The sequence below is a fragment of the Microcaecilia unicolor genome, chromosome 3 (genome assembly GCF_901765095.1).
Source record: "Microcaecilia unicolor chromosome 3, aMicUni1.1, whole genome shotgun sequence".
NCBI lineage: Eukaryota > Metazoa > Chordata > Amphibia > Gymnophiona > Siphonopidae > Microcaecilia > Microcaecilia unicolor.
In genome coordinates this window covers 239,265,919-239,338,007 of record NC_044033.1, presented here as the reverse complement: position 1 = coordinate 239,338,007, position 72,089 = coordinate 239,265,919, and the positions used below count along the sequence as shown (strand labels likewise).

The 72,089-nt window shown below is 43.1% G+C and overlaps 1 protein-coding gene and 1 pseudogene across 1 annotated transcript; both read right to left on the bottom strand.

Moving 5' to 3' along the window:
- The window catches only part of LOC115464480, a 13,345-nt pseudogene extending 9,184 nt beyond the window's left edge, over positions 1-4,161 (bottom strand).
- Positions 4,162-15,837: 11,676 nt separating this feature from the next.
- On the bottom strand, positions 15,838-47,869 carry LOC115464479 (vomeronasal type-2 receptor 26-like). The gene is made up of 6 exons (XM_030194855.1): positions 47,745-47,869; positions 35,675-35,966; positions 28,196-28,990; positions 21,731-21,958; positions 18,715-18,841; positions 15,838-16,736 (listed from the first exon to the last, which is right to left on the bottom strand). The coding sequence occupies exons 1-6, from the start codon at positions 47,867-47,869 to the stop codon at positions 15,838-15,840; spliced, it is 2,466 nt and encodes an 821-aa protein (XP_030050715.1).
- Between the last annotated feature and the right edge of the window lie 24,220 nt (positions 47,870-72,089).

The window sequence follows — 72,089 nt, the reverse complement described above, 5'->3', positions numbered from 1 at the left end:
AATTGCCCGCAACTGGTTGCAGAAAGCCGCCCAAATGTGTGGGAAACCCGCAGCCCTGGGAACTTTGCATGAGACCCCTAAAAGTCTGGCCTGCCCCAACCTGAAACTACTTCCTCACTCAAAGAGAGTCTCCAAGCAACTCAGGGGAAGAGCAGTGCCTAGGAAATTATTTCCACCTGTCTTAGTCTTGGATTAATGGAAAGCAGAGAGATAGTTCTGAGTATGAAATGATTTCCTACTACTAATCATTTCTATAGTACTACTAAACATACACAGCACTGTACACATTATCCTATGGATTCTATATAGTGCAACTTAAGTTGCGTGCGTAAATCCGGTTGTATTCTGGATTTGCAAGTGCAACATAATTAGCTAACAAGCCAATCAGCACCAATAATTGAACTTAACAAGCAAGTATTAACACTAATTGTCATTAATTAGTATTTAGATGCACAACTGTCTAAGCGTGTTCTAAAAGGGATATGTGTATATTCTAAGATGTGGATCTGAGAAGGCGGTGTGGCCATGAGAGGAGCATGGGCAGGTCACATGCATTACTTAAAATGATATGCAGTGTTATAAAATATTCCCGTTCTACGAGTAATTAGGCATCAGCATTTACACCAAGTTTTCATTGGTATAAATCGCTGCAGCTAAATCTAGTCAAAGAAAATAGGCATAGGGCATATTCTATAAACTACACCTAGATTTAGGTGAGTTCTATAAACTGCGTCTAAATTTTGGTACAGTTTATGGAATACTCCTAGGCATATTTTTTTTCAGAGCTAATGTTTTAGGCGTGATATATAGAACAGAGCCTGATATGCAGGTACTTTCTTTAGTGGGCCTAGTGGGTTAAAAATGTACATTTTTGTACCTATGGCATTGGAGGGTTAAGTGACATGCTCAAGGTCACAAGGACCTCAAGCTCAAGGAGAATAAAAGTAACAGGTATACAACCTTTTGTGCCAGGCAAGGTGTCCCAACTGAGGGGTATACATTCTCTTTGTAGCAGCTCAAAGCAAGACCTATAAGACTCATAGACTTTTCTAAATATTTGACTTTCTCAATTATCCCTTTATTTATTTATTTTATTTATGACATTTATATCCCACAATATTCCCGCCCATGGGCAGGCTCAATTATCCCTTTATATAACTGTGGTTTTAATTTGAGATTCACATGTGAGGCTCACCATCTGGAGAATTTGTTGGCTTGAGTCAGCGTTAGAAGAAAAAATCTACCCACCTTGTAGCAGTTGCTATTCTTTGGAACATGATCTTCAGTCAGCACATTGTTTGCCACAAAAAGTTGTAGCTTGGGATCAGTTAGAGCAACTGGCCTTTGATTCCATGAAGTAGAAGTCTGGCTACCTGATACTTTGGTTTGTTTGTTTCTTTCAGGAAAATTAATAGTTATAATGAAACTGCTGCTTAACCCTCCCCCCCCCCCCCCCCCCCCCCACACACACACATTAGTTTGGTTATTATACAATAAATCAATACTTGCAAGAAATTTCCCTCTCAGAATTCTTATTGCACTGAGCATTAATAATTTTACACTCATGGGTTCAAATAATTCATCAAACTTGTTAATCACATTGTCCTTAAAGTTTGAACCAGATTATAGAAGAGGGAACAAAGTGAAATCAAAGATGCTCCCTGACCTGTGGGGAGTGGTATATCCTGGACAGGCTGGAAAATTGGCTTGAATGCTCAGGAGGAAGACTTTCAATGATAGCAAACAGTGGACCAGATGTTTTGCAGCTGTAATTTGGGATCCCGGTGTCCATTCCTGAAAATATATTCATGGCAGCTCTAAACATTAAGAAAAAGTTGTCAAAAGGGTTCTCAATGTGGAACCCCAGTGTGAGGTTGGGTAAGAGCTCCGAGCTGTTGTTAATCTCCTCCACTGCAGACACAAAGGCCAGGAAGTTGTAATAGTTCAATGGTACAGGACTTTAAGGACAATAAATATCATTAAAATATGACATTAGCAGTAGACAAGAGTGAAAAAGGTTTAGGATTAGGGTTAGAAGCATTGTTTGTTACAAACTTTACATATTGGTCTGATAACAAAGACCAAAACATGCATTCTCCAGGTTTAGCAGAAATTAATTGCATTTCTTTCCTCTCTCTCCTCCTCCCATATTTGTTCAATTCTTCAGCCATGCCCTCAGGCCACAGCAGATGCATGCACATCCTACCAACACGGACTTTAGCACGGCTGTTTCTCTGCTCATCCATCTGAACCAAAAATATAAACTTCCTCCTGAAGATTATTCAGGAGCCAAAGAACATTGGATGAAGAAGTGGTATCAGGGGACACAGCATGGTTGGAAGTACACGTGGAAATTCCCAATCCACAGCAAAAAAATGAGGCCAGACCCATGATAGAACAGCTTAAAATATTGGCGGAAGTTCATATCAGCCACAGGTGAAGATGTGTCCCAGAGCACAGGAGAAAGAAAAAAGAGGAAGTGGAGGGGTAGGGAGGGAAGAAAGAACAAGGAGGAAGAGGAGGTGAGGTGGGATAAGACCACTAAACCTCAACTTATTTGACTAATTTAAAGTTTCATGGAAAAGTTTGTTATCCAATTCATTTTTATGGGTAACTCTAGTTGACTATTGTGCAAAATGGCAGACAACTCAAGAAACCCCTCATTTTACTACATCTGTGCCTGAAAACTCTGTTTACACAAATAACTTTCCTAAAGCTTACTGCACAGATTGTGTGTTTTTAGGTTTCACTGGACATTCAGACAAACACTTCACTAGTTATGTGCTGTCAAGTGATGAATGTAATCATCTGTGCATTAGAGTGTTGCATTGAGCTTCTGCACAAAATGCTCTAATTCAGGTGCAGAACTTTACTCTTGATACAGTAAAATAATGACAAGCAAATTACTTATGCACTAGAAAATATGCAATGATAGAAAAATAGCACACACTAAGGATTGCTGTATTGGGCGTGTTTATTTCCCTTCTTGTCGGGTGTCACCATTTTTCAAGTTAACAGTAGACAAAGGAGGAACCACAACTCAGGAAATGGATTTGGCAAGTTTCACACATTCCTGTTAATAAAAGTTGTTTTTTTTTAAACATGAAGAATTTTTTTAACATGTGTTAGGAGAATGGGTGTGGATCTGGGGGGAGTGAAAAGCCAGTGGTGCTGTGGCTACTAGGTTGCTCGGGATCAGATATCAACCTCGGGTGGGGTGGCTACCTCAGCTGAAGTAAAGTTTCTGCATTAAAGGAGAATTAGGATGGAGGTAATTCATATGAAAGTGAGTAAAATGGTGGATAGTTTGCAGAATAAGTCACACACAGAGGGGCTGAAGGAGCTAAAGACATGCTCGACAGAAGAAGAAAAGCAAAATATAATGCAAGTTTTCAAATATTTGCCTGGATATCTAAAGTAATTCAATATAAAACAGCGCCAGAATGCAAAGGTGCTTTGGAAAAATGTGTGTGTGTGGGGAGGTCACTTTTCATAATACTTTTACCCAGGGTTTAAAACTTTCATAAAACTTTTCACTCTGTTCATTGAAAAAATTAGACACAAATAAAAGTATATTTTCACCTGTCCTAAAGGTATGGGAGTTTGAGAGAGACAACAACACATCTAGTTATGTATTATCACAATGGTTTTAAAGGGAAAATATTCACAGATAAAGCAGATAAAAATCTTAGCAGGTCTTTCTTCCCCAGCGCATATTTCAAAGGGAAAAACCTCAGATATAATGTGAGAGGATTAGTAAAATGTCATCAGGATATATTTGCAGCTCATGCCAGTGACCTACCAAAAATAACACCTTCAAGCCTGTCTCATATAGGAATTTAACCAGGATGCTACTTACAAGCTTTGTCCATCAAATGGGGGAACAGTTGTGAAGGATGGATGATTATATGGGTAAAAGGTTTCTACAGTTACAAGTCCCCCGATCATGATGTCCCCATCCCTACGGTAACCTGGTCGTAACTCTGTTGATAGGTAGTTTCCAAGTGTGCACTGACACTCAGCCGTCTTCCACAGGTTGTCACAGAGCATCAATAGAAGCAGAATCAGATGAGCTTCTACCTTTAACGATGTGAAACAGCTTCTACTTCTGCCAATGTGATCACGTTTGCTCTTCCTGCTCCAAATGTTATAGCTCGGCATAGTGTGGGCTGCTGTATGGTTCCTGATGGTGCTATCTAATTGAATATTTAAATAATAGGCAGAAAACATTATGTATTAATCTGCAGTGAAGTAGACCTGTGCATTTACACAGAAGGAAGATGAAGAAAGCAAAATTGTAATGCTTATGGTGAAGTGACCACTCTATTTCTAGATGAGTTCCAATACCTGTGAGGACACCATACGGTCTCTTGGGCCCTACATCTCAGAGGTTCAGCCTTAAAGGATATCTGCTCCTGACATCTTCATTTACCGTGAAATATAGGTTGCTTCTTTTAAATATAACCTTATGGATCCTCTGTCTTCATTGACTTAGAGACAAATATAAATTTGATTGGAATGTTTGTAAGGACCCCACTATAACCCAACATTATAATACAGTTAACGATAACACACTATTGTATCATTATGCAACACATCCACTCTGCAGTTATTATGTCTATACTGCTTTAGATACATCTGAGATTCCAGTTAGAGAGAGACTGATACAAAATATCTCTCCAGAGTAGTCTATTGTGTCCCTTCCTTGGTAATCCAACACCTTGAATAGCAGAGCACATCTGATCCCTATTACTACCATCCTGCACCCCATCTTTCTCATCTTTAACCACAAGACGTTGCAATAATTAAATCTGCTTGATACAGATTTATTCAAATGGCCTAAGCTAAACACTTAATGCCAGCTAGGACACCACACTATCAGTAGATTCAGTCCTACTACCTACATAGATAATGGCTTTGACTTTATAGATTATGTTAAACACCAGTGTCAACTCTTAATTTAAGCCAGATATCATGTTGACTGAATACTGACCCCCCATAAGTTCTGGAAAAGATAATGGAACAATGATCAGGCTGCTTCTTTATCTGTACCACTTCTACACCAAGAAACTGAGTTTTGTGGAGCAGGAACCTAATGGTTAGGTCAGTGGGCTGAGAACCCAGAGAAACAGAGAAAATGTAGGCAAGGACCATATGGCCTATGCAATCTCCTCATCCATACCATCTACTCTCCTTTTCATTCCCTTATAGATTCTATGTACTTGTCCCTAGGTTTCTTAAATTCAGATACTGTTTTCATCTGCACTGGGAGGCTGTTCCTCGAATTCACCATCCTTACCTCCTTACAATACAGTTTCTGCCTCTCTGTCTTAGCCTCCTTCCACGTTCTCATTAATGCCCCACATTTCCCACGTTCTCGCTCAGGTAACCTAACAGCCTAATCTGCTGCTGAGCACCATATACAGTCTGTGTCAGCATATTAAGCACTTTCAAAACTCTCAGACTAGCATTTTCTCCCTGTTGATGTCATGCACTGTAAGGACATTGTATTGCACATTTTGAGAGCTCAAATGTTTAACTCCAGATCATTTGTAGACTATTTCCCTTAATTCACGAAATGGATTTGGCAAGTTTCACACAGTCCTGTTAAGAAAAAGGTTTTTTGTTTTTTTTAACACATGAAGAATTTTTTTATGTGTTAGGAGAACGGGTGTGGAAAAACTATGTCTTACCTGATAACTTTCTTTCCTTTAATCACAACTAGAGCTGATGCTAGACATGCTGGGATCCCTCTAATCCCCTCTCCTCCCTGTCCCTCTCCTGATCTCACCACCCACCATTATTACCATACACAAATCAAGTTTAAATGACTTTACACACAAAACACAAACAGACATTCACAAGACAGAACAAGGGATCACACCCAGAAAGTAACCACAGAATTGTGGAAAGTGGCACCCTGGGTCCAATTGAGGTAGTCTGGGACATCAGAAAGCAGCACTTATCAGTGCGGGGGATACTGGAGCTAGAGTATATGCACAGAAGAGGAGCCTGCTCAGAGTGGCCTAGTGCAGGAGGCCATGGAAAGGCATATGAAAGCTCGGGCACAACTCAAGAGAGCTGTACTGGGCTCCGGTGTTCTGCTAGTAAATTGAATCCCCTGTTCATCTTGGGGTCAGATGGTTGCCAGGTGTTATGTTCGTCACCTGCGGTGCCATCCGCACGGGCAGTTTGCCTCCAGTCTCAATAGCGGTGGCCAGCCATGTCGGCGGTCAGGGTTGGCCATGGTCGCTTCTGTCTCGTCGCTGGCCATATCATCTCGCCCCAGAAGGCCAGCCACGCTGACGCTTTCCGGTAGCGATGGCCGGCCATGTTGACTGTCGGCGTCGGCCTGGTTAACTGCAGCCTCGTGGCCGACCATCCCGATTCGCCCTGTAGGCTGGCCACGCGGATTGTCAGTGTTTGTGGAGGTGGGGCTTCCTTCCGGCTCGGTCTTCCGCCTCGTCTGATTGGCCGCTTCTTGCTCTGGTCCACCTCTTCCAAGCAGTCAGCCAATCCAGGATCGTTCTCCCAGCTGATTGTGGTTATCGTCGACGAGAGGACTATTTAAGAACCCAGTCGCCTTCACACTCTGCTTCGGCTTCTATCGTTATAGAGGTTTGGTGCTTGCGATTGAGCGTTCTGCTGTCTACTTTGCTGTTTGTTCTGACTACTGGATTGGACCTAACTATTCTCTGTTCTGCTGCCTGCCCTGACTCTTGGATTGGACCCGACTATTCTCTGTTCTGCTGCCTGCCCTGACTCTTGGATTGGACCTGATCATTCTCAGCTTTGCTGCCTGCCACGGCCGGCGGCTGTGCGACCTCGCTTGTATCCAGAAGTCCTGGTGGCCACCTGCACCTGGGGGCTCAACTCCCGGGGAATGGTGGTCGCTCCCCAGGTGAAGCTAGGGGTTGTCTGGCTGCCTGACCGAGTACGGTGCTCCTTTTCAGTCCACCGTGCTCTGTCAAAGCACAAGGGCTCACTACAGCAGTATTGCAGTCATCATAACAGTAAGCCAAAGCCATGAGCTCGCCGGACAAGACCGAGCTGTCCGACTTGGCTCAAGTTTTACAGCAGCAACAGACTCAGCTGAATCGATTGTCCAGTGTTCTCCAGGACGTCTGCTCCCAGATGCCCACTCTTCAGCAGCAGCAGCATTCTGCCAGCACTCCTGGCCCTAGGGCTGAGTCTCCTGCCCTGTGTCTGTGGCTCTCTGAACCACCCCACTTTGACGGGACCTCCTCATGATGTTGGGGGTTCTTGAACCAGTGTCAAATGCTATTTGAACTACAACCAGGATCATTTCCATCTGACAGGGTGAAAATCACCTACATCATCTCATTGCTTTCAGGCCCTGCCCTAGCCTGGGCATCACTGTTGTGGGAACAACGGGACCCGGTGCTCTCAGATTTTGGGGAATTCTTGCGGTAGTTCCGGATGGTGTTCGATGTTCCTGGTCACCCCTCATCAGCCACGAGTGAACTGCTATGCATCCAGCAGGGAGCCGGGTCTGTCGGAGCCTATGCTGTTCAGTTCCAAACTCTCGCTGCCGAACTCCGCTGGAACCAGGAGGCCCTAATGGCCATTTTTTGGCAGGGTCTGAACGGTAAAATCAAAGATGAACTAGCGGGAAGGGAACTTCCCACAACTCTGGACGCGCTCATTACCATCTGCACCCGAATTGACATCCGTTTCCTGGAGAGGGCCCAGGAGTGGGCCGTCCAATGATCCGACCACAGATCCACGTTCCAACCTGTCCGAACTGGGGCCCCTAAAACTTCCAAAGAAGCCTCGGTTAGGACGGAGGAGGAACCCATGGTAGTGGGACGGCACCGACTCTCTGAGGCAGAGAGAGCTCACCGCCGGAGGAATAACTTATGCATGTATTGCGGACAACCTGGACATTTTACTGGAACCTGTCTGAACAAGTCGAGAAATGCCCCGGCCCGGGCCCCGTAAAGGGAGTGGCTCTGGGCCGGTTGTCTTCCCTTCCTGATAACCTGCTTTCTGTTCCAGCTCTTCTGCAGGGACAGGGGTTCAAGGTTCATACCCTGGCCCTGGTGGACTCAGGGGCCAGAGGGAACTTTATTGATGCCGGTCTCCTGTCCTGGTTAGGAGAGCCATCTATGCCCTGTCAACCGGTCCTCCGGGTTACCTCCATTCAAGGGGACACGCTTCCCCGCTCTATTACACGAATCACCTCACCCCTACATATGCAGGAGGGGGGCCCTGCATCAAGAAGTGATCCAGTTCCTGGTGCTCTCCCGAGCCATCCACCCGGTAATCCTAGGACTACCTTGGCTTCACTTTCACGCCCCCTCCATTGATTGGGCCGCAGGGGAGATTGGTCAATGGAGTCCTCACTGTTTTCTGGAATGCCTGCCACACATCCAACCGCCCAAAAAAGGCTTGCACCGCACTTCCCCGGATCCCACAGGCTTGCACCGCACTTCCCCGGATCCCTAACCTCAGGGAAAAGACATCCCTGCTTTTTCTTTTCTCGCAAATTCTCTCCTGCGGAGCGAAACTACACAATTGGAGACCGCGAACTACTGGCTCTTAAGTTAGCATTTCAGGAATGGCGTTATTTGCTTGAGGGAGCTGCACATCCGGTCAATGTGATAACATATCACAAGAACCTCCTCTACCTACAGAATGCTATCCAGTTAAATCTGTGACAGGCTCGTTGGTCCCTGTTCTTCGCCCGCTTCGACTTTCGCCTCGTATTCCGACCGGCGGAGAAGAACATACAGGCGGATGCATTATCCCGGGTTTTTGAGGCTCCCGAAGACCAGGAGGAACTGTACCCTCTACTTAATCCAGCCTGTATTCCCTCCATTCCGGGAGCTACCACAGCGTGCAAGATGGCTGTTCCAACACGTCTGCGCAAGAGGGTGCTGCGTTGGGGTCACTCATCAGAGTTTGCGGGTCATTTCGGTTTCCAGAAGACGTTGCACCTGATTGCCCATTACTACTGGTGGCCCCGGATGGCGCAGGATGTTCTCCAGTATGTCACCACCTGTCCTTTGTGTGCGCGGAGCAAGTTGTCACACCACAAACCTTGGGGGTTGATGCAGCCCATGCCAGGACCACAACAGCCATGGCAAGACTTACCCATGGATTTCATTTCGGATCTGCCTCCATCTCAAGGGAACACCGTCATATGGGTGTTGATCGATCGCTTCTCTCGGATGGCCCATTTTATTCCCATGAGATCTCTAACTACTGCTTCTACCCTTGCCACTAGTTTCATTCTGCACATTTTCTGTCTCCATGGACTGCCTCAGAGGATCATCAGCAACAGGGGTTCTCAGTTTACCTCCCGTTTCTAGAGAGCACTCTGCTCCGTGTTCGGGGTAACTACCCTCTTTTCTTCTGCCTACCATCCACAGACTAACGGCATGGTCGAAAGAGTAAATCAGACCTTAAAAACCTTCCTGCGGGGGTACACAAACCAGCGCCAGGACGACTGGGCTACCTTGTTGCCATGGGCCGAGTTTGCCTATAACAACAGTTTACATTCTGCCTCTCAAACGTCCCTATTTTTTACCATCTATGGACGGCATCCTTGCCTACCACCACCCATATCACCTACTCAGGTTCCGCCCCAGGTACAGTCCACGGTCATCACCCTCCAAGACACCTGGAAGAAGGTATAGGAACAACTACAGCGTGCAGCAATCAGAACCAAATACACTTTTGACCTCAAGCGGCGAGCAGCTCCAACATTTCTTCCAGGTCAAAAGGTATGGTTGAGCACAAGATATCTTAGACTTCGACTACCGTCTCTTAAGTTCGCCCCTCGATTTATTGGGCCTTTCGCAGTTCAATCCCGGGTGGGAGCTGTGACCTACCAACTCCAGTTACCTAGCAGTCTCCACGTTCATAACGCTTTCCATATATCTCTGCTCAAGCCCTTCCGCAAGTCCAAATGGCATCCAGAGCCCAGAAGGGAGGCTGTGCTCGAGAGCGAACCCAACCCGGAATATGAGGTGGACCGGATACTAGATTCCAAACGCCGTGGAGGTCGGCTGTTTTATCTCTTTGCTTGGAAGCATTTTGGTCTGGAGGACAACTCCTGGGATCCGGCAGGTAACGTTCATGCTCCGGACCTGATCCAGGAGTTCCACTCTCATCATCCTACCCGACCCAGACCGGAGCGGAGAAGGGGGCTTCCGGAGGGGGTACTGTTACGTTCCTCACCTGCGGTGCGGTCCGCACGGGCAGTTTGCCACCAGTCTCGATAGCGGTGGCCGGCCATGTCGGCAGTCAGAGTCGGCCACAGGGGCGTAGGTATGGGTGGGCCTGGTGGACCCAGGCCTACCCAGTCTTTTGTGACCCTTTTCATCCACCCTCCATGCAGCACGAGATCCCTCCCGTTGCACCTCGCTGGGTCCTCGCTAATAACCAACGCAGAGACGCAGGACCGCGGCTCTCTGCCTGCCGCTACTGCTTCCTGTGCCAGCCCGTAAGTTTACTTCAGGAGAGGCAGGACTGCTAGGCTGAACTTGCTACAGAAGTGCACAGCAGCATTACCCTCGGCCTCTGGTAAGAAATGCTGCCCTTCCTGCACTGCTCCATCTGTTGAACTTTTTGTCCGCTTTCATTTTCTTCCCTCTCGCATCCGCTCCTCCCCCTCCCCTACTCAACCTCGTCCCCCCCCCCCTCCCATAGTCCTCCAGACCGAACTGTTACCATTGTACCTGCAGGCATTGGTTAGGACAGGATGCCGGCGTCGGGGTCCTTCTGCTTCCACGTCCTGCCTACTCTGATTCAACTTGCTGTTTCTGCGTAGGCAGGATGCGGCAGTCAAAGGACACCGTCCTTGACCGTCTTGACCAAGGAGGTTTGAAGTGATCTAGTCCACGGTAAGCAAGGAAGCCAGTTTGGTTAATCTCTGTTTACATTCCCCCGAATAGTTGTCATCTCCTCTAGTACACTCAAACCAAAGCAAGCAAACCTATGAGCTGCAGCATCCACGTTGCCGTTCTTTATTGTTTGTCCATCTGTAACAAGTCTAAAGCTGTTTCAGTTGGATCAGTAGTGCCTTAAAAGGTAGAGGTCAAAGGTTTTTGGTTTTTTTTTTTACTTATTGGATAGCTTTTTAATTTATTTGAAAGCTTCCTATATAGGTATAAATATCATGAAATAATAATTGAAAGCATCTTTAAAAAATTATTATAGCTGGTAGAAACTGCAATTTTAAACTCTGTATTTTGTGCTCATTTTTCTACACTAATAATAATAATAATAAATAAATAAATAAATAAATAAATAAATAAATAAATACACTGTATACAATAGAGATGGCCAAATTTCAGTGAGGATATCCTGTTTCCTGATGGGTTCATCTTAACTGTTGTTGTAATCTACCTTGGGAAGCCTGGTGTTATAAAGATGATGGAATATATTGAAATTAAATGGAAGTAGAATTAAATTCTCCTTTCATTGGGGCACATGGACTCACATCTTCATCTGTTTTGTAGAAGTTTACCTTTTAGATACACAAATGGATTATTCTGTTTTGAACATGTTTCAGGGGCAAGTGGTTTTATTAGTCAAAATAAAAATAAATATTTTGTTTCATGCAGATTTCTTTTGTTTAAACATAAATGGGCTACATAAGCCCCTAATGCAGCCCATATTGGTTTTCTTATATTTTGTTCTTGTGATAACTTATGATGGTGCGCCGGGCCCACGCCTTATAGCTGGATAATTCTTCAGGCTGGCTGGGTGGCATTACTGAGGCTTTTTTTCTCCACTTTCTAATGGCTGGGTTGTGTTTGTCTGTCTGGGTCACATCAGGTGTATTGAAACTACTTGTGTATTTGCAGCTTTCAGGCTGTGAGGTTGGATTTTCATATTAAATTTGAGAGCTTAGGTATATGATTGATAACTTATACTGTGCCAAAACTGAAAACTCTTATCTCTGTCTGGTTGGTAATAAAATGATCTCATTGTAAACACTATCCACCTAAAAGGTTGTTTTGTGGCTATACATGAAGAATTGTGATACTGAATAAATAAGCATATGTGTGTGTCCCTAGTCATGATGCATCCTAAATTTATATAATCCTTTCAAGAAATCCAGTTAATCTTTTAACTTATTAGTGGAGCATAACCACAGAGGCTTGGAATGGTCGCATTTTCAATATGGTAATACTAGGGCCCAGCTAAGGAACAGCCAGGTTATTTTGAGTTAGTCTTCACTGGACCAAACTTGCTTTCCTTGTGCCATCACTATTCAGCAGGTAGGCAGTGTCTTAAAAGATGGAGGATAAAAGATTATTTTTTCTTTCATTTATCACACATTATTCCAAGCAAAGTCGGGTTCAATATGGCTTACATTTGAAAATACAGTGAGACAGAATAATAGGATTCAGTTATATCACGGGAACAAATAGATGGATATGTCTGAAACATTTAACAAAGTTGAGATTAGCATATATATGATATATACCCAACTGAGCATTTAAAGGTTTGTCCATTAATGATACTATTAGGCATATTTTCAAAGCACTTAGCCTCCCAAAGTTCCATAGAAACCTATGGAACTTAGCCTCCCAAAGTGCTTTGAAAATAAGCCTGTATATGTTCAGAAATCCGTGGAGGGGCATAATCGAATGCGAACGCCCATCTCCATGGGCGTCTGTCTCCGAGAACGGGTACGTGAAGGGGCGGGACAAACCATATTTTCGAAAAAAATGGGCGTCCATCTTTTTTCCGATAATACGGTTTGTGCCAGCCAAATGCATCAGATTTGTGCGGATTTGAGCTGGGCGGTTTCGTTTCTCAGCGATAATGGAAACTGAAGGCGCCCAGCTCAAAAACGAACAAATCCAAGGTATTTGGTCGTGGGAGGGGCCAGGATTCGTAGAGCACTGGTCCCCCTCAAATACCAGGACACCAACCGGGCACCGGCACTTGTAACAATAAAAAAAAAAAAGTTAACTACCTCTGAAGTCCATAGCTACCTTTCCTTGGGTGCTGAGCCCCCCAAATCTCCCCAAAAACCCACTGCCCACAATTCTACACCATTACCATAGCACTTATGGCTAAAGGGGGGCACCTAGATGTGGGTACAGTGGGTTTTGGGGGCGGTTTGGAGTGTTCCCATTTACCACCACAAGTGTAACAGGTAGGGGGGGGGGGCCTGGGTCTGCCTGCCTGAAGTGCATGCACCCACTAACAACTGTTCCAGGGTCCTGCATACTGCTGTGATGGAGCTGGGTATGACATTTGAGCCTGGCATACAGGCTGGAAAAAAAAGTTTTTAAAGTTGTTTTTTTTTGGGTGGGAGGGGGTTAGTGACCACTGGGGGAGTCAGGGGTGGTCATCCCCGATTTCTTCCGGTGGTCATCTGGTCATTTAGGGCACTTTTTTGGGACTTGTTCGTGAAAAAAAGGGTCCAAAAAAAGTGACCCAAATACGCGCTAAAAACGCCTTTTTTTCGATTATCGGCCGAGGACACCCATCTCTTGGCCGATAAACATGCCCCAGTCCCGCCTTCACCATGCCTCCGACAAGCCTCCGTCAACTTTGGCCGTTTCCGCGACGGAGTGCAGTTGAAGACGCCCAAAATCGGCTTTCAATTATACCGATTTGGCCACCCACGGGAGAAAGACGCCCATCTCCCGATTTGGATCTACTACTACTATTTAGCATTTCTATAGCGCTACAAGGCATACGCAGCGCTGCACAAACATAGAAGAAAGACAGTCCCTGCTCGAAATATGGGTGTCTTTCTCTTTTGAAAGTAAGGCGGCTAGCCATTTAGTATAGGTTGGCTATGCCCGGAGAGAGAGAGCCAGCTAACTCTCTCCCTGGGAATAGCCAGCTCTGCAATTTGGGGGGGGGCACAGAGGTGGACCGGGGAGAAAGCCTGTTGTTAATTAGCGCAGACCCGGCAAGGTGCAACGGGAGGGATCTCGTACTGCATGGCAGGTGGATGAAAGGTGAGAGAGAGAGAAACGTGGTGAGGGGAAGTGGTGTGAGTGCGCTGCCGCTCCGGTTTATCCCGTCAACGTAAGAGCGAGAGCCCTGGCATTAGCCACCCTGAGTAGCTTGACAGAAATGATCTTTGCCCTGTTCGGTTGTGTCCTTGATTTGTGCCCCCAACTGAACCCACCATCCTTATCCCATTAGATGCCTGGTCTCCCAGGGTGCGGCCTCCTCCTTTTCCCTCAGCTCTCCAGCCCCCCCCCCCCTTGTCTTCCCTGCAGGGTAAATTTCTTAGGGGCCCTTTACTAAGCTGCGTAAGAGTCTATGTGTTTCCAATGTACACCAAAATGGAGTTACCGACCAGCTCTTGCGGTAATTTCAATTTTGGCTCGCATATCGGACACATGCCAAGTGGTATTTCATGCACATAGGTCATTACCACCTGGTTACCATGTGAGTCTTTACTGCTAGGTCAATGATTGGCGGTAAGGTCTCAGACCCAAAAGGGACACGTGGCAATTTTGATTTTGCTGCAAGTCCATTTTCGGCAAAAATTTTAAAAAGGCCTTTTTTTACAAGAACGCTGAAAATGGACCGGCGTGCACCCAAAACCCGCTCTTAGTGAAAGGACACCTTAAGAAGGTACCAAAGTTAGTAATAGTTGAAAAGGTAAGAAAACCACATTAGCCTTCATAAACTACAAGAGACTGAATGAAGAGGAAAACAGATGACAATATCTGGAAAAGCTAAGAGAAGCTGATAGAGTAGTCAGGAAAGCAAAGATACAAATGGAAGAAAAAAACGTTACTAAGGTAAATGGGGGACAAGACATTTTTTAGATATGTTAATGATAGGAGGAATTGCAAAAATGACATTGTGAGATCTCTTAGCGGCCTTATTTAGGACAGCTTTTGAGCTGTCCTAAATTAAGCCGCTGAGAAATGAGGGTGATGGCATTGAATATTAAAGGCACCCGCATAATGCTGGACTCCTTATAATGCTGCCGCCCCAACCCCACCCCCCTGTACTGTCCCTGACCTGCACATTTTTTTAGTGCAGTTCAGAGGCATAAGTACGTAAGTATTGTCATACTAGGACAAACCAAAGGTCCATCAAGCCCAGCATCCTGTTTCCAACAGTGGCCAATCCAGGTCACAAATTTATTTATTTAGATTTTGCTCACACCTTTTTCAGTAGTAGCTCAAGGTGAGTTACATTCAGGTACACTGGATATTTCTCTGTCCCAGGAGGGCTCACAATCTAAGTTTGTACAAATACATGGTAAGATCCCAAAAAAGTACAAAACATTTTATGTTGCTTATCCCAGAAATAGTGGATTTCCCCCGAGTCCAATCTAATAATGGTCTATTAACTTTTCCTTTAGGAAGTTGCCCGAACCTTTTTTAAACTCTGCTAAGCGATATTCAGTGGTACAGTCTGGTTTATTATTTATTTATTTTTGGTACATTTATACCCCACATTTTCCCACTAGAGCGAACACAATGTGGCTTACAATCTTACAAAAGGTTACAATATAAAGAGTGTAATGACACAGAAGTCTGAAGGACGGGAAAGAACATGAGGGCATAACACGTTGGATAAACAAGTATAGGTAAAATGAGGAAGGTGAAGACTGAGCATTAATTGGAGGGATATGCCCAATGAACATCGAGGAATAGGCAGCCCAAGGGGATTTAAGAGGGCAAAGCCTCTCCTATTCACTTAAATTACTTTGAATATCGGACCCTTTGAGTATTAGGGTTCTAGGAGCAAATGCAAGAATAAGGGATAGAAACCCTAAGCATCAATTAAAGACGCAAATCAAAGATAATGCCACAAATTTGATTAGCACAGCTTGAACTTCTACAGCATTAAAAAAAAACCCCATTCATTTCAGTTGTTTTTGGTTACATATTGTCTGCTATTCATATCAGGCCTCAATAGGATAATGCAACATTTGGGCATAAAGATACATCCCAGCAGTCCAAGACTGGAAACTTGTATGGCAAATATCTCCACTGTTACCATGTATTTTCCTCTTGTGCTCAGATATGTTGGGATAAAAGTAATCCAAACACTGCAGAACACCAGCATGCTGAAAGTAATGTACTTGGCCTCATTGAAACTGTCAGGTAGATTTCTTGATAAGAACGCAATGATGAAGCTGATACCAGCCAGAAATCCCAGGAAACCCAGAACACAGTAAAATGCAATCATTGACCCTTCATTACATTCAATTAGTATTGACCCCGTTTCTGATTGCATATTAAGATATGGGAATGGGGGAGCAGTAAACAACCAGATGAGACAGAGAATAAACTGAAAAATAGAGCAGGAAAGTATTATAGTATATGAGATCCTGGAACCCATCCATTTCCGGAGCTTGCTTCCAGGCTTGGTTGCATGAAAGGCCATAACCACAGTGATGGTTTTTGCCAGAATAGATGAGAGAGAGATTGAGAAAGTCATCCCGAAGGTAGTATGACGGAGAATGCAGGTCACAGGCTCAGGATGGCCAATGAACATCAAGGAGCATAGAAAGCAGATCATAAGGGAGATGAGGAGGATATAGCTGATACTCCAGTTATTGGCTCTCACAATAGGTGTGTCTCGGTAATGAATGAAGATTCCAAGAATAATTGCATTGATAAGAGAGAAGAAAATGCTGCTGATAGTCAAAGCCATCCCAAGAGCCTCTTCATAGGACAGGAAAATTGTTGGTTTTGGGATACAGGTATCTCTCTTATGATTGGGCCAGTGGTCATCTTGACATTTCACACAGTTGTCCATATCTGAGGAAAATGAATATAGTCTCAATATCTCATAAACAGTATTGATTTTGGGATAGTGCATTAACCTTAAATTAATTCTCTATATTCAGACTACAGCAAATAATGTTTCTTTATAATATCCTGATGTTTAGTTTGGTGAAGTAGTTTTGATGCAGATCAACCAGTTACAAATCAGAATCAGTATGTACAGTAGACAGACACTTTGCCAAGAATAATTTCAACTCATTTCACTAAATTAAAAAAAAACAACACATGACTGGTGTTGTTTCCTATTTATCTCAGCCCTTTTCTTCAACTCAGGGGTGGCTTGAGTAAGGCCATATAATGTGCATTATGACCCTAAAAATACTGCAGCAATTTTTAATTCACCGCATTTTAGTCATTAATTGATCATTTTACCATCCTGAAGCATCGGGCTTCAAAACATTAGCCCGATGCTCACGGACCATATAATATTTGCTTTTAAAGGCTTGGAGGTAGCATTTTATCTTTTGAAACATTTGCATGCTTTCTCCTCTTTCCTGGACATTGTTCCAGGTCAAAAGACATGCCTTCATCCCTCCAGTGATCAGCTGGTTGGCTATCCAGCTTATTTTCGAAAAAGAAAGACGCCCATATTTCGACCCAAATCGGGAGATGGGCGTCTTTCTCCCGTGGGCGGCCAAATCGGTATAATCGAAAGCCGATTTTGGGTGTCTTCAACTGCACTCCATCGCAGAAACGGCCAAAGTTGACAGGGGCGTGTCGGAGGCGTGGTGAAGTTGGGACTGGGGCGTGGTTATCAGCCGAACGGAAATGGGCAGCTTTCGCCGATAATGGAAAAAATAGCCGTTTTTAGCGAGAATTTAGGTCACTTTTTTGGACCCTTTTTTTCACGAACAAGTCCCAAAAAAGTGCCCTAAATGACCAGATGACCACCGGAAGGAGTCGGGGATGACCTCCCCTGACTCCCCCAGTGGTCACTATCCCCCGCCCACCAAAAAAAAAGAACTTTAACAACTTTTTTTTCCCAGCCTGTATGCCAGCCTCAAATGTCATACCCAGCTCCATCACAGCAGTATGCAGGTCACTGGAGCAGTTGTTAGTGGGTGCAGTGGACTTCAGCCAGGCAGACCCAGGCCCATCCCCTCCTACCTGTTACACTTGTGCTGGTTAATGCTGAGCCCTCCAAAAAACCCCAAAACCCACTGTACCCACATGTAGGTGCCCCCCTTCACCCCTTAGAGCTATGGTAATGTTGTAGACTTGTGGGCAGTGGGTTTGGGGGGGATTTGGGGGACTTAGCACACAAGGGAAGGGTGCTATGCACCTGGGAGCTCTTTTATTGTTTTTTGTTAATTTGTAACAGTGCCCCCTAGGGTGCTCAATTAGTGTCCTGGCATGTGAGGGGGACCAGTGCACTACAAATCCTGGCCCCTCCCACGACCCAATGCCTTGGATTTGTTCGTTTTTGAGATGGGCGCCTTCAGTTTCCATTATCACTGAAAACCGATAGCGCCCAACTGAAAAACGGCCAACTCCTAGGCATTTGCCCCGCACAACCCGTATTATCAGAAAATGCGGGTTGTTCCGTTCACGGATATAGGCACCCATGGAGATGGGCGTTCGCGTTCGATTATGCCCCTCGCACGGCACCTTTTTCAGACTTGGAGATTAGAACGGGTCTTGAGAAAAACGTACTTCTTTTCTACCTTGGACCTTTTTTTCTGTTCCATTATGGCAGAAAAATATCCATATTTAAAGCCCACCCAAATCTCACCCAAAACACACCTCCAACATTGCCCCCTTGCAATTTAGATGAACTATAGAGTAAAAAGTCCCAAATTTGAGTTTTGAAAATCACAATTTAGACAAGTTGGTGAGAAAAGATATCCATCTATTGTTTTGTGCTGCTTTTGATACATTTTTCTCTTTTGAAAATGAGCACCATCATAGCTAATAACCCTCAGTCACTGACATGCCACATAATATCACTCACCACTTTGGTTTGAGATTTCTCCCTGTGGACACGGAATACAGTCATAGCAGCAGATGGGTTGTCTCTCCCTAGCTGATTTTCTGAAGCCAGGGAGGCAGCTCTCACTGCATTTGGATTGAGGAGGTGTCTAAATATTAAAAGAAGAATCTGGGTAATTTGATATAACATTCACCTGTGATAAAATGCAGGTTTCTATATCTGTCCACCTATGGGCCAAAGCATGCTTTCAAGCCTCTGAAATTCAGCTTGGAACAGAAATGTCATGTGTGCTGCTATTTCTTATTTTTCAGGTTACTTTGAAAACTAAGGACCCTCCTTAATAAGCTGTTCACATCCACTCACGCTGCGCCTTCTTGCTTTCAATAATTCAGTATAGTCACAAAGTGGAGTTCTGAACTGCCAAATCTACTTAGGATGTATCTGTTTCAGCAATAAGGGACAGTGTTTATAACAATGACAAGAATTAGGCAGAGGCCAACAAGGGCGTAGCCACGGGCAGGCCTGGACAGGCCCAGGTCCAGCCACTTTTGCTCCAGGCCCGCCCACCCTAACTAGCCCCAACCAGTGGCATACCTCTCCCAACTGAGGCTCCAATCTTTTCCTGCCTCTTCTGCCCGCTCTCCCCGTCCATGTGGTCTGCTCACTTTTACTGCCCTGAAGCACCGTTCTCCCTCCAGAACCAGCGATTCCCAAAGTCAGCCTTCTGCCAACGTGCGTCGTTGGGGCCTCTCCTTAGGTGCGTCCCGCCTACTCTGCAACTTCCTGTTTTCTGCAAAGGTGGGCCGTGCCCCTGAGGAGAGGCCCCGAAAACGCACGCAGACAGAAGGCTATGGGAATCACTGGTGCTTGAGGGAGAATGGCGCTTCAGGGCAGTAAAAATGACCAGACCACACGGACAGGGAGAGCAGGCAGAAGAGCGGAGAAATGCAAAACTCGGGAGGGGATGGAGAAGGGAGAAAGCACTGCCCAGGTAGGCCAAGGAGGGAGAGAGAAGCAGATGCTGGGGAGGGCAGAGGGAAAGTTTTAAAATAACTGTACAGGGGTAGGGGTGGGAAGGGGGCCCACCCAGGTTAAATTGGGGCCCACCCAAAATGGCAGGTCTGGCTACGCTCCTGCCGTGACAGTATGTAGGCATCCTGATTTCTTCTTATAGGACACAGAGATAAGCAGAGAGTCAAAGATCCTCAGCTGAAGAAAGATGAAAAGGGCTAGCCCCAATGTGGAAGAAAAAAGAAATTGGAAGTCAGATAAGTCTTCTTCACCAGTACGAACACACACCACGTGTACAGACTGAGTCAAAAATACAATTTTAAGAGTGTTTTCACACAATTAAGCGAGAAACTAACTTACCTGAGGTTTACTCTAAATACTTACCTGCCTAGGTTTATATTGCTTAATGGAAAGTTGCTATTGTCCTACAACAAAATTTGTTATACTTAGCTGATGCTTAGATAAAAGCCTTGTTGAAGAAATTTTCTTAACTACATTAAAGATTAAGGCCCCCTTTTACTCAAAGCCCACCTCTCTACCACTGCTTTTGACACCTAACTCACTTGCCCTGACCTTTTATCCTCACCTCTTTATTCCCTTACCCTTAATTGTTCTGTCTGTTTACCTGTCTTATCTAGATTATAAGCTCTTTGAGCAAGGACTGTCTTTTTGTATATGGTTTACAGTGCTGCGTATGCCTTGTAGTGCTGTAGAAATGATAAGTAGTAGTAGTAGTACAAAGCTGTACTAGCAACAGTAATGCCAACACAGCCCATTATTTTTTTGTTACATTTGTACCCCACGCTTTCCCACTCATGGCAGGCTCAATGCAGCTTACATGGGGCAATGGAGGGTTAAGTGACTTGCCCCAGAGTCACAAGGAGCTGCCTCTGCCTGAAGTGGGAATCGAACTCAGTTTCTTAGTTCCCCAGGAACAAAGTCCACCACCCTAACCACTAGGCCACTCCTCTGAATAGGTTGTGCACTTCGCTCCATGGATAAATCCTTCTTATCTGTTCCCTTCTCCACTACTGCCAACTCCAGACTTCGCGCCTTCTGTCTCGCTGCACCCTACGCCTGGAATAAACTTCCTGAGCCCCTACGTCTTGCCCCATCCCTGGCCACCTTTAAATCTAGACTGAAAGCCCACCTCTTTAACATTGCTTTTGACTCGAAACCTCTTGTAACCACTCGCCTCCACCTACCCTCCTCTCTTCCTTCCCATTCGCATTAATTGATTTGATTTGCTTACTTTATTTATTTTTTGTCTATTAGATTGTAAGCTCTTTGAGCAGGGACTGTCTTTCTTCTATGTTTGTGCAGCGCTGCGTATGCCTTGTAGCGCTATAGAAATGCTAAATAGTAGTAGTAGTAGTAGTAGTTGTGTCGACATTGCTGTGCAGCTTTGTAAAAGGGGGTCTAAAGTTGTTCCATGTGGACTTAAAGTGAAAAGGATCTGTAACAGAGTTGCAATGCACTTACTGTAAAAGATTCAGCTGAGTTTATATGTTCTTTTATTGTTGGGGTTTACATTTTTGTCTGGTTTGCTACTACTACTACTACTTAGCATTTCTATAGCGCTGCCAGGGTTTGGCCCAGAATTTTAGTTGTATCAGCTTACTTAAATATTTTAACTAGGGTTATTCATCTCTGCACATGTTAACAAAGATTCTATGGTTATTTAACATTTTAAACTAATTCTAATAGTTAACACATCTTAATTAGAATAAAAACATTTATTTAAAACACTTTTTGGTCATATTTCGTTATTCTATATCTGAAATCTTTACAAATATGTATGGAAGACTTACAATAATATCTTCTTCAGAATTGTTCATATTCTCAGCTTTCTCTGAACATAAATACTACTTTATCAATTTTAAAACCTATTTGCCAGGTCTACTGCTCTATTATTTTTGCGTTGTGTAAAATTGAGATAACCCGATTACACAGATACAGTTAACAGTATACATGATGCAACGTGGCCCACGACTTCCCTCATTCTGTAATGTTTCTTAAATCTGACCTGGGTGAATGAACTCTCCCATACAATTGCCTTCTCATTGATGATGAAATCCTGCCCTTGGGAAGCGTAAGGATTATAACTTCCAACAATTTCTCGATGCAGTACTCCATTGGGTAGATGGACCAGATTTATAATATTATAGCCAGTGTTCAGGTCTCTATTCTCAGTAAAAAAGATCTCTTCATCCAGATTGTTCTTAAAGTGGACGTTTTTCAGATAATGATGAAGCTAAAAATTAGAATTTCAATAGTGAATGTATCTGTCAAGTTAATTGGCAAGTTCAAACATATTTCTGCTCAGATTTATTTTATTATTATTATATAATGCTTTACACAGGGGCTTATTTACAAAGCACTTCTGGGACTCATTTTCACAAATTGGGCACTCGGTATACACTCAGAGGTATTCCTTTTGCACTAAAAATACCACACAATAGTCTTATTTCAACTGTAAGTGGAATTTATTTTGGCTGCAGCCATGACTTCAAGCATTGCATTTATAAAAAAAACTTTACATACAATATTAATTCAACTTGCTATATTTTAACATTTAGCTGTTGCCTAGGTACACAGCCCTTTCTCAATTGCTACTTTTCGTTACCTCACAGGTGTGCCGTCTAAGCACCCTGTGTTTCCTCTCTGTGCTGTCTCAGTGAGCACCCGTTGTTCTTTGGGCGTATCCCGTTGAAGGATGCACCTATCTTTCATTCCACACACCCGATGTACTGGGCCTCCCGACCGTCCAAGCTGTGTCACCATTCTTTCTGTCAATATGTCCGCTAGCAAGCGGGCATATAATTCTTTAATTACATTTCTACTTTAATCCAAATATTTAACATCAACTTATAACTATTATCTGCCAAGATGCTGTGTACCCAGCGCTGGTAACGTATAACTGACATAGAGTAATGCCAGGCCACGACAACTACCGCTCTGGCCATAGGGTAGGTGGGCTGGGTCAGCGCTGCTCTCTGTGTTCTCTCCTCTCTGCAACTGCCACCTACCCCCCCCCCCCCCCCCCCCGCTTTCTCTTTTGCTTTTTACTCCTCCTTTAGGCTCCTCCTTATTTCTTTAACCCTTTCCTCCCCTTGATTGCTATACCATTTGCCATGCTCTCATTCCCCTCGCTGACCAACCGCCCCCCCCCCTTCCTGTCTTCATTAGCCTTCAGCCCATTTGTGTTCAGCCTCCCCTTAATGGGTTTGCCTAGGTCTAAAGAGAAAAAGTCCAAAAAGTGGCATATATCTACATTTGGACATTTTAACATTCAAATTAGTATTTTCGAAAACAATTTTAAGACATTTTTCTCTGACGTCTGACAGAAGTGCATTCAAGTCATAAGGGCATATGTTAAGGGCGGGATCTGGGCGTTCCTAACACTTGGACATTTTTCTGCCATAATAGAACAAAATAAAAACATCCAGGGCTATAAGTTGGATGTTTTGGTCTAGACCTGTTTTATTGTACAGCGCTGCGTAACCCTAGTAGCGCTTTAGAAATGTTAAATAGTAGTAGTAGTAGTAGTAGTAGTAGTATTAACAAATAATCCACAAAAAGTGCCCTAAATGACCAGATGACCATTTCAGGGAACCAAGGATAATCTCCCCTTTCTTCCCCAATGGTCACAAAATCCCACACACCCCCAAATGGCAGATGACGTTTAATGTAAGCAAGTGCAAAGTGATGCATGTGGGAAAGATGAATCCGAACAATAGTAACATGATGCAAGGTTCCACATTAGGAATCACCGACTAGGAAAGGGATCTAGGTGTTAACGTTGATGATACTTTGAAACCCTCTGCTCAGTGTGCGGCGGCGGCAGCTAAGAAAGCAAATAGAATATTAGGTATTATTAGGAAAGGAATGGAAAACAGAAATGAGGACATTATAATGCCTTTGTACCATTTCATGGTGCGACCGCACCTCCAATTTTGTGTGCAGTTCTGGTCACCACATCTCAAAAAAGATATGGTGGAATTAGAAAAGGTGCAGAGAAGGGCGACAAAAATGATAAAGGGGATGGGATGACTTGCCTAGGAGGAAAGGCTAAAGTGGCTAGGACTCTTCAGCATGGAGAAAAGACAACTGAGGGGAGATATGATAGAGGTTTATAAAATAATGAGTGAAGTGTAATGGGTAGACGTGAATCGCTTGTTTACTTTTCCAAAAATACTAAGACTAGGGGGGTACACAATGAAGCTACAAAGTAGTACATTTAAAACAAATTGGAGAAAATATGTCTTCACTTAACATGTAATTAAACTGTGGAATTCATTGTCAGAGAATGTGGCAAAAGCAGTTAGCTTAGCGGGGTTTAAAAAAGGTTCAGATAGCTTCCTAAAAGAAAAGTCCATAAGCCATTATTAAGATGGACTTGGGGAAAATCCACTGCTTACTTCTAGGATGTACTGTTTTGTGATCTTGCCAGGTACTTTTAAACTGGATTGGCCTTTATGGACCTTCGGTCTGTTCCAGTATGGCAGCACTTATATACTTATGTACTCAAGGTCTGCAACCCAGGCGAGCTTTCAAGATTTCCACAATGAATACGAATGATATTGATTTGCATATACAGCTTCCACTATATATTTGTTGTGGAAATGGTGAAAATCGACTGGGTTGTCACCCTTGAGGATCGTGGTTGCCCAATCCTGGCCTAATGTATTTAGCTAGTTGTCCAGGTTATTGGGGATTACACCAAGGGCGCTGATTACTACTGGCATTACTTCAGAAATTTCTCTTCAACCCAACTATCATCTGCTCTTTAGAAGTCACTGATTCACACCTGCTTTTTCTTATTTTAACATCACTGTTAAATCATGTCTTATATGTGGTAGGTGCTTGTCTATTTGTATCCTAATATACCAGACCGAACAGTGGTTGAAAAAAAGGACAAGCAGGTGTGAATCACAGAACTATCAATACCAGGTGACAGTATGATTATTATTATGAAAACATAAAATATATTTAGATAGGGCTATAGAAAAATCATTATAAAAATATATATAGCTAGGGCTATAGAAGAATCAGATATTTAAAATCTAATTTATAATACATGCTTATTTAGATTTCATAGTCTGAAAAAATGAAGAGAATGAAAGAAAAACAGAGAAATGAGAAAGAAAGGAAAAGAGAGGGACCAAAGCTAGAGAAATTGAGGGTGATTGTCAAAGCAGTTTACCAGGATAAATAATCATTTACTTGATACAATAGCTGAGGTAATATTTACCCTTCTCTGCCTTGCTAAAAGTTTATGATGAGGAGGAGCTAGGGAGCTTAACCCAGATAGAAGCATTGGTGTGAGAGCTCCTCTGAACAAAGAAAACTGCTGGATCTTCCACCAAACATTGTACGTGGAATTATCATTACAGAATTGGCATTTAACCCCATAGTAATTTAGTATCATTGTAAATGACGGCAGATAAAGATCTGTACGGTTCATCCAGTCTGCCCAACAAGATAAACTCATTTTACATGGTATGTGATACTTTATACCCGAGTCTGATATGACCTTGCCATTCTCAGGGCATAGACCATAAAAGTCAGCCCAGGAGATTTTGCACAAATTTATTGAATACATCAATGGGGTGGACCCTCATATTTCATTCACAAGCAAAATAAGTACGAATGAAATAGAGCTTTTGGATATAAAGGTAAATAAACAAGGAGCTAAGGGTTTTGATACATCGATCTTTAGAAAAGAAACTGACAGAAACACTTTGTTGCACTGCTCGAGCTTTCATTCAGTATCTTTGAAAAAAGGTGTGCCTGTCGGCCAGTTCTTTAGGCTACGTAGGTTATGCTCTACTAAACAGGAGTTTAAAAAACAAACAGGAGATATGGTAAAAAGATTCATTATGAGAGGGTACCCCCATAAGGTGGTCAGAAAAGCATTTAAACGAGCATTATACTCCCATTGCGAATGGTTATTAACCCCCCCCCCCCCCCACAGTAAAGAAAGAGAAAATCAATTGGTATGCATACTTCCCTATTCCACCCAAGCCCATGCCATAGGTGGTATCATTCACAAATACTGGGGCATATTACCAATCACCCAAAAATTGCGTATAGACGCAGTAGAAATGTAGGGGAGTGTTTAAAAAGGTCTAACAACAGGGGTAATAGAGGGGTCCATGCCCCGTGAGGCAGATGCGTGTACTGCCGATACTCAATGCACACAGACTATATTGTAATACCTGGGACAAACAAGAAATTTTATTTGAAAGAGGACACCACATGCAAATCTTCTCAAGTGGTGTACTGTATTACATGTCCGTGTGGCCTTTATTATATAGGTCACACGAAACAGAAAGTAAAATCTCGCATTGTGGAACACATCAGCAACATTAAAAATTCACGCAAAGAGGCCCCTCTAGTAACCCACTGGGGTGAGAAAGGTCACACAATAGACCATGTCAGATTTGTGGTTATATCTCAGGTGAAAATGGAGAGGGGGTTGACATCAAACAAGCACTATTGAACACAGAGCAAAGATTTATCTGTATGTGGCATAATGTCATTCCGGACGGGTTAAATTTAGAAGTAGAGTGGTGATTGGCCACAGCGTGCGATACGTGTCTGCATCACATTAATATATAAAGAGTTCAGGATATCCGCTCGAAATGATTGGTGCCGTCACCTGGTGGACGCTAGCCCCACTGGTAAGCAGCCGTTTCTTGAGTTAATTGTGATTTAAAATGATATATGGTTAATAATAGAAGATATATAGCTTAACATTATGGTGGTTGTATACTTTGTTAAAGGGGTAGGACTCTTCTCCTGAAGAAGATGGTAATCGAAATGCGGTCCCACATCGAGAAGCAAAGGAAATATTACTTAAAGGTGTAACAGTGTCAATACTTAGGAAGTGTTACCTGTGTTGGGAGGCACGAGGAAATGACCTGCTGAATGAAAAGGAGAACATTTAGAAGAGTAGTGAACTGTGAGGTCTTTACTTGTGCTTGTGCTTGGTATAAGAAGAAAAGGAATCAAAGAAGGGGATCAACATTATAATTGCTGGCTATAACAAGGACATTTTATGGCAAAGGATATGGAGAACACTGTGTAATAATAGTGGACTTCAAGATGGATAATTAGAGAGATAGCACAATGATGCATTAAACAGGTAGTTACTCTTTATGAAGCAAAAGATTAATGTGTATTTGAACTATATAAGCAAGGTCTGATTGTTTAATTATTGGGTGATATAATTGGCCTTGCAGCTGCATGGTGGTCTCCATGAGTAACAAGTAATTTAATTTTAACTGCCAGACCCTAACCATTCTTCTAAAGTTCGGAGATCCCTTCTCATCCTTTCTACTCCCTCCAGGGTACCCACTCTATTGACTATTTTCGTGTCATCCGCAAAAAGATAAACTTTTCCTTCCAACCCTTCAGCAATATCTCCCACAAATGTATTAAACAGAATCGGCCCCAGCACCAACCCCTGAGGAAGTCCACTGCAGAAATTCCTTTCCTCCGAGTGGATTCCATTTACCTCCACTCTCTGCCACCAGATTTCATATAACGCGCCTAGAGATCCTGCTGAAATCCAAGCATATACTATAACAATGTGTGTAATTTAATTAGCTTAACAAGCTAATTAGCATTGATGATAACTATGTTTTATTGGTGTAAATGGAGGTTCATAGTTTTAGCTGCTGAGATATCAACTAAGCATATTCTATATACCGTGCCTATATCTAGGCACCGCTTATAGAATACGCTTAGTTGGCAATGTTTTCAACATGGATTTTTTAGGCACCATAAATGGAATCTCCCCTTTAGTGCTCATATTTTTGGTGCCTACTTTTTAACTCCCTTATTTGAATCTACCCCTATGGGAGGAATTCATGAAATGTCGCCTGAAAAAAGGGGGTAGAGGTTATTCTATAAACCACACCTAAAGTTAGTCATGTTTTATAGGCTAGTGCTTAAGCCCAGGATCACGCTTATATTTAGTGCAGCCATTTGTACCAGCATAAATGTGGTACAAATGCCCCTGCTTAGACTTAGGTGTGGAGTCCCTTATTCTATAATTACCCATGTAACTAAAAGTCAAGCCTGGGATCTGCCCTGATCCACCCATGTTCCTCCCATTTCCACGCCCCCTTTTCTGACTCTTATTAGCATCAAATATTGCTTGATAAAATGCCACCTTATTGATGCTAATTAGCTCATTCATGTGTAATTTTTAGTGCTTTTTATAGAATTAGGGGTATATGTGTAGAAAAGGTGAAAAGAATCACATTAACCATGCTTTGTTTCTTTCCCCACTTCTTCAGCTATTCCTCTTGTAAAGAATCTTATGAAAAACATTCTGTGATCGTGGCGATTCAGTGTCTCTCTGGGATCACAGAGTCTCCAGTGCACTGAGTCTCCTTTTCCTCAAAGTCTTTGCTTTCCCATTTTGCTTTGTCTCACTTTCTCTTTCTTTTGAACAACACAACATAACAAATGATGTTACCTTCCATGGTAAATAATCGGATAATTTCCACATTTCTCTACTCCATGTGATATTGTTTCCAAAGCCAGACATGAGCATGTCATGCAGTGCGTGTGCCAGGGCGTACACTGCGTTATATACACTATTGCTCTTCTTAATGTAGTTGGTGTTACAGGGTAGAATAGCTGACAATTTTACATCAGAACTGCAGGATCTTATTATGTCTTTTGGACACTGGTTGTCACACAGGCCCGTCCACCACTGCTTAGTAAAATCATCACTTGGAAGCAGGGTAAAGTTCACCTCCTGAATAAATTTTGTAAAGCTTGGGATCTTCTTCTGTACAATTGCAAAAGATAAGGTGTTGTTCTTTATATTAGGTTTTCCATTAACTTTCAAGGGCATATTCAGTTTAGTTTTGGTGATCCAGACCTTCCCAGGGATCATTAAAAAAACGGGTATATGGAATATATTTTCTGCATTAGTATAGAGAATGATCACTTTAATTGGTAACATGTAGCTGTCCATTATTATTTTATATATTTTTACCATTGTAATTACATTGATCTTGTTGTTAATGAATAGTTTTATGAATGCAATGCAGCCACCATTCTGCTCAATCCCTTCTCTCAGGATCTGAATTGCCCTCAGGCTGCTTTCGTCTTCGGATGCAATGATACCAACCCAGGTCCAGCCAAAATGCTTTAGTAACCTGACAATCCCAGCACAGAGGTGCATTTCACTAGGGACAGTCCGGTAGAAAAAAGGAAACTTAACTGTGTCACTCATTAGAAGATTCTGCGAGATGAAACTGATCTGTTAAAAAATAAAAAATAAAATAATAATATTTATTTATTAGGATTTATTTACCATCTTGTTGGAAGAATTCATTCAAGGCGGTGTATAGTAAGAATAAATCAAACAAAAGCAATAGAAAATAAATGCAGTAAAAATATTCAAATAACAATACAAAGTATGGCGTGAAGGGGCATAATTAAACAGGGCGCCCAAGTTTTCCTGAGGGCGTCCTCGCAGGACGTCCCCGCGAAGGGGCGGGGAAACCCATCTTTCGTTTTGATAATACGGTTGGGGACGCCCAAATCTCAACATTTAGGTGAATCTTAGAGATGGTCGACCTAAATGTTGAGATGGTCGGCCTTAGAGATGGTTGTCCCCGGTTTTCGGCGATAATGGAAACCGAGGATGCCCATCTCAAAAACGACCAAATCATTTGGTTGTGGGAGAAGCCAGCATTTGTCGTGCACTGGTCTCCCTGACATGCCAGGACACCAACCGGGCACCCTAGGGGGCACTGCAGTGGACTTACTGATGCACTAACTGAACGGAAAAAGCCCTTCCCTTACCGATCCCTTAGCGATTCGGAAAGGAACGGGCATACATGAAAGAAATCACATGCAAATGAGCTGCTCGCTGTTAGCTCATTTGCACACGATTTCCTTCCTAAGGAGGGGAACCCAGCGCAGAGCAGCCAAGCGTTATGCGTGGCTGCTCTGTGCATGCCAAAGATGGCTTCATACACGTAGCCAAGCTGCGTGTATAATAGCTGTCTACAACCTTAAATAAATTGCTGTCTACAACCTTCAAAAACACAAGTCCAGGTGAAAATGTACAAGTGCTCGTCAGGGATGTTTTTTTTTTTAAGTATGGGTGAAGGACGTCCAAGTGTTAGGTGCCTTCGCTATGCCTCCGTCCTTGCGACAGGCAGTGAATGTCCAAAATGTGGATGTTTTTGTGAGAAGGACATCCATGCCTTTGCTATGCCTCTGACACCCCCTTTATTTATTTATTTGGATTTTGGATCACAAGTAGCAGTATTGGGATTTGAACCTGCTACCTCTGAATTATAAGACCAGTGCTTTAACCATTAGGCCACTCCATTCCACTCTCTTGAAATTTGGCTGTCCCTGTGGTGGGGGGGGGGGGGGGGCAGTTCAGGACATCCAAAATGTTTGAAAGAAGGACATCAACGCCTTCACTATGCCTCCACTGACACACACACACACCTCTCTCCCCCCCAGGGACCTGCATACTGCTGCAATGGACCTGAGTATGATATTTGAGGCTGGCAAAAAAAGTTTTTTAAGTTGTTTTTTTCAGGGTGGGAGCAGTGGCGTAGCCACAGGTGGGCCTGGGTGGGCACAGGCCCACCTACTTTAGGCTCAGGCCCACCCATAAGTGGCACAACTCTGATGTGGCTGGCGAGCCTCAAGCCTCGTCAGCAGAAGACTCTCAGCATCTCTCCCTCCCCTCCTCCAAAGACATTTTGGCATCTGTCAACCACCCAACCTCTCTGTACCTTTTCAATTTTTCAATGTTTCGCAAACAGCGACTCATACCTGCAGCTCATGCCAGTTCAGAGCCTTCCCTCTGATGTAACTTCCTGTTTCCACAATAATGGTACCAGGTCAGAGGGAAGGCTCTGGACTGGTAAGAGCAGCGGGTATGAGTCACTGTTTGCTGACAGTGAATCACTGAAGATTTGAAAAAGTATGAAGGGAAGGAGGGGAGGGTGGAATTGAGAAATTATTGGTCGCCTGGGGGGGGGGGGGGAGTGCAGGGAGAGATGCCGGATGGGATTTTTATGCCCACTCACTTTAGGCTCAGGCCCACCCAAAATTGGGTGTCTGGCTAAGCCCCTGGGTGGGAGGGGGTTAGTCACCACTGGGGGAGTCAGGGGAGGTCATCCCCGATTCCCTCCGGTGGTCATCTGGTCAGTTCGGGCACATTTTTGAGGCTTGGTCGTAAGAAAAAATGGACCAAGTAAAGTCAGCCAAGTGCTCGTCAGGGATGCCCTTCTTTTTTCCATTATCGCTCGAGGATACCTATCTTTTAGGCATGCCGCAGTCCCGCCTTCGCTACACCTCCAACACACCCCTGGGAACTTTGGTCGTCCCCACGATGGGCAGCAGTTGGGGATGGCCAAAATCGGCTTTCGATTATGCCGATTTGGGCAACTCTGAGAGAAGGACGCCCATCTCCCGATTTGTGTCGAAAAATGGGCGCCCTTCTCTTTCGAAAATAAGCCTGATAGAGGGGCATAATCGAACGCAAACGCCTATCTCCATGGGCGTTTATTTCCGAGAACTGGTCCGTGAAGGGGCAGACCAAACCGTATTTTCGAAAAAATGGATGTTTTTGAGCTGGGCATTTGTTTTTTTTAGCGATAATGGAAACTAAAAATGCCCAGCTCAAAAACGTCCTAATCCGAGCCATTTGGTCATGGGAGGGGCCAGGATTCGTAGTACACTGGCCCGCCTGATATGCCAGGACACCAACAGTGCGGTGGACTTTAGAAAAACCTCCCACATGCATAGCTCCCTTACCACGGGTGCTGAGCACCCAACCCCCTCCCCCAAAACCCAGTACCCACAAACGTACAACACTACCATAGCTCTTAGGGGTGAAGGGGGCACCTACATGTGGGTACAGTGGGTTTTGGAGGCCTCCCATTTACCAGCACAAGTGTTACAGGTGGGGGGAATGGGCCTGGGTCCACCTGCCTGAAGTGCACTACGGTACCCACTAAAAGTGCTCCAGGGACCTGCATACACGCAGGCCTCTAGGACTTGTTGCTGCTGTATAACATTGGCACACCAGTTTACACCTGAAGACTAATCGCTCTGAAAACGTCCTTTATTGGAATAAGCACCTTTACTCACAGTTAACTGCACATCAGAGGTTGGGGCCCACTGGCAACGAGTCTCCCTGGTACTGAGATGAGCAGTAGGTCAGAGCTGGCAGAATGCTGTACAATGCCCTCTTTCAGCCACATTCAAGGTAAGAACTAAGTTCTGTAACGTGGCTAACACGTGAAAGGGATCTAAAACTGGCTTACAAAAATGGCCACTACCTCATGGACTACCGGAAACAAAACTGAACACCCTCTGACCCAGTTAGCAGGGGGGAAAGCACCATGGGAGTAGAGCCTACCAACTACCAACATCGTGAGCATTTGCCACAAGCTAGTGGAATTACGAAGCCTAATACCCTACACCCACCACAATGCACTGCTGATGTGACTCTGCAGTGCGCATAACAGAAAAGGTGTCACATTCACCTGCGAGCCACATCAGAACCAGGGAAAGGCTGTCAGAGGATAGAACACTTTCTGCTGTCATGGAGGTGGGTACGGCATTTGAGGCTGGCATAGAGGCTGGAAAAAAAGTTTTTAAAGTGGGTTTGTTTTGGTGGGAGGGGGTTAGTGACCACTGGGGGAGTCAGGGGAGGTCATCCCTGATTCCCTCCAGTGGTCATCTGGGCAGTTGGGGCACTTTTTTGAGACTTGTTTGTGAAAAAAAGGGTCCAAAAAAAGTGACCCAAAATCACGGTAAAAACGCCTTTTTTTTCAATTATCAGCTAAAGACGCCCATCTCTCCTCGGCTGATAACCACGCCCCAGTCTCGCCTTCACCACGCCTCCGCCATGCCCCCATCAACTTTACCCGTTTCCGCGACGGATTGCAGTTGGAAACGCCCAAAATCGGCTTTCGATTATACCGATTTGGGCGCCCACGGGAGAAAGATGCCCATCTCCCGATTTGGGTCTCAATATAGGCGTTTTTCTCTTTCGATTATAAGCAGGATAGTATATTACTTACAATGTCAACACAATACGTAATAGAACATTTTATTAGACAGCATAGGGTATAAGCTAAGATGGAACATATAGACAGTGGCGTAGGAAGGAGGGGCGGTGGGGCGGTCTGCCCCGGGTGCACGCCACTGGGGGGTGTCGGCTCCACTGGTTCCCTGCTCCCTCTGCCCCGGAACAGGTTACTTCCTGTTCCGGGGCAGAGAGAGCAGGGAACCAGCGGAGCCGACACAGCTCCCAGCGACGTGCACTCGGGGCGGACTAGACCTCCCGCCCGCCTCCTTTCCTATGCTAGGTAAGAATTTTGCTCTGGGGGGGGTGCGCGCGCTGGGGGGAGGTGCGCCATGCTGCACCCGGGGGGGGGGGGGTGCGCAGCGGCGACCCGCCCCGGGTGTTAGTCGCCCTCGCTACAGCACTGCATATAGATAGGTAAGAGAGTAATTAATTCATCATAATCTTTGCCACAATGACATCACATTTTAAATAATTTTTATAAGTTTTTAAGCTCCTACATTTAGGTGATTTGTCATCAGAAAACTTAGGATTCTATAGTTCACTAAAAATAGGGTAAAATGTTAGGAACCTAAGGGGCTGTTTTACAAAGCGTCAGTAAGCTCAACGTGGGCTTTACCCAGTGGTGTGCTGGTAAATTTTTAACAACAGGCTCTCTCCCCGGTCCACCTCGGCGCCCCCCCCCCCGTCCACCGCTGCACCCCCCCCCCACCTCTGCGGCCCCCCAAAATTGCAGAGCTGGCCATAGCCGGGGGGAGGGGGCAATGCATTACTCTCTCCAGGAAAAAAAATTAAATGATCCCAGGTTCCAATCTAATTCATGTTTAATATGGGATAAAATGCCATAAATAAGTAAATAAATATAAACTTTTAACGTTCAGCACCTGATTCTCAAAGTGTACATATTCCAAACACTATAATGAAAATAAAATTATTTTTTTCTACCTTTGTTGTCTGGTGACTTTGTTTCTCTGATCATGCTGGTCCAGTATCTGATTCTGCTGCTCTCTATCTGTTCCCTTGACTCCGTTTCCAGGGCTTCCTTTCCATTTATTTCTTTCTTTCCTCCTTTCTTATTCATTTCTGGTCCTCCGCAGACTTGACTGTCCAGTGGATCTAGCTAATGGAGCCGGCTCGCCCCCAACAACAACCGGCTCGCAAGAGCTGTCAAAATTTAACAAGCGGCTCTTGCGAGCCGGACAGAGCCAGCTCCAGCACACCACTGGCTTTACCACATGCAAACCTGGAGCTACCACTGGCCCAACACTGGCAATGGCAATAGCTCCAGCCCCAGTGCACGCCATTTCCCAAGCTGGGGAAAATAGGGCAGTATTTTTTTAGCGCTGCACTAACCTGGCAGTAATTGGGCAATGCCTACACGGTTACTGCTAGGTTAGCGTGGAAGTCATTACCACCACCTCAGTGGGTGGCAGTAAATGCTTCCCCTCACATCACCACACGGTAACAGCAATCTTAACGCATGGCCATGGCTATATTCAGCCTTTTACCCGCTGCAGTAAAAATGGCCCCAGCCTCTAGCGCTGGGCCCTTTTTACCGCAGCTTGGTAAAAGAACCCCTAAATTAGGGAGAACCTGTGAGTCTGCTTTATCCACTGTCTTCTGACATCAGGCATTGAGGAGGATGCCCGTTCCAGCTTGCCCCAGTGTGTGGTCCTGCATCCCGGGTATATCTCAGCATCCTTGCCGTGGATGGTTTGAGAATCTGAGAGGCCACTTTAACCACTGTCTGTGCATAGTGCTTGCTTTTATCAGCCCCACATTTTCAGTGCTATTTTTTGAATTCCATCCTTATTCATTAGTACAGGAATAGCATCTGAGCCCTTAGAAGCTAATATTTTAAACACTGCACTCTAATGGCAACATTAACGCATGATCATTAATGTGAAAATGAGAAAAAGGCCATTTTTACAGCTGTGGTAAAAATGTCCTTAGCATGTAGGAAAAATCCATGCTAATGCCACTTTGTAACGCAGCTTAGTAAAGAACCCCTTGGTAAGCCAAATGTAGGCACTGAAAAGAAGACTTAAATGCAATTAGCCACACTGCCCCCTCCCAAAGGTCGTTTTAATTTAAACTGGTTCATCACAGCGTTCCCCATCCTTCACTCTTTCTTAATGGATTATACAAAATTCAAATCAAAATTCAAAAGTGCATCACCTCTTTGAGCAAAGCTTCACTGGCTCCCCATCAAAGAAAGAATAAATTTTAAGATCAATACAATGACCCACAAGATCATCCTTGGCGAATCCCCTGGCTACATGAATGAATTGATCAACCTCCCTGCTAGAAACAGATCTATTTCTTCACGAACTTATTTTAACCTACACCTTCCCAATTGTAGAGGAATTAAGTACAAGACCTACTACGCATCCAGTTTCTCCTTTTTGGGCAGCCAGCTGTGGAACGCTATACCCAGACCAATCCAATTAATAAACGACTTCTTGCCCTTTAGAAAAATGCTGAAAGCTCATCTCTTTAAGCAAGCCTACCCAAATGCCCCAACCTAATCTCGCCAACTTCCACCCCCAATTCTGTTCTGATTTAAATACCAACCTCCCATCCTTCTCTTTCCATCTCTCCTTAATTTTATCCCTCCTTACCCTTTCTCCCAATTACACTATCCTATCCTGTCTACCCTCTTTTATCCTAGTCATATATTATCTAACTCAACTTATCATACACTACTAAGCCCAACTTTACATTGTTTTACTACTGTTTTATTAAAATTCTATTAACTTTGTATTTCAAATTACTATGCAAGCCACATTGAGCCTGCATTGTGTGGGAAAGCGCGGGGTACAAATGTAATAATAATAATAATAATAACAGTGAGAGAATATAGAACAGTCCTTTTACCTGTGGATACTGGTACATCCTGAACATATTGGACATCTGACTTGTTTCCTCTGATTGAAGACCTTCAATGATAGCGGCCAGCGTGCCAGATGTTTTGCAGCGATAATTAGGAACCCAAATGTCCATACCAGTAAATATACTCATGACATCCCCAAACACAAAGAATGGATGGAGGTAAGAGTCATAAAGATGAAACCCCAGCGTGAAGTTGGGTAAGAGCTCTGAGCTATTGTTAATCTCCTCCACTGCAGAAACAAAGGCCAGATAGTCGTAATAGTTGTTTTGATAAAAACTGTAAAGACAAGGAAGATCAGACAATCTTACTGAAAGATCGAAAGAAAGCTTGTAGAACTGTTTTCAAAGCCAATGGTCAGTGTGTGTGTTTTAAAATCCAGCTACAGAGTTTGAAAAAATAAATATATTAAGAATGCTATATAAATAGGCATTGACACTGAATATACAGGTTAATCTCAGGCTGCCAGACATTATCCTTATAGGTTTAGACCCAATCTTAAATACACAGGCTATCTGTATACAGGCTGAATATCGCCACAATGGAACCGGTACATAGGTGACTGGAGGGCAACTGGTAGTCACCCACCCTCCTTTACAGAAAACTAGTGCAAGTGGGTATATACCTGTGTGTGCACAGCACATATATCAGTCACAGAGCTAGAGTAAATGCTCACAACTAAATGCTGGAGAAATGCACAGTATTTTATAAGTTATCCCCGTAAGTCAATAAAAAGTGCTAAAAATTGTGCATGCACACAATTTGCACATGCATTTTATCTGAATAATAATCCAATTAACACTGATAATTGGCATCCTAACAAGCAATTAGCACTAATAGGTTTTAATTAAAAGGTTCATGCATAAATTTAGGCACGGAATCCACACCTTAATTTAACATGTGATGCTAAAATGGGGGTGTGGAAATGGGAGGGTCATAGGTGGTTCAGGGGCATTCCAAGAATGTACATGTGAAATTTAAAGAATAAGGGGTATGAATGCCTAATTTAGGTGTGATGATTTGCAACATGTTTCAGATAGGCGTGATTCCCAGCTATAAGCACTAATTCTATAAACCACATCTACCTTTAGATGCACCTTATAGAATACCCATATGCACTTTTATTGGCACCATATATTGAATCTATCCCTATGTATAAATGTGAGCCCTGCAAGTGACCCACCCAGACACTACTAAAGATATTCATATAGATATAGAACAGTGAATAAGCAGAGTATCAGCATTGATGTATGAATATCAATTTCAAGAAGTCCTTCCCCCCCCCCCCCCGGATCTGCCTAATCCTACACAGGGGGCGTAGCTATGTGGGGCCACGGGGGCATAGGCCCCCGTAGATTTGGCCCTGGCCCCCCCTGCCGATGACCTTCTCGATCCCCCTCCCCCCGCCGCTGTCGGATATCTTTGCTGGCGGGGGACCCCAACCCCCGCCAACCGAGGTCCTCTTCTCTGGCGCGGGTGCTTTGCTGATCTGCAAGGCTTCGTTCTGTTTCTCTGAGTTTGACGTCCTGCATGTTGTACGTGCAGGACATCAGACTCACAGAAACAGAACAAAGCCTTGCAGATCAGCCAGCAACGCGGCCACGCCGGAGAAGAGGACTTTGGCTGGCGGGGGTTTGGGTCCCCCGCCAGCAAAGGTACCCGACGGTGACGGCGGCGGCAGGGGAGGGTTGGTGGCGGTGGGAAGGGGGGTTCAAAAGAGTTGGCGCCGGGGGAGTCAAAGCTGTTGTTGGTGGTGGCAGGGGGAAGGGGTCGGCAGCGCCGGGGGGGGGGGGCTAAAATGTGCCCCCTCACCTTGGGCTCTGGACCCCCTTCCCGCCAAAGCCTGGCTACGCCCCTGATCCTACAGCACCAAACATCACAAAATGTTCAGAAATGGAAAACAATAACACCAACCTTTCTCTCTAATATGCTAATATATCATACTAACAGTGGTGTAGGAAGGGGGGGCGGGGGGGCGGTCCGCCCCGGGTGCACGCCGCTGGGGGGTGTCGGCTCCGCGCTGGTGCACTGCCCTCTCTGCCCCAGAACAGGTTACTTCCTGTTCCAGGACAGAGAGAGCAGTGAACCAGAGTGGAGCCGACACACCCCAGCAACGTGCAGTCGGGGCGGATCGGCCCTCCCGCCCGTCCCTCGCCGCAGGTATGTGCTCCGCGGGGGGTGCGCAGTGGCGACCCGCCCCGGGTGTCAGCTCCCCTCGCTACGGCTCTGCATACTAACCCAATCTAACCGATTATTGTACTATTATTATTGTATTATGTGCTATACTTCTATAAATCTAAACTTTGTAACCGCCTTTTTAGCAATATGTAAACCACATTGAATCTACCATATGGTGGGAAAATGTGGGATACAAATGCAATAAATAAATAAAATAAATAAACATATGAGTGAATAAGCCAATACTTTAATCACTTCGATGCATATTTGTTACCTAAATCTTGGTGCTTTCTTTATAGAATTGTTGGGCATAGGGATAATTATTATTACTGCCCTGGCTCAGTCCTTCCTTCACCCCCAGGGTATATAGATGTATTAAGGCCAGTCAGTCAAAAATTCAATGTATACTATTCTCTATGCTGTATTGGAATTATATGAAGCGAGAATTTATGTGGTTACCTGCTGCTGGAAATCACATAAATCCTTCTAGAAATTGATCTACAGGTCATTCATTGTAGTCTCAGAGAAATGCATAGATCCTTCCATCTGATAAGGGGAAAGGGAAATGATATACTGCCTTTCTGTGTTTGTTTTTGCAACTACATTCAAAGTGGTTTATATTTTATTTATTTATGAACATTTATACCCCACTTTTTTCCACATTAAGCAGGCTCAAAGTGGCTTACAATGTACATCCAGGTACTATTTGTACCAGGGGCAATGGAGGGTTAAGTGACTTGCCCAGAATCACAAGGAGCTGCAGTGTGAATCAAATTCAGTTCCCCAGGATCAAAGTCCACTGCACTAACCACTAGGCTACTCCTCCACTCCAAACACAGCTTGTTGGGAAATGTCACTCTCTATATATAGTTCAAATTACATGTCTTTTACTTTTTCTCTCTCCAGGTCCCCTCTTTCTTCAGCAAGTACATATCCCACTCAGTGGCTACATGGATACTAATGGGGGAAGTTATCAATGTGGTCTACCATTAAGATGGGTAATTTTACTGCTAACTTCTGTTGTTTGAGCAGAGGTCCCATTTTAAGCAATACAAACAAATAAGACATAAGCATCGCCACGCTGGGACAGACCAAAGGTCCATCTAGCCCAGCACCCTGCTTCCGACAGTGGCCAATCCAGGTCACAATCACCCGACAAGATCCACGGAGCAAAGCATTTTGTACTGCTTGTCCCAGGAATAGTGGATTTTTCCCTGCGTCCATTTAATAACATTCTATGGCCTTTTCCTTCAGGAAGCCTTCCAAACCTTTCTTAAACTCTGTTAAGCTAACCGCCTTAACCACATTCTACGGCAACGAATTCCAGAGTCGAATTACGCACTGAGTAAAGAAAAATCTTCTCTTATTTGTTTTAAACTTACTGCACTCCAGCTTCATCGCATGCCCCCTTGTCCTAGTATTTTTGGAAAGCGTAAACAGACGCTCCATATCTATCTTTTCCACTCCACTCATTATTTTATATACCTCTATCATATCACCCCTCAGCTGCCTTTTCTCCAAGCTGAAGAGCCCCAGCTGCTTTAGCCTTTCCTCATAGCAAAGTCGTCCCATCCCCTTAATCATCTTTGTCGCCCTATTCTGCATCTTTTCCAATTCCACTATATCTTTTTTGAGGTGCGGCGACCAGAATTGAACACAATACTCTAGGTACAGTCGCACCATGGACCGATACAGTGGCATTATAATATCCTCATTTTTGTTTTCCATCCCTTTCCTAATAATACCTAACATTCTATTTGCTTTGTTAGCCGCAGCAGCACACTGAGCAGAAGATTTCAACGTATCATCAATGATGACTCCCAGGTCCCTTTCTCGTTCCGTGACTCCTAACGCTGAACCTTGCATGACGTAGCTATAGTTTGGGTTCCTTTTTCCCACATGCATCACTTTGCACTTGCTCACATTGAACATCATCTGCCATATATATACGCAGACGACGTAACGATCTACATCCCATTTAAATAAGATCTAAAGGAAATCTCCAATGAAATCAACCAAAGTCTTCATATCATGCACTCATGGGCGGATGCATTTAAGCTAAAACTTAACGCAGAAAAAACCCAATGCCTAATACTCACCTCACAACATAACACGAACAAATTCACTACCATCAATACACCAAATCTGAACCTGCCAATTTCAAACACCCTAAAAATTCTTGGAGTTACCATCGATCGACACCTAACACTGGAAAGTCACGCGAAAAACACAACGAAGAAGATGTTCCATTCAATGTGGAAATTAAAAAGAGTAAGACCTTTCTTCCCCAGAACCGTTTTCCGTAACCTTGTACAATCAATGGTACTTAGCCATCTAGACTATTGCAATGCACTCTACGCCGGCTGCAAAGAGCAAATAATCAAGAAACTTCAGACAGCCCAGAACACTGCAGCAAGACTCAGGTAAAACAAAATATGAAAGTGCTAAACCCCTACGAGAAAAGCTACACTGGCTCCCACTGAAAGAACGCATCACGTTCAAAATATGCACTCTAGTTCACAAAATCATTCACGGAGATGCACTAGCCTACATATCAGACTTGATAGACCTACCACCTAGGAATGCTAAAAGATCATCCCGCACATTCCTTAATCTGCACTTCCCAACTGCAAAGGCCTAAAATACAAACTAATGCATGCGTCTAGCTTTACCTACCTGAGCACACAGCTATGGAACGCATTACCACGCAACCTAAAACTGATCTATGAACTAACTTCCGCAAACTACTGAAGACCCATCTCTTTAACAAGGCGTACCACAAAAAGTAACAAATATGAACATATATAACTCCTCCATATATATTCAGAACTGTCTTACTATATCTGCTTGTTATACTACTATCATGTCTCTTATTATAATGTTACCCAAGATCCTTCTGTACCAGTAATTGTATATTTTCTAACTGTATTTCCACTTATCATGATGTATTGTAAGCCACATTGAGCCTGCAAAGAGGTGGGAAAATGTGGGATACAAATGCAATAAATAAATAAATTTAGACGCCCAGTCTCCTAGACTCGCAATATCTTCTTGCAACTTTTCACAATCTTCCCACGATTTGACGACCTTAAACAACTTTGTCTCATCAGCAAATTTGATAACCTCACTAGTTACACCCACCTCCAGGTCATTTATGAAAATGTTAAAAAGCAACGGTCCCAGCACAGATCCCTGAGGGACCCCACTAACTACCCTTCTCCATTACGAGTAGTGACCATTTAACCCTACTCTCTGTTTTCTATCTTTCAACCAGTTTTTAATCCATAACATAATGATAGTTTCTACAATTTTGCCCGGCACCGACATCAGACTCACCGGTCTATAATTCCCTGGATCTCCCCTGGAACCTTTCTTAAAAATTGGCGTTACATTAGCGACCCTCCAATCTTCCAGTACCACACTCAATTTTAAGGATAAATTACGTATCAACAACAGTAGCTCCGCAAGCTCATTTTTTAGTTCCATCAGTACCCTGGGATGAATGCCATCTGGCCCAGGAGATTTGCTACTCTTTAGTTTGCAAAACTACCCTATTACATCCTCCAGGTTTACAGAGATTTCATTAAGTTTCTCCGACTCGTCAGCCTCAATACCCTGTCCAGCACCGGTATCCCAACCAAATCTTCCTCGGTGAAGACCGAGGCAAAGAACTCATTTAATCTTTCTGCTGTTTCTTTATCTTCCCTGAGTGCCCCCTTTACTCCCCGGTCATCCAGTGGCCCAACTGATTCTTTTGCCGGTTTTCTGCTTTTTATATACCTGAAAAAATAACCTGGCTTAACAGTAAAATAACCTGTCTTAATGGTAGCCCATATTGATAATTTCCACCTAAATTCCACAAAGTAAAAGTTAAAAAGAAAAATGTTGCATGTCTAGTGGTATCAAGAAGCATCAAATGAAGGAGGAGGTATGAAAAGCCACAAGGAATTAGATTAATGCAAAAAATGGGAACATGAGCATGGGATGATGAATTCATCCAAATAGGGAGGGATACTAGTATAGACAGCTCTTTGCACCAGAGTCAAGAGTTTCAACTGAATTTTAAACAAAACTGGAAACCAGTGATAGCAACAGAGGAGTGGTGAGATGTGGTCATACCTATGTGTATGGAAAAGAAGTTGCGAGATTTTGTACTGATTGAAGGCATTGAAAGAGTTGCTGTGGGAAGGCTGACAGTGTTATAGCAATCCAACTGAGATTTTTTCACAGAGAGAGTGGTGGATACTTGGAATGCCCTCCCGCGGGAGGTGGTGGAGATGAAAACGGTAACGGAATTCAAACATGCTTGGGATAAACATAAAGGAATCCTGTTCATAAAGGAATCCTCAGAAGCTTAGCTGAGATTGGGTGGCAGAGCCGGTGGGGGGAGGCAGGGCTGGTGGTTGGGAGGCGGGGCTAGTGCTGGGCAAGACTTCTACGGTCTGTGCCCTGAAAATGGCAGATACAAATCAAGGTAAGGTATACACAAAAAGTAGCACATATGAGTTTATCTTGTTGGGCAGACTGGATGGACCGTGCAGGTATTTCTCTGCCGTCATCTACTATGTTACAATCCTGCTTATTTTCGTAGGAGAAGGCCGGCCATCTTCCGACACAAATCGGGAGATGACCGGCCATCTCTTACGGCCGGCCAAATCGGTATAATCGAAAGCCGATTTTGGCTGGCTTCAACTGTTTTCCATCGCAGGGCCAGCCAAAGTTCAAGGGGGTGTGTCGGCAGTGTACCGAAGGTGGGACGGGGGCATGCTTACGAGATGGCCGGCTTCAGCAGATAATGTAAAAAAGAAGGCAGGCCCCGACAAGCATTTGGCCGACTTTACTTGGTCCATTTATTTTTAGGACCAAGCCTCAAAAAGGTGCCCCAACTCACCAGATGACCACCAAAGGGAATCGGGAATCACCTCCCCATACTTCCCTAGTGGTCACCAACCCCCTCCCACCCTAAAAAAAAAATGTTTTGCCAGACTCTATGCCAGCCTCAAATGTCATACCCAGCTCAGTGACAGCAGTATGCAGGTCCCTGGAGCAGTTTTAGGGGTACTGCAGTGCACTTCAGGCAGGCGGACCCAGTCCCATCCCCCCTACCTGTTACAGTTGTGGTGGTAAATGGGAGCCCTCCAAAACCCACCCGAAACCCACTGTACCCACATGTAGGTGCCCCCTTCACCCATAAGGACTATGGTAGTGGTGGTGTACAGTTGTGGGCAGTGGGTTTTGGGGGGGGATTTTGGGGGCTCAGCACCCAAGGGAAGGGAGCTATGTACCTGGGAACAGTTAATTAAGTTGACTGCAGTGCCCCCTAGGGTGCCCGGTTGGTGTTCTGGCATGTCATGGGGGTCAGTGCACTACAAATGCTGGCCCCTCCCATGACCAAATGCCTTTGATTTGGCCGGGTTTGAGATGGCCTGCTTCGGTTTCCATTATCACAGAAAACCGATGCCAGCCATCTCAAACCTGGCCATCTCTGACATTTGGCCGGCCCCAACCGTATTATCAAAACGAAAGATGGTCAGCCATCTTTTTCGATAATACGGTTGGGGACAGCTCTTTACGACGCCGGCCATATAAATGGCCGCCCATGTAGATGGCTGGCGCCGTTCGATTATGCCCCTCCACGTTACTATGTGATGTGAGCATGCAGGAACATAATCTGAGATTCCTGGTCAAGATAAGACCCGATTTACTGCAATTCTCATGAGCAGATATGAATAACATGAGATATCTGAGGTTCAAAAGAGTGAACTATGTTGAAAAGAAAGGGTGACTCCCAAGCGACACCGGAGGTGAGAAAGAGGAGTGGACGGAGTAGAATAGGCACAGACTGAGAAGAATGATCACTAAGAAAAGAGTCGAACCAATTTAATACCCTGCCACAGAATTCATAAATCACGAGATGGCAAGGAAACATAGCAACATGACAGCACATAAGGGCTAAATGGCCCATCCAGTCTGCCTTTCCACAGTAGCCACTAAACTCCTCCTTTTCCTAAGGGATCCCACGTGTCTGTCCCATGCTTTCTTAAATTCCAACACAGTCTTTGACTCCATGACCTCCACTGTGAGGCCATTCCACGCATCCACCACCCTTTCTGAGAAAGAGTATTTTCTTAGATTCTTCCTAAGTCTGTTTCCTCTTAACTTCATCCTATGCCCTCTCATTCCAGAGTTTTCCTTCATTTGAAAAAAAGATTCACCTCCTGTATATTAATGCCACTGAGGTATTTAAATGTCTCTATCATATCTCCTCTCTCCTGCCTCTCTTCCAGCATATACATGTTGAGGTTCATGAGCCTATCACTGTATGTTTTATGACTGAGACTACTTACCAATTTGGTAGCTGCCCTCTGGACCGACTCCATCCTATTAATATCTTTTCGTAGGTTCAGTCTCCAGCATTGCATGCAGTACTCTAAGTGGGGCCTCACCAGAGGCTTATACAAGGGCAGTATCACCTCTTTTTCCTGCTGGTCATCCCTCTCCCTACACACCCAAGCATTCTTCTGGCTGTTTGTCTGTCCTAATTAGATTGTAAGCTCTGTCGAGCAGGGACTGTCTCTTCATGTTCAAGTGTACAGTGCTGCGTATGTCTAGTAGTGCTATAGAAATGATAAGTAGTAGTAGTAGTACTTTGACCATGAGATCAAAAGACAATGATAAATCTAAAGAGATGAGGCATATAATTTGACCCTTATCAAGAACATAGTAAATCTCACTCAAGAACCAGTGAGAATGGACTCCATGCTATAGACCGCAATAAAGACAAATAGGTACGGATGGAAAACATCTGTGGTCTCAGCATGGCATAGGAGTTGGGAGAAAACTGTTTCCTCGATCAGTTTAGAAAGGAAGGACATGCCTATAATTTGCTGGAATTGAAGAGTCATGTGAAGGTTTCTTCAAAAGAGGGTTAACCAGAACACTGATGGAACCAAATGAGCTTTCATGATTCAAAAGCAAATAGAAGAGGAAACCAAACTGAAAATTTTCTGTGTACACATCCCTACAAGGTACCTAAGAAACAAGGTTAGATGCCATTGAATATCAGTAGATATCCCCATACAAGAGATGTAAAAGGCCAAGAGCCATTTTATTGCCATTTATATTAGTTTAAATACCAACCTCTTAGATTATTATGGGGTTGACAAAATTTGCTTATATGACATTTTCCAGGTCACTAGTTTTGCACATTTCATACCTTGGGCTAAGTACGAAATCAGCTGAGCAGTTTCTCCTCTGTTTACCTGGTGAGTGTAAGGTTGATATTCAGCAGGGTAGTCTCTGCATAAAGATAAGCAAATGATTGATCCACTTGCTTTGATAAGGAGAGCAGGTGGGGGGAGGCGGGGCTAGTGGTTGGGAGGCAGGGCTAGTGCTGGGCAAGACTTCTACGGTCTGTGCCCTGAAAATGGCAGATGCAATCAAGGTAAGGTATACACAAAAAGTAGCACATATGAGTTTATCTTGTTGGGCAGACTGGATGAACCGTGCAGGTCTTTTTCTGCCGTCATCTACTATGTTACTATGTAAGGAGTAACCTAGTAATTAGCACAGGGTCTGAGAACCTGGGAAACAGGAATTAATTCCCACTGCAGCTCCTTATGACTCTGGGCAAGCCACTTAATCCTCTGTTACCCCAGGTACAAAGTAAGGACCTGTATATAATATGTAAACAGCTTTGATAGTAACCACAGAAAACCAGTATATTGAGTCCAATCTTCTTTCCCTTTCTGCTTGATTCAATCACACTATCTATTTAAGTAGGACCAATGATTATGTAGCCCTCAAGCGAATAAGTTATCTGAATAAGTTAGGACAGCTATTTATTATCCTGCTTGAACAGATAAATTTGATTGAAAAAGGGATGAATATGGCTGCTGTCCAGTTTTGGATTAAGCTAAACCCTGGGATCAATTCAGTTCTCACCTCCTTTTATGCATATAACTCAGACAAGATATCTTGATAACTGACCTAAGTTATCACTTTTTTCAGTTTGCTAGCCGAAAATTTAAAAAAACAGAAGTTAACTGCTTAAATCATTTTGAATATCTACCTCTTTGTATTTTGGTAATGGCAATACATTTGACAGATTTTTAAGTGTAAACCATCAAATGTAAAATCTCAAGAAGGTCTCCTTTATCTAAAGATCCCTCATTAAGCTACAAATCAAATTGACAGTTCAAGTTAGAGACCATCCTAAAAGTATGAATCCAAGTGTGTCTCCAATAGGAACTAAGCCACTGTGCTACTTACACGTAATGAAGATTCCATGTGGGAAAAGTTGCATAGGACAGTGGATGTTTAATATATAAACTGTTCGTTGTAACAATTCCTCCAATCATGATGTCTCCATCCTTGTGGTATCCTGATTTTAAACTTCTGTATTTAATTGGTGGACACTGGCCCTCAGTGGTCTTCCATTGCATGTAGCAAAGTATGAAAATCAGGACCAGAGGAGCTGCCATCTCTCAGGTTGTGAAAGAGCTTTTCCTATGAAACAAACTCCTGCTTGTCCTGCTCTGCAATTGTGGTATGAGGGAGGAAGTTTCAGAGGTCTTGGATATGTGCAGAAAAAGTCATAACCAAGAATTTTCAAATTGCACACCAGTAAATCTGTGCAAAGACACACAGGAGGTTGAGGAAAGACAGCACAAGTCTACTGATGTTGCACAGATCTCTGATTATTAGCACTGATTCGGCATTTGGTGAAGGCATTGTTAAATCTTTATAGAGTTCTGCTCCTCAAAGATTCAGACTCAAGGGATGTCTTCTCCAGATATGTGTGTTTGGCATTAAATATAGGTTTTTTTGGGGGGTGGGGGTTATTCTTAATATATCTTATAGAAATTGCACGTTCATTAACCAACAAATATCAATTATATAGAAAATCTTAGTGAAGAAAATCATTATAATCAGTGTGATTCATATTTTATAAATAGTGTGGTTATGATCTTTATAATTTTAAACATAAGTAAATTTGATGGCTAAAACACAGAGCGTTTCAGACACAGAAGTCACAACTTTCCTGCAAAACAAAACAAAAACAGCTACGTTTCCAGGGGGTGGGGGTGGAAGGAGATATGGTCATGGCTTGTGGCAAGACTAAGAAGGCTATGGGCATGAGTTTGCTATTGATCAGATATGTGTTAAGGCAGGTTCAGATCTGATCACAGGAGCTCTCTATTCTTTGAATTTATTATTCTGATTTTGCTCATCTCATGAATAAAGTGTGGATATTTATTACTTATCATTATAGTGTCAGGTCCCTTAGCCTGCATGAAATTGGTGTGTGGTCTGACTCATTAGACCCCTCTTACAGCCTCAATATGGTACAGGCAGCCACAGCATTATAATCGTTGATGTCATAGTTGCATGTTTAGCAACTATAAGGGTCCTTTTGCTAAGCTGTACTAAAAAGGGCCCTGAGCTACTGACAGGGGGCCGTTTTTACCACATGCTGTGGTCCTTTTTTCCACAGCGGGTAAAAATGCTTGAAAATAGCCATGGCCATGCGGTAAGATTGCTCTTTACCGCATGGCCATGTGTGGGGGGTTACTTAACGCCACCCACTGAAGTGGCAATAAGGGCTCCCGTGCTAACCCGGCAGTAAATGGGTAACACGGTGCTGCAAGATTGCCACTGGGTTAGTGCTGTTCTAGAAAATAGCCAGCTATTTTCCCTAGTGCGACAAATGGTGTGTGCTGGAGCTGGAACTACCACCGGTGCCCGCATTGAGCCAGCGGTAGTTCCATATTAGCGTTGGGCTTACCGATGCTTTGTAAAAGGTCCGCATAGTGAGGGGTAAGATGGGTTGCCTTGACACTTACTAAAATGTGTTCTACCATATTGAGGGTTGGATACTTGCATTCACTTTTGGGAATGAGGAGAGCTCTAGATACAGTGTCTACCAAAGATATGCATTTGGGTACAATTGCAATAAGGCCTGAAATCTCCCTGTGCATGCCATTCCCTGTCCTTTTCCTCATTATCGCAAGGCAGACGATCTGCAATCTCCAAGATGGAAAAACAGCAGAGCAGATCAGTAGGAGATATACACAAATTTATTAAATGAAAACCAAATGTTCAGATCAGCCCGACACAGGCCATGTTTTGCCCAGCAGGGCTGCATCAGAGGCTACAAGATAGATAACATACAATTTAAAAATCTATATAATACCAAACAAAGATAATAATAATGTATATAAATACATATACTATGACTTTTCCAAGATGGCGCTGTGAATGGACACACCTGTGTTTGCTCCTGGAGGCTGCTGTGTTTGTGAGTTTTCCTCCGTGCCTCTGTAGCCTCGTCAACGATGGGGAAGCGGAGAGGGAAGGTAAAGGAATATCCCTCGGTTCCTGTGACCTCCTTGACGATGAAACAAACAACCCTGCAATTTCCCAGGCAGCAACCGGGTCCTCAGGAAACTTCGACCCCCCTCTGCAGCTCTCGGCCCTTCGGAGTTGATCAAGAGTGGAAACGGGGCTTCCCTGAGCCCTGTGGAGCAAATTGAACCTCCCCAGCCTGGAGGAGAGGTGCTGGCTGTTCAAACAGAGACAGACGCCGAAGTGGCTCAGCTGGTCCTGTCTGAGGGTGTGACTGCAGCAACGGAGATAGATTCTCAACTTCGGGAAACATTACTACAACAGGCTTCAAAGGTATTGCCTCAAGCTATTGTTTCCAAGTTAGCTCGTGCTGACAGTCTATCTCAATCTCCTCCTGTGGCTAGTGGAGTGATTAGACCAGCAATTGTGACGCTGGAGTCACTATGGGATATGGTTTACAATATCCAAACCTCTATGCAAACTACTTTAAAGCAGAATTCTTCTGATATTGAAGTTCTTTCTGAGACTGCCCTGCTTCAAGCACAAGTGACTGCACAGCAAACCCAGAAATTGGAACATGTGGATATCAAAATTCAAGAAATGGGATCTATAGAAACAGCTCTGGTTAAAGACAATAATTTCCTACATAAACGACTTGAATACCTGGAAAATCAGACTAAAAGACTTAACCTTAGGTTTCTTAATTTTCCCAAATCGCCGTTAATTTCTCCCTTGGAGATGATTAAAAAATACTTGGTGGACATCCTGGGAATGGACAAGGACTCACTCCCTCCCATTACACGGGCTTATTACATCGGGAGTACTGGAGTGGTGGTAGGAACCCCCCCCCCCGTAATAGGGGAAGGAATGAATCTTACCTCATTCCTAGAAAGCTCATTAGAAATACTGTAGTTACTCAGAGGTTAACTCTGCTTGTCACTTTTGCGCTGGAGCCTGATAGGAATGCCATACTACGGCTTTCGTTGAGACATTTAGAAAATCTGTTTTTGGGCTCAAAGGTCCGTATCTTTCCAGATCTCTCACGGCCTACACAGATGAGACGAAGGGCCTTTTTGGAACTTCGCCCCAGGGTGGTGGCATTGGGAGCAAATTTTGTCTTGCGATTTCCTTGTTTCTGTAATGTGATGCTTGAGGGTAAATATTTTCAGTTTGTAGACCCAAAACAGTTGAAAGCGTTTATTGATGCAAGAGTTGATGTGAATATAGTAAACCTTCCCTAATCAGCAGGCTGGGGTCTGAACCAGAGGAAGCATCTATTGATTGTTAATTTTTGTATTTTTTTTCTTTCTTTTTTTTTGAATTTCCTTAATCTTGGAATCAAATTTCTTTAACTTGTGGACAAACGGGCTGTAAAGATATATACTTATTATTTTTGTTTCCTAATGTTAAATAATGCCAATTGCATATTCACTTTAAGTGGTGATGTATTGGAAAATTTAAATAAATAATTTTTAAAAATACATATACTATAAAAACAGAAAATTCATAAAGTGGAGGAGTGGCCTAGTGCTTAGGGTGGTGGACTCTAGTCCTGGGGAACTGAGTTCAATTCCCACTTCAGGCACAGGCAGCTCCTTGTGACTCTGGGCAAGTCACTTAGTCCTTCATTGCCCCAGGTACAAATAAGTACCTGTATATGTAAGCCACATCGAGCCTGCCATGAGCGGGAAAGTGCAGGGTACAAATAAAAAAAAATATTAAACCATTTATAAACAGATAAATACATGGATATGAATATATATTAAAAAAATAATTTAAATGTAAAATAATTATTATCTATAAAGACTCCATATTTCGAATATCCCACACTGAAAAATATTTTTAAAGAAGTGATAGTAATAATAAATAATAAATAGTAATCATAAATGGACTTCTTTTTAGAATTATATTGTCATATTATCCTTTTTGTGTTTCATATTTTTATTTTCAATTTTATATTAATCTTTTGATTTAGGTCACCACTCTTTATGATTATTCAGTTGAGCTGTTTTTTTACCTTATATTTGAGAAGATCTATGACCTCAGTCCCCTATACATGTGAGTTTATTTTAATTTTTATTCTTATTTATTCATTTTCATTTTTATTATCATCATATTTTGTCATTTTAAAATGATTTTTATATGTTTTTTGATTGATTTGTTTTGATTGTTCATATTTTTCAGTTATTTTTCATCAGTACATATATCCACTGATTTTGATAATAAAGGATCATTGTGTAGGTGGGTGTCCTATTTTGTTTTCATTACAATTTATTTACATACTATTGTTGTACTTATCTATGTATTTCATTTAGTGTATAATTTATTTTATTTTTTTAAGTTGACATTTTTATCTGTTTTATTTCAAGCTGACATTAATTATGTAACATTTATTTGTTACAGAGTTGTTAAATGTTTTTCTTTTGTATATAATAATATTTTCTTTTATATATTATTTACATTATATATTATAAAGATGAAATTATTTATAATTTATTTTGTGGGAGTCCATTTATGATTACTGTTTATTATTTATTACTAGTAAAAAAGGCCCGTTTCTGACACAAATGAAACGGGCGCTAGCAAGGTTTTCCTCGGAGTGTGTATGTTTGGGAGAGTGTATGTGAGAGTGAGTGTTTGAGAGTCAGAGTGAAAGTGTGAGTCCAATCCATGCTCCTCTGTCACCTGGCCCCTCCATTCATCCCTATCCAGCAATTCCGCTGTCTCCCTGAGGCCTGCCCTGCAATCCATATGCATCCATGGCCATCTGTCCCCTCCATTCATCCCTATCCAGCAATTCCCCTCTCCCTGAGTCCTGCCCTTCCAATCCATGCCCATCCATGCTCCTTTGTCACCTGGCCCCTCCATTTTTCCCTATCCAGCATTTCCCCTCTCTGCCTGAGGCCTGGCCTGCAATCCATATCCATCCATGGCCATCTGTCCCCTCCATTCATCCCTATCCAGCAATTCCCCTCTCCCTGAGTCCTGCCCTTCCAATCCATGCACCTCTGTCACCTGGCTCCTCCATTCATCCCTATCCACAATTCCCCTGTCTGCCTGAGGCCTGCCCTGCAATCCATATGCATCCATGCCCATCTGTGCCCTCCAGTCATCCCTATCCAGCAATTCCCCTCTCCCTGAGTCCTGCCCTTCCAATCCATGCCCATCCATGCTCATCTGTCACCTGGCCCCTCCATTTTTTCCTATCCAGCATTTTCCCTCTCTGCCTGAGGCCTGCCCTGCAATCCATATCCATCCATGCCCATCTGTCCCCTCCATTCATCCCTATCCAGCAATTCCCCTCTCCCTGAGTCCTGCCCTTCCAATCCATGCCCATCCATGCTCCTTTGTCACCTGGCCCCTCCATTTTTCCCTATCCAGCATTTCCCCTCTCTGCCTGAGGCCTGGCCTGCAATCCATATCCATCCATGGCCATCTGTCCCCTCCATTCATCCCTATCCAGCAATTTCCCTCTCCCTGAGTCCTGCCCTTCCAATCCATGCACCTCTGTCACCTGGCTCCTCCATTCATCCCTATCCACAATTCCCCTGTCTGCCTGAGGCCTGCCCTGCAATCCATATGCATCCATGCCCATCTGTGCCCTCCATTCATCCCTATCCAGCAATTCCCCTCTCCCTGAGTCCTGCCCTTCCAATCCATGCCCATCCATGCTCATCTGTCACCTGGCCCCTCCATTTTTTCCTATCCAGCATTTTCCCTCTCTGCCTGAGGCCTGCCCTGCAATCCATATCCATCCATGCCCATCTGTCCCCTCCATTCATCCCTATCCAGCAATTCCCCTCTCCCTGAGTCCTGCCCTTCCAATCCATGTCCATCCATGCTCATCTGTCACCTGGCCCCTCCATTTTTCCCTATCCAGCAATTGCCCTCTCTCCCTGAGGCCTGCCCTGCAATCCATATTGTTTCCATATATTAACAATATCCATCCATGCCCATCTGTCCCCTCTATTCATCCCTATCCAGCAATTTCCCTCTCTCCCTGAGCCCTGCCCTCCCAATCCATGCCCATCCATGCTCCTCTGTCCCCTGCCGCCTCCATTCATCCTTTTCCAGCAAGTCCCCTGTCTCCCTTCCATGACCCCCTCCTCGCATCCATGCTCCTCTCTCTCCCATGTCCCAGCCTGGGCCGCCCTCTTCTCCCCCCCCCCCCCCCCTTCGCATCCATGCTGTCGTTCCTCCCTTGCCCTCCCGCTCCCATTGTTGTACTTTAGTGGCCACCCTCTTCTCTCCCCCCAACATGGTTTTTTTTTTTTTTTCTTGTTTTTAAATTTACCTCCGTGGCGGTTCCGGCAGCGAAGCGTCAGGGAAGGAGGCGGTGCTCCCGACCTCTAGGTTTCCCTTCGCTGTGTTCCGCCTTCTTTTGACGTCATCCTTGACGTCAGAAGAAGGCGGAACACAGCGAAGGGAAGGCTAGACGTCGAGAGCGCCGCCTCCTTCCCTGACACTTCGCTGCCGAGCGTTGCGATTGGTTGAGTGTCATTGCTCCACCCTCGACGTCATCACGTTTGACGCGTGGGCGGGGCAGACACAATGCGACTCACCCCCTTCACTTAGAATGTTGGCTAACAGAGGCTTCAGAATGTTGGAGGTGCGTTTTATATAGAGAGATTATTACCACTTCTTAAAAAATTATTTTTGAGTGTGGGATATTAGAATTATAGAGTCTTTATAGATAATTCTTTTACATTAAATGTTTTTTAATATATATATTCATATACATATATTATTTGTTTATAAATGGTTTAATATTGCGTATATATATATATATATATATATATATATATATATATATATATATAATTTTTATATATGTGTTTATTAATTTTCTGTTTTTATAGTATATGTATTTATATACATTATTATTATCTTTGGTATCATATAGATTTTTTAAATTTTATGTTATTTGTCTTGAAGCCCCTGACGCAGCCCTGCTGGGCGAAACACAGCCAGTGTCGGGCTGATCTGAACATTTGGTTTTCATTTATTTCCTACTGATCTGCTCTGTTGCTTTTCCTCATTATCGACATGGCCACTTACTTCCTCCTCCCAACCTTCCCCAGTGTGTAAGCTTCACAGACTGCACACACCTAATGGACTGTTGGCTATCGGACACCTGAAGGTTGTATACTGAATTCTGCTAGAGAAGGTGGGTTACCTCTCGGAGTTTGTGTCAGCAGTGTGGACTATCCAGGATTGCCATTTCACTGATGATGCCATATATAGCCAATGTAAGGTGCACTAGATTGCTATTTGCTGTGACGATGGGTCACTAATGAAGACCCAAAGACTTGTTTCAGAGAGGGAGGATTCACATGATAAAGTCTAAGATAATAGGAGCTTCCATGTTCTGGAATACCATGCAAGCAAAATGGACTATCACAGTTCACAGTTCAGTTTTATTTAATATACCTCAAATAGAAGCAAGTATTTGAGTGGTTTACATATTAAAACTATTAGGGTTGAAATGGAAAGATGGAAACAAAAGGTAAGTTGGGTTATATGGGAAACTTCATAAAATCCAAGGGAGAATGGAGATGAGTAACTCCCTTCAAGAAATAGACTACATCCGGGTAAGTGACTTAGGAAGAGTTCTGCATCTGACCACTGCAACAACTAATTAATGCTACAGGAAGCTTCAAGAGGCCAGAGCTAATACCTTCTTCAGGTGTTGTTCAAAAAAAGCCAAAATATGAGCAATGGACAATACAAGGAGGAAAAAGTCCTGTCCAAGCACCTGCTCTCAACAACTCTATACTCTTACACTGGCAACTAAAGCAGGATAGAATTTACTAGCTCTGAATAACCTTTCCATTCCAACGTATCCTACTCAATATATAAGCCATGAGAATGGGCCCTAAGAGATCAGCTTCTCTTGCTTTGCAGCAGCTGTAGTGGCTAGCAAATCTAAAGCCTTACCAGCTCTACATACCAGAGCTTTATGGGCCAATCAGGAGCTCCCAGGATCATGCGATCTGGATGAGATGCAATCCTTTGAAGAACTCAATCTACTGTTGGCTTTGGAGGAAATACATAGAGCAGATTGTCCTGAGACCACTTTTGAGTTAAGGTATTTAGACCCATAGATGCATACTGCTTGCAACAACTGAAAATCCTCATGACCATGAGATCTAAAACTGTAAAAAAAAAAAAAAAATTCCAGATGCACAAATGCTATCCTTGAGTGCAGTGTTTACATCCTGAAATGTGGAACTCAAAGGATCTGACTCCTTTTCTTGCAGTCCAGATTGGGTGGATGATCCCTCTTTTTTGGGAATGATGAAACAGATAGAATACCAACCCAATATTCTCTTGTTTTTGGACACTGGAATCTATGTATCCAGATCCAGAATACTTTGCAAAGTAGAGCAAACCGCTACCTTCTTATGAGGTGCTTTCAAGGATATTTCAAGAAAAAAATTCTAAGAGGGCAGGAAAGCTCTAGTCTGTAGCCATCCCTGATCATGTTGAGCAACCACTGGTCAGACATAATCCTGGTCCATTCCTTGAGAAAGTGGGGCCGGTGTTCTCCTGTCAGCAACCTCTAAGAATGGGCCTGGATCCTATCATTGGCATGTGTGGCAGGAAGTGGTTAGGCCTCTATTTACTAATCTGCATTAGGGGCCCCTTTTACTAAAGCTTAGTGTGAGCTATTGGGCTTAGCATGTGCTATCTATCATCATGTTCATAGGCATATAATTGGCCATCACAGTAGATGACAAGTGCCAACTCTATTGGTATCTCACTAAATGTTAGTAAAAAGGGCACTAGCAGGCATATTTTTAAAGCACTTAGCCTTCCAAAGTTCCATAGAAACCTATGGAACTTTGGAAGGCTAAGTGCTTTGAAAATATGCCTCTAGGTCTTTTTTTTGGGGGGGGAAGGGGGGGTTGATACAAGTTAACAAGATTGCACCTTGCTGCATAAACTGTTAGCATATGCTATCTTCTCTGTTATATCCTAACGTAAGGGGGATATCCCAATTGCAGGATGGTTATTGATAAATTCAGTCCTCAGGGTCCCAACAGAACATTTAATTCTCCCTGTCCTATAAGCTTTTAGCTCAAGGCAAGGCATGTACACTGTTTTCCAAGGGAGTAGATTCTTTCCATCAGACGGTGAGCCAGTTGATATTGTGTTTCTGGATTTTCAAATGGTGTTGGACAAATTGGAAAGGAGGCAGTATCCTATTGTGAATGAAGAATTGATTAAAAGATAGAAAACATAAAGTAGAGTTTAAATGGTCAGTATTCTCAATGGAGAAGGGTAGATAGTGGGGTTCCCCAGGGGTCTGTGCTTGGACTACTGCTTTTTAAATTACTTATAAATGATCTAGAGATATGAATAATTAGGTAATTTAGGGGCTCTTTTACTAAGCTGTGCTAAATGGAGGCCTTTTTTAGTACAGCTGTAAAATTGACAATTTTCCATTTCCTTAATTAAGAGTGATCACCTAGGGACCCACCCCATAATATCCAAGCCACTGTTAACCAGTCACAGAATCTATTACAAGACAGAATTGATGTGTAGAGCCTGAGCTCTATCATTAAAACTTGGGGTCCAACAAGGGTGTCAGGGTTGTGGCCGTGCCCTTATTGTCCAGACCTACTGTTTCTCTGTATCTAGCTCTGTGGCCTCTCCAGCTTGCCTTTTTTCCTGTTGTTTTTCTTCCTGTTAGTCAAGCCTCACTTTGGTGTCCCTAAAGCCAAGCCTTGCTTTGGTCTCCCTGCTTCTGCTTCATTTCCTACTTGTAACATCATCAGCCTACTCCTTTATAAGGACCCAGGGAGCTTTCCTACATTACCTTGGCAACAGGTCTGTTTTTCCCTTTCCTTGTTGTACTGTTGTCTGATTCTGAGGGAACTGGTGGTCTTGTTAGCTGTGCCTCTGGGCACAGCCTTGAGCCCTGTGTGTGTGGTTTTGTTTTCAACTTGGATCATTTGCCTGTTATTTTTTATTCCAAGCAAAGCCCTGTTCTGTTTGTTTGTCTGTGTGTGTGTGGCTCTGGTTTGAATCTGAATGGATTACTTCCTTGTTAACTAGACTCTCCAGCATAGCCTGTTCTGTTTCCCTGTGTGGTTTCCCTTGTTATCTTTCACTATTCAGAGAGCCGGTTGTTGCCAGCTGCTTTCCTTGATTACTTTACTTCTATATAGCTGCATGTGCTCTGTCTGCTCTGTCTCTGCCTGCCTTCCCTTTCCCTACCTGGCTGTGGGTGCTGACTGAGTTTTGGTAAGAACATTGTTTTTCCCTTTGATTACTTTAAACCTTTGACTGCAGTGTAACCCCTGCTTCTTTCTGACTTGTGTATTAGAAGCAGCCCTTCCCTTTAGCCTGCTTTAACTCTTTGTCTGCTGTGTTTGTCTCCTGATTCTTGTGAGCATTGCTCCTTATCTGATTTGTGTATATAAAGGCAGCTTTCCCTGTTTGCAACTTTTCCCTTTGTCTCTAGTGTCTGTTATTGCCAAAGCCGGTGGTTGGGAGGCGGGGCTGGTGGTTGGGAGGCAGGGATAGTGCTGGGCAGACCTATATGGTCTGCGCCCTGAAGAACATAGGTACAAATCAAAGTAGGGTTCACACAAAATTAGCACATATGAGTTATCTTGTTGGGCAGACTGGATGGACCGTGCAGGTCTTTTTCTGCCATCATCTACTATGTTACTATGTTACTATATTTGACTCTGTGGCACAGCCTTGTGTATTCCTATAAGTGGTTTCCCTTTACCCTTGAGTGCTGTGTGGCCAGCCTTGTGTATTCTTATGAGTGGATTCTCTTTACCCTTGTGTGGCCAGCTTTGTGTATTCTTATGAGTGGCTTCCCTTTACCCTTGAGTGCCGTGTGGCACAGCCTTGTGTATTCCTATGAGTGGCTTCCTTTTTCCTTTGAGTGCTATGTGGCACAGCCATGAGTATTCCTTTACTGTGGCCATGTGGCCTTGTCTTGAGTTTTCCCTGTGTAATTTCTGTTTGAGTCCTCTCTGTGAGGTTTCTGTCTTGAGTTTGAGTAGGTTGCTCTTCCGTTTAGCTGTGCCTATTAGCGCAGCCCTGAGCAGCCTCTCTGTGTGGCACGAGTGGGTTGTTCTTCCATTTAGCTGTGTCTACTAGCCCTGAGTGTCCTCTCTGTTTGGTTTCTGTTTGTGTTTGAGTGGGTTGCTCTTCTGTTTAGCTGTGACTACTACAAAAACAAAAGCTACAAAAATGGTATGGGATTTATTTTGCAAACCGTACGAGATCAGATTTGCTGACCTGAACATGTATACCTTAGAGGAAAGGAGAAACAGGGGTGACATGATACAGACATTCAAATATTTGAAAGGTATTAATCCGCAAATGAACCTTTTTTGGAGACGGGAAGGCAGTAGAACTAGAGGACATGAATTGAGGTTGAAGGGGAACAGACTCAGGACTAATGTCAGGAAGTATTTTTTCACGGAGAGGGTGGTGGGTATATGGAATACCCTCCCGCAGGAGATGGTGGAGACGAAAACGGTAATGGAATTCAAACATGCATGGGATAAACACAAATGAATCCTGTTTAGAAGGAATGGTTCCATGGAATCTTAGCGGAGATTGGGTGGCGACGCCGGTAATTGGGAAACTAAATGGGAGTTGGGCAGACTTCTACGGTCTATGCCCTGATTGTGACTGAATAGATAGGGATGGGATGGAGTGTAAATTTTAAGGGGCTTCGATATTAGCTCCAGAACTTAGTACAAGAACAGTGCTGGGTAGACTTCTATGGTCTATGCCCTGAGAAAGGCAAGGACACATGAAACTCAGGTATACATATAAAGTATCACATACCATGTAAATGAATTTATCTTGTTGGGCAGACTGGATGGACCATACAGGCCTTTATCTGATGTCATTTTCTATGTATGTTACTATGTTACTAGCGCCACCCTGAGCAGCCTCTCTGCGTGGCACGAGTGGGCTGTTCTTCCGTTTAGCTGTGTCTACTAGCACAGCCCTGAGCATCCTCTCTGTTTGGTTCTATTTGAGTGGGTGGTTCTTCTGTTAGCTGTGACTACTAGCTCAGCCTTGAGCTGCTTCTGTGTGTGGCACGAGTGGACAGCTCTTCCGTTTAGCTGGGACTACTAACTCAGCCCTGAGCTACCTCTCTGTGTGATTTCTGTTTGACTTGGTTAGGACTATTCGTGTATAGCTGTGGTTTCAAGCACAGCCCTGTGCTGCCTCCCTGTGTGGTTTTCTTATCTTTTATTTGTGGTTTCTACCATGTGAGTCTAAGTGGGGTTGTCCTTTCCCCTTCAGTTTCTTTGTGCCTGTGTGTAGGGTCTTTTGACCCCTTGTTTGTGGCTCTGTTTAGTGCAGTGAGTGCACTGCTTGAGTAGTACTTGCTGAAGAGATTTCATTCTGTTTCTTTTCCCTTCCCTCTGGTATGAGTGGGTTCCAGTTTGGCCTTGTCATGAGTGTCCTTCCTTTGTTCCTGGTTCCTGCTTTTGTTAAGTTCCGTTCCTGGTTTTTGCTTTAGCCAGGCTCTGGTTTCACCTTGTCTTGAGTGTGCTCTATTTGCCATGTCTGGTATCTTGTTTGTATTCAGTGCCTGGTTCGCCTCTGCTCTGCACCTCCCCAGAGGACTTGTCTGCTGCAGCCTGGCTGCAGCCCAAGGGCTCACCATCCCAGGTTCCGTGACAATGGGTCAATTTTAGCAGACAACGGAAAAGGTGCCAGTACTCAGTACCCCCAAGTACCCCCTCAAAAAAAGCCCTGCTTAATGGTAAACGAATCCACAATATCAATGTCTCTGGTAACATTCAATAACTTGTACACACAAACCAGGACTTATAGCCACCAACTTCAAGAGAGTGCTGTAAAACAGTTTACACCAGTATAATATTATAGAAATATTTTTTATGTGTATAGAGTACCCTCAGATATTCACCACTATAACTGCAGTCAATAATGCTGCTACAAAGTGGCATAGCATTTCTTTCATCAGGTAACTCTAACAAATTTTTTGGGGAGAGCAACATATGCTCATTTTATATGCTTCCCAATCACCTCAGTGCTATAAAATCACTTATTACTTTTAAAATTGTATATACTAGGTGAAAACTGTGCACTTATCTCTTAAGTTCTTGCCTTCCAGGCAGAACTATCTTGCCTTGCTGAAACATTCATCAGTTGCCTTCCCCTGAAACCGCCCGACTCCGCGGGGTTTCAATCACTTTCCTCAGGGACAAGGGTTAAGGCTGCATAAATCTTTTCTTCCTCCTTGTTTTCTTCTCTCAAGCAATCCACAACCTTGGATTGCTTGAGAGAAGAAAACAAGGAGGAAGAAAAGATTTATGCAGCCTTAACCCTTGTCCCTGAGGAAAGTGATTGAAACCCCGCGGAGTCGGGCGGTTTCAGGGGAAGGCAACTGATGAATGTTTCAGCAAGGCAAGATAGTTCTGCCTGGAAGGCAAGAACTTAAGAGATAAGTGCACAGTTTTCACCTAGTATATACAATTTTAAAAGTAATAAGTGATTTTATAGCACTGAGGTGATTGGGAAGCATATAAAATGAGCATATGTTGCTCTCCCCAAAAAATTTGTTAGAGTTACCTGATGAAAGAAATGCTATGCCACTTTGTAGCAGCATTATTGACTGCAGTTATAGTGGTGAATATCTGAGGGTACTCTATACACATAAAAAATATTTCTATAATATTATACTGGTGTAAACTGTTTTACAGCACTCTCTTGAAGTTGGTGGCTATAAGTCCTGGTTTGTGTGTACTGCTTAATGGTAAAGCATTACCATGAATTTCTAAGGCCTAAGAAATCGGACAGTAGCATTACTGCCTCCACATGGAGAGGCTCAGGTCTCTCTACATGTTGACACTCTAACAAGCTGGCTTCATGTTGGGACAGGAGCTTTAAATATCTTTTTTAAGTGTCTCTAGCTAGCAATTGGGTTGAAAATGGTTTTAAAATTTTTTATCGCTGGTATTACACCCCTGACAGGCTGCTTAAGATGAACAGGTAGACGTAAATCACTTGTTTACTCTTTCCAAAAAATACTAGGACTAGGGGGCATGCAATGAAGCTACAAAATAGTACATTTAAAACTAATCAGAGAAAATTTTTCTTCACTCAATGTGTAATTAAACTCTGGAATTCATTTCCAGATAATGTAGTAAAATTGGTTAGCTTAGGTTTGGATGGCTTCCTAAAGGAAAAGTCCATAAACCATTATTAAAATGGACTTGAACATCCACTGCTTTTTTCTAGGATGGAAGACGCGGTGCCAACCGAGGACAATTGAGGACGTGGCCTCAGACACGCTCCCAATTTTGAATGACACCAACGTGATTAACCTGTCGAGCACGATTTTGACCCCTGCACAAACATCTTTACTATCAAAAGGGCTGTCATACGTGCCGACTAAGGCATTAAATCCCTTTCAATTCTGGATAGACTTGGAGAAATTCATCTGAACCCTGCAATTATGGATCTTCTTTGGAGGCTCAGAGCCAGTGGAGACACGTTCCCGGGTATACTACAAGTCTCAGTGGATACCACCTATCCCTCTTGATCCTGTGGTAAGCGTGTTCAAACAGCTGGTATTACGTGGCATTCATAAATTGTATAACACTGAACACCGGAGGACCCATGACAACCTTAGTAAGCCAGAACATCAAACTTTACAAAATTTGAAAAAAGATCTAAACATCGTAATAAAAAGTGCAGACAAGGGAGGGGCTGTGATCGTTCAAGACAAGACACAATATGTAGCTGAAGTGGAATCACAACTAGCAGACACCTCTGCATACCAAGAGATGCACGATGATTTTACTCAGGAGGTCTCCAGCTTGATCAAGGCGGTCACCCAAGAGGGCCTTGAGCAAGGGTTCCTCATGGGAAAAGACTTTCAATTTCTGAACAATAAAATACCCATTATTCCTGTAATATATACATTATTGAAGGTGCATACAGATCCAGTGCATCCTCCTGGAAGACCTATAATGTCTTCAAGGGGTTCTTTCTGTGAACCATTGTCAATATACGTGGACAATAGCAGATCCAGGGACAGGCAAAGGTCAGTACCAGGCAGCGGTCAATAGCAGATCCAAAGGCAGTGCAACTAAACAGCGAACTGAGTAGAAGCCGAAGCACGGAAGGCCTGAGTCTTAAATAGTGTAGAAATTAGGCCCAAACAAGCACAGCTGAAAACAAGATGGCTGCTCCCATCGGTGACAACCTAGGCCCAAATATGGACTTCCTTCCTGAAGCTGCCCTACTCCAAGATGGCTGCCATAACCTAAGTTGCCCCCCTACTAAGATGGCCTCCCAAACCTGGAACAAGCCCAAATCCAAGATGGCCGTCCCATCCTCCGATGCCCAAACTCTGCACAGACAGGGAACGTGACATTGGGAACTGTGACTTTTATGACCTCATGCCTATAAACACCTATGAAGTCCTCATTGCTCTGCTCTGTTTACTTGTTTTATTGTCTTCCTTCAAAGCACCCTTATTTAGTGATTTAAGCCCTGCTCCTTTTACTGCATGAACTGTTGAACTCTACCCCAGTGATTACACTGTTGCTCTGATTGCAGGATTTTTGCTTTTATGTAATTTATGTTACATTTTGAGTTATAATGCTTTCTGTCTGCTTATTAGGTGTTATGTTCACAAAATCAGCTGTGTGCTGTCCATTTCAAAGTCAAATGTTTTTGTTTCTAATTTTCTGTATATGCCCTCTTATCCTTCAACTACTGGCTGCTGTCTTCCTTCTTAGGCAGCTCACCATTTGTTCATGTGCAGCATTAACTGCCCCTTTACATGACAGTCTTTTCCAGATACATACAGAAATAACCTTCCTGGATCTGGCACTCAACAGGATAGATGGTAACAATTGTAAGAATAATATTTACAGCATATGGGTTATCACAATACTCTAGTTTTTTTCTGTTCATAATGTCTGCTCTGTGCTAAGTATCCCTCAGTTTGCCTCACTGCAAAACAATCATGTGGAGGCTGTGAAATCACTGGCAACATATATGAAGAAAAATTTACCTAACAAAGAAGTTTCTCTCTCTAATGTTATTTCAGATCAGTTTAAAGATCCTGAACTTACTATACTTGGAAAGGATCAAGCAGGAGACTGGGTCCTAATCAAGATCATCAAGAGGGAAAATTGGGCTTCACCTCGCTGGGAAGGTCCATACCAAGTATTCCTGAGTACCCCACAGCTGTAAAAATAGCTGAAAAAAGTACCTGGGTACACCTATCGCCCTGCAAGAAGGCCAGGAGCAGAAATTAGGCAACCAGAGTAGACCACCTTCTTGCAAGGGTAACCCCGGCTGCAAAGGGAACCCTCATCTCAAACCCGGTGAAGAAACCAACAACCTAAGCTAGAATTTAGGGTCAAAATGGAGGCCTTAATATCTGACCCAGATGACCCACGTGAACAATTGACTGGATGACTGGAAAGGAGGAGAGCAATCTGGACTCTGACCAACAGATAACAATCAGGTTGGTCCTAGGAACCATCTGTGGTATACTTCTTATCATCCTCCTGTTCCATGTCATAGATGCGGTTAAACAGACACCAAATCCTGTAGGAACAACAAAAAGAACGGAAGTTAACCAAGATAGAACAGATACAAATCACAAGGAGTAAGAGCACCAAAAAGTTTTATTAGGACCCTACACGGTTCCTGTTTCGGCCTACAGGTCTTCCTCAGGGGTCTAAAATCAAACAGAAACATAATGTATCAAGATGTGTACAAACTCATATATACATAAAAGATGGCAAGTATAAAAACATATACATCAAATATATAAGTGACACACAAAAATAATTAGAAACAAAAAGGTTAAAAACAATCTTTACAGATTTTATCAAAACATATGTAAAAGATATAAAAACATCCAAATTAATCTAAAAACACAACGACAATGAAAAATAGAACTAATAAATAAAGCTAATGATTACAGAAATACCAAACACACCCATCAAAACATATATATAGAAATGTGATTATGATAATGTATTTGAAAAGTATACTTCAAAATATCAGAGAGTTTTTCATATTATACATTGAGGGGCATAATCGAATGAAAACGTCTATCTCCATGGGCATTTATCTCCAAGAACGGGTCCGTGAAGGGGCGGACCGAACCGTATTTTGGGAAAAAATAGACGTCCATGTTTTATTCGACAATTTGTGAGCTGGGCGTTTTTGATTTTCAGCGATAATGGAAAATGAAAGCGCCCAGCTCAAAAACGAATAAATCCAAGGCATTTGTTCGTGGGAGGGGCCAGGAGTCATAGTGCACTGGTCCCCCTCACATGCCAGGACACTAACCGGGCACCCTAGGGGGCACTGTTACAAAAAAAAAAAAAGGTAAAAGAGCTCCCAGGTGCATAGCACCCTTCCCTTGTGTGTTGAGCCCCCCAAATCCCCCTCAAAACCCACCACCCACAAGTCTACACCATTACTATAGCCCTAAGGGGTGAAGGGGGGCACCTACATGTGGGTACATTGGGTTTGGGGGGCAGTGTGGAGGGCTCCCATTTACCAGCACAAGTGTAACAGGTGGAGGGGATGGGCCTGGGTCTACCTGCCTGACGTCCACTGCACCCCCTAATAACTGCTCCAGTGACCTGCATACTGCTGCCAGGGAGGTGGGTATGACATTTGAGGGTGAACATAAAAAGTTGTGAAACGGCATATTTTTGTGGTGGGAGGGGGTTTGTGACCACTGGGGGAGTCAGGGGAGGTCATCCCCGACTCCCTCCAGTGGTCATCTGGTCGTTTAGGGCACTTTTTGGGGCCCTATTCGTGGAAAAACAGGGTCCAGGAAAAGTGCCTTAAATTCTCGCTAAAAACGCGTATTTTTTTTCCATTATCGGCGAAAGGTGCCTATCTCTGATCGGCCGATAACCACGCCCCAGTTCCACCTTCCCCACGCCTTTGACACACCCCCATCAACTTTGTCCGCATCCGCGACAGAGTGCAGTTGAAAACGTCCAAATTCGGCTTTCGATTATACTGCTTTATTCGTTTTTGTGAGATAAACGTCTATCTCCCGATTTGGGTCGCAATATAGGCGTTTTCCTTTTTCAATTATAAGCTGGATAGTGTAGTTTGATAAATAGTATAAATGAATATTAAAATTTTTTTTAAAAATAACTGATGTCTTAAACACTGCAGACAAGGGCATATAGAAAATGAAAACATAACCCACCTTCAAACTGACGTATACATATATACCTCCAGAATTCTCATGGGATGAAACATACAGACTATAAGAAAAACAAAAACCCGGAATGACCATATATGAATATGAAAAAAAGGAAAAGAAAAAGAAAAGATAAAAATGAGAAGTAATAATAATATTCTTAATAATGTGAAAAAATAATGATAAACATAGAAAACCATGTAAAGCTATATAAAAAAAATAAATATGTGAAAATATGCACCATCAAAACAGAGATTTAAACATATATATATATATATGCCATAAAGATCGCGAATCGTAAGCACAAATAGTAAAACATAATTTTGTAAATTTAAAACCTACCGCTGGTGCAATCTGATATAAAGCAAGGGCACGAATATCTGTAAAAACCAGAAGAGGCGGAGGGCGCAGTTATTTAAAGAGGAAACTCCATGACGTGACCAACCGTATTAGACGCCGAGTGACGTGTCTAGACCAAATTGAACAGGAAGTGCCTATTTGTGCTTACGATTCGCGATCTTTATGGCATATATTTATTTTTATTTCTGCACGTTGGCGACCACCCTCATTGGGGCTCGACACCAGAGATTCTTATTCGCAGGCGTTTTCTGACATTAACATTATCCTTCGCGAATCCGGTCACATGACCAATATTTTAATGCTTAGCACGGCGTGACAGAATGTTTAAATCTCTAACACTATTGCACCGGGTGGTCATTTTACTTTATTACCCCCACCATGTTTGGCTTTCACAGCCATCATAGGTTTTCAACCTTTTTAATTTTTTCTTTTCATGCTTGCAGTTTGATTATCGCGGACGCTCTAAGCGATACTTTGTACCTTAGTTTCTTCTGCTAGTAGATTATTGCGTAGCAGTTTTTTCAAGAGCCTTACTTATTTGCCACTTCTACCATATTATTCATACAGCATAATTGACAATGGTCAGTTTTTATTACCTTTGAGCTGGCATATATCTTGAGGACAAATCAAAAGAAAAAGGCAACACTGGGCCTTCAGAACTAGGATAACAGGAGTACTTTATTAATCAATGACCCGACACGAGGGACATATTTTTAGGCACCCCCTGTGTAGATGACGGCAGTCATCTTTATGTCTGTTTTGATGGTGCATATTTTCATATATTTATTCTTTTTTATATAGCTTTACTTGGTTTTCTATGTTTATCATTATTTTTTCACATTATTAAGAATATTATTATTACTTCTCATTTTTATCTTTTCTTTTTCTTTTCCTTTTTTTCATATTCATTTATGGTCATTCCGGGTTTTTGTTTTTCTTATAGTCTGTATGTTTCATCCCATGAGAATTCTGGAGTCAGTTTGAAGGTGGCTTATGTTTTCATTTTCTATATGCCCTTGTCTGCACAGTGTTTAAGACATCAGTTATTTAAAAAAGAAAATTAATATTCATTTATACTATTTATCAAATTACACCACTTATAATATGAAAAAACTCTCTGATATTTTGAAGTATACTTTTCAAATACATTATCATAATCACATTTCTATATATATATATATATGTTTTGATGGGTGTGTTTGGTATTTCTGTAATCATTAGCTTTATTTATTAGTTCTATTTTTCATTGCCGTTGTGTTTTTAGATTAATTTGGATGTTTTTATATCTTTTACATATGTTTTGATAAAATCTGTAAAGATTGTTTTTAACCTTTTTGTTTCTAATTATTTTTGTGTGTCACTTATATATTTGATGTATATGTTTTTATACTTGCCATCTTTTATGTATATATGAGTTTGTACACATCTTGATACATCTGTTTGATTTTAGACCCCTGAGGAAGGCCTGTAGGCCGAAACACAGACCGTGTAGGGTCCTAATAACACTTTTTTGGTGCTCTTACTCCTTGTGATTTGTATCTTTTTTTTTTTGTTACATTTGTACCCCACACTTTCCCACTCATGGCAGGCTCTATGCGGCGGGCAATGGAGGGTTAAGTGACTTGCCCAGAATCACAAGGAGCTGCCTGTGCCGGGAATCAAACTCAGTTCCTCAGTTCCCCAGGACCAAAGTCCACCACCCTAACCACCAGGTCACTCCTCCACTATCTGTTCTATCTTGGTTATCTTCCGTTCTTTTTGTTGTTCCTTGTGGTTTTTACGGGAGACTTGGACCTTCTTCTTGTTGGACCAAATCCTGTAGACCAGGAAAAGGTTCATTCCCAACACCACTTCAATCGGATGCTGGAGAACTTCACTCAAGCTTGACGCCGAGTTCCTGTAGCTTAATTACTACACAAACTTTAGACTGCTCCTGTCTAATCTGGACACTTTTGCATTTGGACTCTTACCCCAACATCATCTTTCCTTGAAGGAGATTATTCTTAGACACATCTATCTGATATTCGCCCTTCACCTACTGTTTTGTCTGGAACTTGAGAAGGATTTGTTTATTTTGGACTTTAGCCATAATGAAGTATTTGCTATAATGATGAATTTGTTTTTTATTCTTACAACTCTTTGCTGTTCTCCTATTCTTGTTGCTCACTCTCCAACCTCTGTTTCTCTTCTTACCATTAATACTACTCCTAATATGTCTGCAGCTTCTGTTGCCTAGTTTTCTAATGCTTTGTATCATATGCTGTCTGCTGCTATACTGATTAACTCTTCTTGTATTGCGGATAACTGTACTGAATTCTTTATTAGTCGTATTAATTGTCCACTATCTCTTTCTCCTGTCTTTGCAGCTTATCCTCTTATTTCTGCTCTTCAATGTATTTCCTTTTCTGGTACATGTGCTTCAGAAAATTCGATATGACATGTTAACCTTATTCATTGTATTATTATTAGAACATTTACTGCCTGTAACGCAAGTACACCTCCTTCAGGAAGACATTTATTCTGCTCAATCTGCTTTTAGTTGAAATATTATATATATTCTTCTTTTATACATATTTTTTTCCTTTTTTTTTTTTTTTTTTTTTGTACCTGTTTCACCCATTTTGAATCTTGTCTTTATGAAATTGAATGTTTAAATTTATCTTCAGCATTTTTCCTGGTTTAGCTGCTTATTTGTTACTTGAGTTTATCCTTCTAGAGCTTATTTCAGTTCCCCAGGCATAGATAGGTTTAGGTTGGGTTCCTTCCTTTTCCAACTGTTGTACCCTTCATCGATGGACATCGAATAGGCACCCGGCGGAATTAACGATTATTATCTGTACAGGTGATGATTTCCCAATCATCAAGAGGGGAATGAATTGATTTGCACTTTTCTGACCACTGACAAGTCAGTTATGACCCATAAACTGCATAGCTAAAGGCTCAAACTTAAAATGCCTGAAAGCTGCATCTTTCTGTACTTTCTGCTGAAAGCTGTGAATTCGAGGTCATGATGATCTACAGCAAGGAGCGCTCTTCCCCTCCCTGACAGAGTTGGTGCCACTGACTCTACATCACAAGGACACTAAGAATGTATACACAGTTTGAAAGCGAAGATGTGTTGAGGTTACTAGACAAAATAATGATAAGACCTGGGTCTTGGAGAAATTCCTGTGGCAAAATGATGGCTACAATCTCCTGTAAAAGAAACTTTGGACTTGTTATAAGATGCTGTGTTCCATAACATTCAGATAGTGTGTTCCATTCTATCAAAACAATGCAGTAAGACAGAAATTAGCTAAAGTTGGAAGCTGTATGATTTGGTAGGGAATTAATGACCAATCCATTGTACAAAAAGGTACATAAGTCACTGTTGTATTGTATTTGGGCAGAGGCTACGATGATCAACAGTGAGTAAATCTTTACAGCGATGGTCTCTCTCTCCCTCTCATAACAAATTGCTATTTGTTATTGCCTAATTGCTTTATTATCTAAATTGGTAAGGAATAAAAACTTTCTCTTTCGAAGGAACATAGCCTCTGTCTTCTCTGCCACCCCATATCTTGGGGTAGCTGGTCCACTATATCTTGGGGTGGGTGTAAGGAGGCAGAAACCCTATTGCCCCACTTGTCCAAATGGTGTACTTCTTATGGTAAGTAGTAGGATCAGAGAAAGAATTCCCACATATTACAGCCTTCTCTGAGACTAGGTGGTTTTCAGAGGGGACCATATAACCACAGACTCCACTAAAAACATGATCTATTTCCAGAGCTTGCTTCCAGGCGTGGTTGCATGAAAGGCTATAACTATAGTAATGATTTTTGCCAGTATTTTTATTTATTTATTTATTACATTTGTATCCCACATTTTCCCACCTACTGTATTTGTAGGCTCAATTTGGCTTACATAGTACCAGAGAGGCCTTTGCAGGCTCCGGTGCGAACAAATACAGGGTGATGTTATGGTCATATCAAGTTCATGTGGCACAGCCACATTAGGGAATCGGAGAAAGGAAGAGTTGTGTTATGTCCATTACATGCTTTAGTTTGGTTGTGTTGCAGAGATTAGGCATTTAAGTTGGATCGGTAGGGTATGCCTTTTTAAACAGGTTGGTTTTTAGTGATTTCCGGAAGTTTAGGTGGTCATTCCACAGTTGTGTGCTTATGTAGGAAAAACTAGGTGCATAAGTTGTTTTGTATTTAAGTCCTTTGCAGCTTTGGTAGTGCAGATTTAGAGAAGATCGTGTTGATTCGGATGTATTTCAAATTGGTAAGTCGATCAAGTCTATCATGTAAATCTGGGCTTCTCCGTAGATGATTTTGTGAACCAGGGTGCAGATTTTGAAGGTGATGCGTTCTTTGATTGGGAGCCAGTGTAGTTTTTTGCAGAGGGGTTTTGCACTTTCAAATTGCATTTTACCAAATATAAGCCTGGCTGCTGTGTTTTGAGCGGTCTGAAGTTTCTTTTAGGTTTGTTCTTTACATCCCGCATAAATTCCATTGCAGTAATCTAAGTGGCTTAGTACCATTGATTGTATCAGTTTGCGAAATGTTTCCCTCGGGAAGAATTGCTTCACACCTTTGAGTTTCCACATTGAGTGGAACATTTTCTTTGTTTGGATGCCACTTGGCTCTCTATTGTTAAGTTACGGTCCATTGTAACGTCAAAGATTTTCAAGCTGTCTGAGATAGGAAAGGTGCGATCTGGGATGTTGATACTTATGGGGATTTCTGCACTGTGTTGGGATAAGAAGATGAGACAATGAGTTTTTTCTTTATTGAGTTTTAGTTGAAATGCATTTGCCCATGAATCCATGATGGAAGAGAGAGAGATTAAAAAAATCATCCCCATAACAGCTTGTTGGAGAATGCACGTCATCTTCTTAGGACAACAATGAACATTAAGGAGCACAGAAAGAAAATCATAAGGGAGATGAGATGTATATAACTGATGACCTGATTATTGCCTCACACAGTGGGTGTGTCTCAGTAATTAATAAAGATTTCCAAAATGACAGCATTAATGAGAAGAAAAACTGCTGGTAGTCAAGCTATGCCTATAGTTTCTTCATAGGACAGGAAAATTATCAGTTTTGGTATACAGGTATCTCTCTTATGATTGGGCCATTGGTCCTCCCTACATTTCACACAGTCGTCCATATCTGAAGAAGATGAATATTATTTCATAAACATAGGTTTTGGGGTAGTACATAAACACAGTTGTATTGAATTTAGAGATGGTAATTCTCTATACCTCAGACTACATCAGAAAATGCAGCACTATAATATCCTGATGTTTAAACTGGTGAAGTGACTCACAAATGAAAACTAAAATGTCTGGTATGAAGGCACTTTGCTAAAAACATTTCACCTCGCTAAATAAAAATGCATAAACTTGAATGGCTGCTACTGTTTTCTCCTCCTAATTTTTGATCTATTGAAGAGAAGGTAAGCAAAACCCACAATATTAACACTGCATGATTGGTATGCAAATAGTACGATTATGATTGAAACAAATAGGAAACTTACCCAATGTTATAAGAAATCATTTTGTTTCCTTTTAGAAAATTTGGATAATTTGGAAAAATATGTGTTATAGTATCTGTTTTGTTTTCATTGTTATATTTGTGACATCATAGATAATATGAACCAGTCAGATGTACTGATTTAAAGGAAGGAATTCTGGGACAATAGGGTGAGGAAGATTCCATATTAAGACCCCCTTTTTACAAAGCCGCTCTATCACCTAGCGGTGTGCTAATGCCAACACAGCCCCATTCAATTTGAATGGGCTCTGCCGGCATTACTGGTGGCATTCGGAAAGGAGGCCTACGGCAGTTGATTGAAAGTCTAGCCTGGGTGAGTTGATTCTGAATAGCTAGATCCTACCTTCTCAGTCTCATTTCAAAGTATGGAAATGAGAAGAAATAATGTATAAAATTTATCAGGGCAGTTATTTTCAAAGCTCTGGTCTGAATTCATCAGTATTGATTGTGGTGTGGCTATGGACAGGAGCAAATGGATATCACTTTTGCTCTCAATGGACCCTGCTAGACCACTATTGGTATTCAGGTAGGCCCGGGAGACTTAGATTTTGAGGGACGGGGGCTTGCAGCTGGGAGTCTACAGTGTCTCATTGCTTTAACAGTACCAAAGCCGTATTCGTACATCGTGTTATTTTGTTATTTAGGAGCTGTGGACAATTAACTTAGGGGCATTAGGTTGCTCTTATGTGGGCTTTTCCTGCGCACTAAGGACATTTTACCTCAGTTGGAAAATGTCTAATTTAGTATTTGTACCTTTAATGGCCTTGAACTAATGTTGCAATTAGCAGTCATTCAAAACTTGCCATGGGAGAACTTACTGATACCTATTTTGTATTCTGTAAGAACTGACCCAGTAATCCTGTGCTAATCAATTAACATGTGGTAATGTGGACACAAACCCCTGTCACACCCCTCCAACAAACATTCAAAAATATTTTACGCATGCAGCTAGCGTACATTGATTAGGAACTTACAAAATCTTAGTAAAAGGCAGGGGCATAGCCAGACTTCGGCGGGAGGGGGGGTCCAGAGCTCGAGGTGATGGGGCACATTTTAGCTCCCCCCCCCCCGGCACTGCTGCCCCCCACCATTTTTGACCCCCCCCACCTCTGCCGCCGCCACCACCAACTTTGACCCCCCCCCGGCACCAACCCTTTCGACTCCCCCTTCCCGCCACCACCAATCCTCCCCCACCACCACCACCATCAGGTACCTATGCTGGTGGGGGACCCCAACCCCCACCAGCCGAAGTCCTCTTCTCTGGCGCGGCCGCGTTGCTGGCTGATCTGCAAGGCTTTGCTCTGTTTCTGTGAGTCTGACGTCCTGCACGTTGTACGTGCAGGACATCAGACTCACAGAAACAGAAGAAGCCTTGCAGATCAGCAATGCGGCTGCACCAGAGAAGAAGACCTTGGCTGGCGGGGGTTAGGATCCCCTGCCAGCAAAGGTACCCGACGGCAGCAGGTTGGCGGTGGGAGGGGGGTCGAGAAGGTCAGCGGAGGGGGGGACAGGGCCAAATCTACGGGGGCCCATGCCCCCATAGCCCCATGTAGCTACGCCCCTGGTAAAAGGACCCCATAGTCTCTTTTGACTGATAAAATAGATGAATAGAATGAATTACAGTAAATGGATGGAATGAGTATGAGATTACAGAGAGTCTGATCTAGTTTAAAAGACCCTTTTACTAAGCCGCTTAAGCATCCATGTGGGCCAAAATGGAGTTCCTGCCTGACTACTGTGTGGCTCTTGTGGTAATTTCATT

What these genes read in the sequence shown, in the direction of transcription:
- LOC115464479 (XM_030194855.1), bottom strand. Translation starts at nt 47,869, where the DNA reads ATGAGGAAAAGGACAGGGAATGGCATGCACAGGGAGATTTCAGGCCTT. An exon ending in GGATGTACCAGTATCCACAG is followed by an intron (nt 28,991 to 35,674) that starts GTAAAAGGACTG and finishes ATTTTTTAACAG; the next exon opens with ATCAGTTTCATCTCGCAGAA. An exon ending in CCGATTATTTACCATGGAAG is followed by an intron (nt 21,959 to 28,195) that starts GTAACATCATTT and finishes TCTAATTTTTAG; the next exon opens with CTTCATCATTATCTGAAAAA.